The following is a 72,089-nucleotide window of genomic DNA, read 5'->3' on the forward strand; positions in this document are numbered from 1 at the left end:
ACTCACTGAATACATGCTACAAAGCCAGAAAGTTAAATGTTTTCAGAATAATTAATCCAGGTTCATAGATATAAAGTATTTCCCCACCCCTTCTATGCATGTTAAATGATAAAGCAAGGAGTCTAATCCCAATCAGTAGCCAATGGTAACTAAGAGACTTGAAGTATAAGTGTGGAAGGATGCAGACCTACTGTCTATTATGCAGTTGTCTGAAGACCTTATTGCCATGGCTACATTCAAAAACATAAGCATCAATCTTGTGTGGATACCTATTTGAAAATCTGAAGGCCTTATACTTACTTATATGTATAATTTAAGACCCATGTACTGATGGTCATGGTATTCATAGTTGATTCTGATTTGATTTAGTGTTATTATCTGTGTTATTACTATCATTTGTATATTATATTTTTATCTTTATTTTTTCTTCCCTTTAATTCACTTTTACCTTTTTTCTTGGTAAACATGCAAATAAAATAATAATAACATAATCAAGTAAGATAGAGAGACAGTTAATTCAAGCCAAGTGCAGCAGTGTTATTTTATCTCTGCAACACAGGAGGTTCCCCCGTTTTTCAGGGGATAATACCGGATGTCTGGCATTAAATGGAGAAGGGAATGGAGAAGGGAAAAAATAGCATGTATTGATGGCAAAAAGACTAGGGAAGGGTCCATATTACAGAAATCTCCAACAGCAGCATTGGATGTACTACTAATTTATGAAAACTTAAGAGGCAGAATTATTGCTATTTCAATATATAACATTCTGCACTATGCAGCAGTTAGGAGAGGGTGTATATATGGGACAAATGTAAGGACAATGACCAACTAATAGGAAATTGTACAAGTGATTAAGGTGGGCTTAAATGTCACAGGTGGTATCAAAACATAGTGAGGAGGAGAACAAGGGAGAAAGGAAGGAAAACAACAACAAAGCAGTAATTAATTCCTAAAATGTTGCTCCTGCCGTGTGAAAACCACACATTGTGATCAGGAATTCCTTTCCGCTTATTTCCAAATAGGTGCTTGTGTTTATGTCAGAAGAGACTTTCATCACATGCTCAGAGCCACTTTCTTTTTCTCCACTGTAACACCACATGTTCCCTCGATAAAACAAGCTGTGGGATATGAGATGTAGAACTGATTTTGCTTACACGATCTAACATTTTTGAGGGGTGGGTTGTTGTTTTTTGTAAATTCAAAAATATATTAAACAAAAGAAAACAGGTTCTGGGTTTAAACACTAGTTATGTCTCTTATCTTTTACAAATTTTGCATTGGTGGTTCAGTGGTAGAATTCTCACCTGCCACACAGCTTTTGATCAGCAGTGCTGAGCAAGGCAAACACTCAACCTTCTCCACATTCCTATTATTACTTTTATCAGTGCTTTTTTTCGGTGGGGGGACGCAGGAGAATGCATACCCCTAAACATTTTGTGAGTCTTTGTACTTTTCTCCATTAGCTGTGTTTATTTTCCCCGATTTGAACTATAAAATGGTGATTTTCTTGAGTCAAAATGAGAGGACCCCTAAACATCATCATCATCATTATCATTATTATTATTATTATTATTATTATTATTATTATTATTATTATTGAAAAAAGCACTGATTATTATTGTATACCGCCCCTCATCCAAAGATCACAGGGCGGCTTACAACACACAAAAACACACACACACAAACCCCACATAGCATAATAACGGACATTTCTAGGCATTTCTAGAAATCTTAAGGATCCATCTTTCCCACATCTTTCCCACATGTCCAACCCAGTGGCGTAGCGTGGGTTGTCAGCACCCGGGGCAAGGCAAGTAATTTGCACCCCCTAACCCGTGGATTTGCGCCCCCTAACCCTAACCCCCAGATGTTGCGCCCGGTGTGGCCGGCCCCCCCTGCACCCCCCACGCTACGCCACTGGTCCAACCTATGGTTGCCCCTCAGAGGGATGGATGACTGTGTGGGGGGAAGAGGCAGCGAGAAAGGGGGCGGGGGGTGAATGATTGCTATAAACGAAACCTAATAATGAAATCTTAAATGTGGGCATTCATATTGTATAAATAAAATTGTAAATAGAAGACAACAAATAAACAAACAAATAAATAGAAAAGGATATATATATATATATATATATATATATATATATATACCAACACAAAGGAGCTGCAGGGGGGAAGATGGAGAATATATTAAACTCATAAACAAAGGGAGCTGGAGGGGTTTGTGTGTTGAACCCTAGCTATCTCTCCCCCCCCCCCCGCTTGACACACACAGGGAGGCAGAAGGGTCGCGCGGGTGGGGCGCGTGGAAACGGGAGAGAAGAGAACGGCTCTACCTCCTTCTTCTTCTGGCCTCCCCCGAACTGGACACAAAGGAGGAAGAGGAGGAGGAGGGGGGGAAGGAGGCTGCTCCCCACAGGCAGGTGCGGCGCGAGGCGCCGTGACGGGGCCATGGCTTCCAACGGGCGCCGGCGCGTCAGTCTCCGCCACAAGCACCTGGGAAACGCCGTTATCCACGCCGTTCTCCTCCGCGCTGATTGGGCCCCGAGGAGCACCAATCCAGAAGCGAGCCTGCTACTGGGCAAAGCCTTCTGGGAAATGTAGTCCATTCCGTTCCATTCCGTTCCGTGGCGGTTTTTTCTCAAAGGGTGCGGAGCGCCGCGCAGGTGCGGCAGGAGAGGATGGCAGGTGTGGTGGGACCCGCTCAAAGAAGCGTTTAAACATTTCACTATACTATACTGTACTGTACTATACTATACTATACTATACTATACTATACTATACTATACTACACTATACTATACATACGTATGTATATATGTGTGTATGTGTGTGTTTCTCTCTGTGTGTATATATACGTATATATATGTGTGTGTGTGTCTATTATACACACACACACACACACACACACATATATATATATATATATATATATATATATATATATACAGTCATACCTCATGTTACGTTTGCTTCATGTTATGTTTTTTCAGGTTGCATCCCACGCCAACCTGGAAATACCGGAAAGGGTTACTTCCGGGTTTCGCCGCTTGCGCATGTGCACACACGCAAAATCATGTCACACGCATGCGCAGAAGCGGCGAGTCGCAACCTGCATGTGCACAGACGCGCCACTGTGGGTTGCGTTCTTTTCATGTTGCGAACAGGCCTCTGGAACGGATCCCGTTCACAACCAGAGGTACCACACACATATACACACATATATATTCGCAGAATGTGGAATAGGCATCTTTTCAAAATCAAGCACTGCTAGGAGTTGTTGCTTTTTGTTTCCCAATGTATTTCTTATCAAAAAATTTAGTGCGGCATGAGCATATTTATTATTATTATTATTATTATTATTATTATTATTATTATTATTAAATAATATGTTTTTGTTATTAATTTTATTATTTATACCCCACCCATCTTGCTGGGTTTACCCAGCCACTCTGGGCGGCATCCAGCACGTATAAAAACTTAATAAAACTTCAGACATTAAAAACTTCCTGATACAGGGATGCCTTGAAATGTCTTCTAAAAGTTGTGTAGTTCTTTACCTCCTTGACATCTGATGGGAAAGTGTGGCTCAGAGGAAAAAAGTTTGAGAACCACCGTTCTGAGTTCCGCCCCCCCCCCCCCGCTTCCTCTTTTGTAGGGTTTCCTTATTATTTTATGTATACTATTCCTGAACATAAAGTGATTGCCACTGTGAAACCTGGTTCTTTGCTTGCTTGCTTTAACGTAAGTCCCACTTTATTCAATGGGACTTAACACCTGCAAGCAAGGGTGCAACCTGGATAGCAGCCTTAATTGAGAAGTTTGTTGTTTTGACCTAAGCCCCCTTTCCCTACATAGGAAAGCAAATGTACACAGTGATATGAAGCTGAGAAAATATCGGTAGCTTGCCTTTAATGTGGGGTAGAGAGAAGTGTGTGTGTGTGTTTTAGCATTCTGTGCAACTTAAAACACACTATTTGATACGTGTCCACTCAGAAGTAAGTCGAGTTGAGTTCAGAGGTCCTTAAAGGTAAAGGCAAAGGGACCCCTGACCATTCGGTCCAGTCATGGACGACTCTGGGGTTGCTGCGCTCATCTCGCTTTATTGGCCGAGGGAGCCAGCGTACAGCTTCTGGGTCATGTGGCCAGCATGACTAAGCCGCTTCTGGCGAACCAGAGCAGCGCACGGAAACACAGTTTACCTTCCCGCCAGAGCGGTACCTATTTATCTACTTGCACTTTGACGTGCTTTCGAACTGCTAGGTTGGCAGGAGCAGGGACTGAGCAACAGGAGCTCACCCTGTTGCAGGGATTCGAACCACCGACCTTCTGATCAGCAAGCCCTAGGTTCTGTGGTTTAACCCACAGCACCACCCACGTCCTTACTCTGAAGTATATGGATATTAGGCTGCTACGTATATAGTATATGACTACCTTTATCTAGCCCCCATACATTACATTTAGTATCCTAGAATCATATAAATGTAGGGTGGGAAGGGACCATGAGGAACATCTAGTTCAACCCCCTACAATGCAGGACTCTGTCCCCAATGTGTATCTCAAACCCATGACCTTGAGATTAAGAGTCTCATACTCTACCAACTGAGATAAGAATAACGACGATGTCACCAACAGTATCAGAGGTGATTGCAGATTTCTGTGCCTTTAATAGCTGGCCAGCAGACAGAAATATAGCAAATTTAGACACACACACACACACACACATACCCGCTTCCAGAAATAAAGCTTTGTAGGCTAGTTTTCTGCCTATGAAATAGTTTTTGAGTGCACAAAAATCTTGCCATAAGAAGGTTCACGGCCAATTCTCATAACCAAATTAAAGAAGGATCCTGGATTTTATGCTGGTTTGTTTCTTTAAATTAAATAAGGTTAAAGCTTGTCATGATTAAGATAAATGAGCAATGGGTGTGCTATTAAAATATTATTCTCTTTACTCAAAACAGAAACTAGCATTAATAAATGTGATATCCTATGCAGCACAATCCAGTGCATGTCTATTCAGAGGTAAGTGCTATTGAATTCAATGGGACATTCTCTTAGATAAGTGTGTACAGTGGAACCTCAGGTTACGTACCATTCTCCTTATGAACGCTTCAGGTAACGAGCGCCGCTAACCCGGATGTAGATGCTCCTGGTAGCGAACTTTGCCCCGGGATGCGAGCAGAAGTCGCACGCCAGTGGCACAGCATCAGCAGGAGGCCCCATTAGCGAAAGCGTGCCTCAGGTTAAGGACAGTTTCAGGTTAAGAACGGACCTCTGGAACGAATTAAGTTCGTAACCGGAGGTACCACTGTATAGGATTTCAGGCTTTGACTCTTACCCAACAAAAATTTCACAAGCTTCAGTATGTAATTATTTAGGAAATGCAATATATATATATATTGTTATTGTCAAGACTATGTTCTTGCTAGGGCAGTCTGATATATAAAGAGAGAACTGGCATATTACACCAGGGACCCTTTTTCTTCTGTCTGCCTTCTCCTCACAATAACCAGCCAAATGTCTCTAGAAAGCAGGGCATGAAGACAACATACTTTCTTCCACCTGCTCCCAGAAGCTGCTATTCTGTGTATCCCCCACCCTCACCCAAACCCAACTACTAAAATAATATTGTTGTTGTTATTTTACACCCAGCCACCCTAGGCAGCTTCCAGCAAAATATAAAAACATTATAAAACATCAACCATTATTCCATGTTCTGTGGAATACTGTCTCCACGCTTGAACGTTCTACTAACCTACCATGGCTAATAGTTACAGGTAGACCTAACCTGTACTAATTTATCTAAACCCCTTTTAAAGCCTTCACTACATCTTGTGGCCATAAATCCCATAATGGCTGGTTGGCTTTTTGTCACAGAATTGTTCTATGATTTTGCCTCTCCTGAATCTACTGCTTATCAGTTTAAATGAATTACCCGGAATTGCTAATATTGTCTACTTTTCTGCATCATACAATATATAGTTTTTCAAATGCCTACCGTGAGCCCCAGTCATTTCCCCCTTTCCCTCAGACCATGCCCCCTTTGCCCCTGACCACATCCATTTTGCCTCAGAAGCTTGGACAGGTGGAAATCTGACTCATGGGCTGTAAATGGTTCTCTCTGTGCCCTAATCTAAAAAGCTCCAAACTCTTGACTCTTTGTTCTTAGGGAAACTGCCCCCTCCCCAATTCTTTGATTAATTTGGTTGACCTTTTCTGCATCTTTCGCACCTCTGTAGAACTTTTTCTGAGATTGGGCCCTGTTTCGACATAAGACCTCCAGTCGTAATAGATTGTTGTGAGATAAGCTGTCTGGTTACTCTGAACAGGTCTACCATTATGGTTTTATTTGGGGTTGTGACAGCAGTACTTAAAAAATGAGTGTCAAATCCCTGCAAAATAAACATATAATAATAATACCCTGCCTTCCTACGATACCTGAAATTGAAACAACAAAGCTACAGATAAAGTAAACTGTAAACTAATAAAATTGCAAACATAAAAAAATATGTAATGTTTAACTAGAAGCACACTGGAATAAAGCATCGGGGTTGGGCCAAGCATGTTGCCCTGAGTAGGGTGTTCCATGATCTGGATATTGTAACTGAAAAGCCCCTCTCTCTTGACTCCACTTGCCACTCCTCATGCAAAATTGGGTCCCACAAAGTTCTCAAATCATTTCTCAAAGTGGAGACAGTGCCCAACATGCCCTGGTGCCATACCTTGACTTTCAAGGTCAAAACCAACAGCAAGTTGTTACTAGTGAACCGGGTAAAGGATTGAAGTAATGTATTCAGATCTTTGGGCTTCAGCCAACCCCCTGGCATCCACATTCTGAAACAAGTGAATTGTCTGAATTGTCTTCATAGACAGCTCAGCATAGAATGAATTACAGTAACCCAACCTAGAGGTGACTAGGGCATGAATGACTGAGGTCAAGTCAAAATAACTTTAATGATCCTTTAATGGTTTTTATGTTCTCTTCAATAGGAAATCTAGCTGCAGGGTGATGGGACTGATACCATTGCTCAGTGCAAGGAAACAGGAGTTTTACGGTTTGATTAAAGAAGCTGAGAGTTTAACAGGGAGGGGTAAAGTCTGGTAGAAGATGTACTTTCGGTAGATCCAATTCAGACTTATTGAAGGAGTTCTCGTTTGATTCAGCTATGCTGTGCTTACGTATTTGTAATTAAAGTTGAGATTACAGTATGACTGGTAATCTAGACATACACAAGGACTTTTAAAAAACAAAATTCTCGTTGTCAAACTGTTAAGCCATGAAAAACAACCAGAATGAACTAAAGTAATACTTCCCCCACTTTTATATGACTTTAGTGCAAGTGGAATATGGGGTTATTTTATTTTATTTTAGCATTTTGTTTGTTAATATCAACTGAGCTTTTATGGCAGTGCAAATTGCTTACAGGCAAAGCTTTCCTTCATTTATCCACTCACATTCACAACATTTCAGGCCCTGTGGGTAGTATCCCCAGCTTCATGTAAATTGGCCAAGCTGTGCATCAGTGCTTTAACTATATGTAGCCATGATGTTTAAAACTAGACAATCGACTGAAACAATCTGACAGCTGTGCTAGAAAATTCTTCTCAAAAGGAACAATTCGCTTGCACTATAATCAGCCAAAGTAGTGCAATGTTGCAGGGGTCCAAGCAATGACTGAAAACTGAGTGGAAACTTAAAAATATAAACGGTGTAGAATATTTTATTTGTATGTTTTTTTCCTGATTTGCCATAGCTAAGTAAGAGCATGGCCCATCTGGCCCAGCACTAACAGCTATTCAGATGTCAGAAGTAGGGGGAAATGGAGATAGCATTCATATAACCCACAACCCATAGAGTTCCAGGAATTGCAAGATTTCTCCTTAATTCTAGCCACTCTCAAGAGAAGTCATTTGTCTTCTAGGTTGCCTCAGAGCGTCAGAGGACAGCTGGAACTCCTGGAAGTGGCCAGGTAATTCTCAGGTGTTCTATTTGAAGGGCCTCTCAACCAGCTAGGATGGTTTCATGCTCATCTTCATGGCAATCTGTAAATATTTTGCAAACAGATGTGTCACTCTAAGACAAATCTATGAGTAGCATTGCATATTCTGAATGCTAGTTTCTGTAAGTGGTTTCTCCAGTTACGTTTCCGAGCATAATTCAAAGTGTTGATGCTGACCTTTAAAGCCCTAAACGGCCTCGGCCCAGTATACTTGAAGGAGCGTTTACATCCCCATTGTTCAGCCCGGACACTGAGGTCCAGTTCTGAGGGCCTTCTAGTGGTTCCCTTACTGCAAAAAGTGAGGTTGCAGGGAACCAGGCAGAGGGCCTTCTCAGTAGTGGCCCTCCCATCAGATGTCAAGGAAATAAACAACTACCTGACTTTTAGAAAACATCTGAAGGCAGCCCTGTTCAGGACAGTTTTTAATATTAAATGTTTTATCGTGTTTTTAATACTCTATTGGGAGCTGCCCAGAGTGGCTGGGGAAACCCAGCCAGATGCCTATCAAAATCAGAATCCATATCTTTCTTTACAGTCAAAAGAAAGAAAAGTCAGGGGCTCCGATTATGGATCCCTCACACCCTGACCCTCCCATTTCATACAAGGCAATCCTCGTGTCCTCAGCCGTTTGTGTAATATTATACAGAGACGGTTGCTGTGAACTGCTTTTATAAGTCACTGTAAAATTACTTCCCACAAATAAACTCCTAATTCATATCACTGCTGTAGCAACTTCAGGGCGTTTTGCAGATGGTTCTTGTAGCTGCTTCAGCCTCTAAAATTTCCTGCTAAACCTAGAGCCGGGATAGAAAGCCACTTGGAAATCCCATATATACTGTGCAAGCTGCTCTCCAATGGAAGGGTACAATGCAAATGAGTAAAAAAAATATTACAGTGGTACCTCAGGTTAAGTACTTAATTCGTTCCGGAGGTCCATTCTTAACCTGAAACTGTTCTTAACCTGAAGCACCACTTTAGCTAATGGGGCCTCCTGCTGCTGCCGCACCGTCGGAGCGCGATTTCTGTTATCATCCTGAAGCAAAGTTCTTAACCTGAGGTAATATTTCTGGGTTAGTGGAGTCTGTAACCTGAAGTGTATGTAGCCTGAAGCGTATGTAACCCGAGGTACCGCTGTACCGTATTGGCCCAAACATAAGCTGTACCCGAATATAAGCCGCACCTTTAAAATTGGAGGGGGGAAAGGAAAAAAAACCCCAATTATAAGCCACTCCCTTCCTCACTGCTCCTGGCTGCATACTGGGCTGGGGCTGCATTGCCGATGGCCTTTCCTCTCTCCTTTCCCAGACTTGCGCAGGGCTGGCTCTGCTTTGCCATGCTCCTGGCGCTGTTTGCCCCGCGCTCCTGGCTGCATACCATAAGGTCGCGAATATAAGCCACACTTTAACTTTTCACAGTCGGAATTTGGGGGGGAAAGTGTGTCTTATTTTCGGGCCAATGCGGTATTTTAAATGGTTGGAAAATATTGGCTTTCATTTCATTTCTTTTTTTTAAAAAAAGGCTTTAACATGACTAATTATTTCAGAACAAGTCTAGTAATGGTTACAACTCATGATGAATGTGTGTGTCTGTGTGCACATTCCCTAACTCCAGAATAAGATTATCCTGTGAACCGCCCTGAGACCTGCGGGCATAGGGTGGTATACAAATTTAATAATACAGTGGTACCTTGGGTTACATATGCTTCAGGTTACATACGCTTCAGGTTACAGACTCCGCTAACCCAGAAATAGTACCTTGGGTTAAGAACTTTGCTTCAGGATGAGAACAGAAATCGTGCAGCAGCGGCAGCAGGAGGCCCCATTAGCTAAAGTGGTGCTTCAGGTTAAGAACAGTTTCAGGTTAAGAAGGGACCTCCAGAACGAATTAAGTACGTAACCAGAGGTACCACTGTAAATAGATAAGTAGACACAGTATGCCCCCTCGGGGACAGCAGCAAGAGAGGGCTATTGCTAGCATGTGCTGCTTGCAAACTTTCTATAGGCCACTGTGGGCAAGATAATGCTAGACGTGATAGATCTTTGATCTGATTCAGCCAGGCTCTTTTCACATGCTTGAGACAACCAGCGCCAGAGGCATGCAGTCAGTGGACTAGGGGGACTAAGCTAGTCGCCTAAATGCTTCTGGTAAATTAGAGTATTAAAGCCTAGCGCCTTCTCAAAGCCTGGGATGCTTCTACCCAGCTTAGGGAGGGAGGCACGATGCTCTGACAGGGCCAAGAGCCCTTCTGCCATCTTCCCAAAGCCTGCCCGGATTTGGAAAGGAGGCAGCAGGCCTCCAGCATCTTGTCAGAGACCTGGTACCTCCTTCCCAAAACCCAGGAAGCTTCTGCCCGGCTTAGGGAGGTAGGTGCAACGCTCACACGCATGACATCAGGACGTCATGATTTTCCCTGCACCACCACTGCCAGCAATTGCACTCACAAGCTGGCACCTCTGGCCCCAACTGTTCCTCTACAAAAAATTTCAACACACGCCACTGAGCCCCACACAGGATAAGTTCTGGAAGCCTTCTAATTATTCAGGTACCACTGAATAACCTAACAACCAAGCCAAAGAACCACATCTGGAAGTTGGCAAGAAAGCAAAGTAAAGTTGCAGGTGACATAATTTTTCATTCTGCGTGATCGATGATGTCGTGTGTGCTGGAATGACAAAGAAGTGAAATGGAGACCAAGTTGGAAGAAAAATTACATCTGGGTTCCTACCTAAGCACCAATTTTTGTGATGGGAATATTAATCATGACACATCATATCCAAATGAACAGTGCTTAACAAAGTACCTGAGAGCAAAATCAAGATTCCACCCCACCCTTATTTTCCACCAATCCTGAAGGCTCATCTTCTTTGACAGCAAACTGTCCTCAAAGCACTGAGCCAAGAAGAATATGTTTGGCAGCTATCAGAAACAAACAGCTTATATTGGATTCCTAGTCAATAGAACAGAAGGTGAACCTTTTTTTCCAGGTAGAAATCTCTCAGGTTTATGGTTTCTCAATGCTTTGGGACGGTGCGAAGGTAATACTGATAATCTCCCAGCTATGGTGAGGCACCTGAGGGTTTCTGTTGACCTATTTGCTTCTATTCAGGAACAATAGCAACACCTGGCATCCTCGTTCAACTGAGGAGGATCTGAGCCTCTCAGGACCCTCCCAAGCATATGTGAGGACTGGGGATTAGGTCTACTCACCCACCCATAACCGCAGCTTGATTTATTTTTTAAAAAAAGAAATCATTTTAAATTTCCAGGAGGGGGAAGAATCATAGATACCACCTTGAGCTCCATGGAGGAAAGGTGGGATATAAATATAATGATAGATAGAAATACAGACAGAAAGAGATAGATGATGATAGACGATAGATAGATAGAAGATAGATAGATAGATAGATAGATAGACAGATAATAACTCAATAGAATTAAAAATTGGAATAAATGAGTGGAGCCTCAGATGCACTCCTTGCCTGGGGCACTGCTTGGTCTGTGGCCATCCTTGGTCTCTGCTGCACTAGAATAGGCAGTTTAGAGACTGCAGCCATCAAATTAACTTGTACATAAATGGCCTCCATGTAATTTAAGTTTTATTGGCAGGCTCCCAGAACTAATCAAATGAAAATATACACTTATGTGCCTAAGGAAGAGATTCTGCTCCGGATTAGGGAAAGCAAATCAACTGCCATAGTAGTACAAATAGCAAAACTAACAGAAGATTAACTTTTCAGAAGTGCTTGCCAGCTTATCATTATGAACAGAAAAAGCTGAAAAGAGCTGGAATAATACCTAGAATAATGGCTCGGGGTGGGGGAGGGATCCTCAGGATAAAAGGGCTGACTTTTTGCCCCAGTACCAAAAATAACTAGGAAAGAACCCAAAAAGCAATTAATATAGATGGCATTCTCACAAAGCTATTATTAACAGGAGAATCTTTATGGGTCTTGTTGCACTAAAAAAAATTGTTCTGCCTGAACTTTAGAAGAGTTCAAAAAAATCTGATACGTTTACCTTGACGATCATTTCAAAGGGGGCTAGCTGACGCTGCATATCTCTATTAATTAATTTAACAATTGCAAATAATTGATACAGCTTTCGGGGGCCTGCACATGCATCCCTGACAAAAATGTAGCATTTTCAAGTGCCCATAGTGGCAGATGGAAAGAGAATGGAGGAGGCATAGTGCATAATTTCTAGACATACCTCTAGTAGAATCAGTGAGTTTCTGGAGCTGAACTCCCGGGTTCTAGCAAGAAACATGGGCGTTATGATCTCTGCTTCAAATTAAACCCTCTAGAAATCTCACTGCTGAATTCATTCATTGTGTTTTCAGTCTGGAACATCATTGTGGCAGGTCTGACTGGGGACAATGTGCCATGTAGTTCCATGCCTGCCTCCTTCCATTCAGAAAACATGTCAGATATAAAACTCATGGTTGCAACAAACTGGTCATTTTATTTACTGTGTTGCATTTTCAGGCCAGCTCACATTGAACATTACAAAAAGCTCACCTTCCCCCTAGAGCTTTGATTTTTCCTGACCTCCTCTACCACTGAACAAATTGGGTCCTAATTCCTTGCAACTCTGTGGTGACTAGTGAAACCAGCTAGAAAGAGGAGCAATGCCCAGAAAAGGCTATTGGGCAATGCTTTTAATGAGAGAAAGACATTCCTAAAGAAGAAGTCTCTCCTGTGTGTGTGTGCTCACAAAGGAAGAAACAACAGGTCTCAGATGGGGATGGTGGAATAATTGTTATCCTTATTACTACAAACTATTAATTCATTGGAATTCAATGTTGGCACTTATGAAATTATTCCAGGGCAATTAATTCATTAATGTGTGTGTGGAAGTAATAATCATTACGGATCATTATAACAGAGCAATTATTAGTGCATTTGAAGTCATTGTTGGTGCTTGTAAGAATCATTCTAGGGCAATGAAATAATATTTTAAAAAATGTTTTTTAAATAATTTATCATATGCATTGGTAAGAATTTTGGTTTGGCTTCAGCCCTCCCAGCTTTGACACATGACAACCCACCCTGCAAAGTGGGAGGGTTTGCAACAGAAAATGGGGTGCTTGGACCAGAAAAGTTTCACTACCCCTTGCCATACAGGGTGAAGTTTCCAGAGTACATTCTCTGGTGCTTGGCCTGTGACTAATTGCCTGTGGCCTATGCATCCCTACTCCATGCATTCAAAAATATTGCTGTGCAGAGTGTTGCTAAGAACTTCTATCATTTGTACTCACCACTCCAAGCCTTGCTCCGACTTTGAAACTGAGTACTGTGTGGTCCAGTTTAGATGCCACACTTCTGGATCTCCAAACCATAGTTCAGGAACATGATGCTTCCTCATTCTCCCTTCCATTTCAGCCAAACTCTGGTAAATACTGACTTCAGACCATGTTTTCAAACCATGGTTTTGAAGTCCATTGGCTAACCATGGTTTGAAGCTTAGCAATGGCCATAGGTGCCAGATTTGAATGTCACTGTAAACTAAGATTGGCGCAATCTAGAAATGGAGGAGAAAATCCTTTTTTGAGAGACGAAAGAGGTGGTTAGAGAACAAGAAGGATTAAGGCTGTGGATTATAATCAAGTCCTATTCAGAATAGATCCATTGAAATTAATGTAGATGACTAACTTATGCTCCTTTATTACAATGATTATACACTTGAGCAGAACTTAGCTGGATACAACTCAGAGCATGTGAGCCCATGGTGCAGCTTCAATAGTTTGGCAAAACAGCTCAGATGAGCCAATGTATGTGGCATTTCAGTGATATTGATACTTGAGAAATGGGCTATCGGACATGTTTCCTACCCTAGACTGGAGAGAGTTTAGCAGTGTGGTCCTGCATGGGACCCAGGCATTACTTAAGCCGATTCCTGCTCAGGCTAGCAATCCCTTTTCTTTTCTTTTCTTCCCTTCCTCCTCCTGCCTCATTATTCTTGAATTATGTCCGCATTTGAAATTGTTTGGAAGGCTAGATTAATTGCCTTCCCTTCATTCATTTATGCTGACATAACATCAGTGGCACTGTCTGTGCATTTCTCCACTTCTGAATAGAGCACTGCCAGCGCATTCAAGCATGAAGGCAACTTCATCATTGCTCCCGAATCAGCCGGAAGGTTTTGTTTGTAAGAGTTGGGTTAACATACAGAGAGGGCATGAAGATGTTCTCCTTCCTTTACATATCATTAGGGTTACTGGAAGCTGCCTTGTACCAAATCAGACCATTGGTTCATCGGGCTCAGTATTGTCTACATTGGAAAAGCAGCAGCTCTCTGGCATTTCCGACAGTGGTTTACGCTGACTGGTAATATTTGTCTAGAGTTTCAGAAAGGGATCTTTCCCATCCCTGTACCTGATGATGTAAGGGATCAACACAGGAGCTTTTGCATGCACACCATGCGCTCTGCTACTGAGCTACAGACCTTCCCCAAGTTGTCCCGGTGATCACATGTGGAGCGATAAGACTATTTATAGGCTTATGGAAATACTCCTGTCTGACCAGAGCAAACAGCACTGCCCTGGCGATGCGCTGGAAAAACAAACAAGCACTTTAGGGCATTTTCAATGTGACTTCATACCATAGGCATCCCTGATAATAAAAAAGAAAAATGCTCTCGTTTCAACCTTACAGCTACCTGATGCAAGATTTGAGGTGACAGCCATAAAACCTGGAAATGTCCTCATCAAACTAAGACAGGTGGCAATGCAGCTGCTTCAAAAGCCCATCCAAACATATGTATCTTTTCTTTCGGCAGTATTAGTATGCTGCGCCTAACTGTTACTAGGCAAAGTGATGTTAACAGCACCACAGATCACTTATTAATGTGGCACATCTGTCCTCTTTGTGTATAGAGACAAACAGCATTTCCATCAAGCAAGAAACTTGTGTACCATAAATCCTGATGAACCAAATGGCACGGGGATTTTTCCTCCTTCCTTTTGCAGGGAGTGCAGGAAAGGGAGGGTTGGTTTTAAATCCAGACAAAGTGACAGTCGGTTATCTCCTCTCATTATTTCACTGCCTAACAACAGATACAAGATCATTTTCTAGTGGTGCTCTTGGTATAGGTTGGAGCCATTCAGAATGAACTACAATATGTGAATTCAAGGTTTCTTTTTCCTTCCAAATCTGAAATCATGTTTTGATGGGAAGGTTAGCTATGGGCTGGATTGTCCAGTTAAAAACTATTATATACAACCCAATTTGTATGGATTTTCCATATTCTTATGTCCATATCCAGTTATAGATTCTCAACTTACAAACGTTGAACCATTTGGTCCAAGGCAAATGTTGCATTTCAATATTCTGAAGTCTGCTCCACTCTGCATTGGTTGTGGCCAGTTCTATTGATGATTTGCACTGTTTTGTCCAATCCACTGGTGTTCAAAACACAACATAATGTAGGTTATACCAGTGTATCACAATCCCATCAGAACAGGACCCTGGAGAGACTTCCTTCAAGGAAGAGGTGTGGGACCCTCAGAGAAACCCAGCACATCTGGGGACCAGGAAGAACTTACTGTAGTCCTGAGATAGCCCCAAATACCTAGTCTCATTGACATGTTGCCAGATTCCTCTAACAGCCACTTCAACCACATCCTTCCTTAACCCCTGATTCTCCTCCGTTGTCCCATATTTCAAGATCAAACGGGACAGCAAACCCAATGGGAGAATTGGAGTCTGAGTGTTCATTTGATGTCCAGGGGTCTATCACCAGGGTTTTCTTGGGGAGGAAGGATCTACTCAGGAGGAGGGAGGCTTCAGAGAGGATTCAGTTGTGAACTAAGACCTAGATTATCATATTGCTTTTATAGAAACAACAGGTCCTTTGCTCAGCTGCCACACTAGGTGGTGGTCATGGGCACAGTGGCACTACTGCCACTTTGGGGGCATAAGAGAATGTCAGGTGCTCGGTTCAAGGACTGGCAGGCTAGGCAAGCAGTATAGTTGTGCAACCCACCCTAAAAAACAAAACGCCCGACAGATCTGGGGTTCTATAGTAGACAACAGCATGGAACTGGCCCTCACTAGAAGAATTGTGGCCTTTGTGTCTTCATTTGATGTGCCCGCAGATGCCTCTAAGACTGGTCATAGACTAAATGGCACCCAGGTCAAGAACCTCCTTGGTATTCTCTCCATTTCTTCAACTTTTGAATTCTTTATTATTTATTCCATTTGTAGTCCATTTAATGGGTTTGATTTATCACAGTCTCAATATGATAAATTTGCACACGTGGGTCTGGTCACAGTGTCCCTCCCTCTCTCCCACCCACACCACTACAATTTATTGAATGGTGTTCTTTTAAACATGTGAGAAAATTTACAAGAAGAAATAATATTAACACAGTCCTGGCTATGCTTTACATGTAAGGTTGTATGGTTTGTGTTAATCACATTGATTGTTACTTTGACAGCTGAATAGATAGACCATGACGAGGAATCCCACCCCCCTTCCCCGCAAGGCCATCATCCCCAAGCCTGGTGCTTTGATCAGCTGAACAGCAGTGCCTGAAAACTGACTTTGGTCCAGACACATCTTTACCTGCCCCCAAACCAACAATATCTCCCAAATACTGGCACCAAAGAAAAAGAATGGAGACCTAAAAACTTGGAGCAAAGCTCTTATGAAATGGTGAAAACATCTTATCCAAGACAAGATAGCTCAGTTGGTTAGAACATAGTGCTGATAATGCCAAGGTTGCAGGTTCAATCTCCATAAGGCACAGCAGCATATTCCTGCATTGCAGGGGGTTGGACTAGATGATCCTAAGGGTTCCTTATAACTCTATGATTCTATGATTCTATGTCTGACTTAGGCTACAATCCTATCCACAGATTGATTTCAATGGAGCTTACACTGTCAGATTTAATTGAAGTTGTTCAAAGGTACCGATGAAAAATAATTCTTTAAAGGTTACCACACAGAGATAAGGAGCTAAATCTCCATACAACACAACTTGATAGGGGGGAAATCCACAATAATCTAGTTCCTTTCTTTTTATTCTCCTCTTTTGAGAAAGGTTATTCCAAACATCAAGCACCACTGAGCTTTGTAGGCTCATCCTGCTGACTTATCCCTGTTAGAACAACCTAATTAGACGAAAGCTTATTTTGGAATTGTTTGTAATCAACTAGGGAAAGAGAATAAAAGCAGCCATATTATCTGAAATTTCAAGGTGTATGTTTCCCTATTAATGCTAATTACATTTATAAAATGGAACTGTTTCCCTTTCCTGGTCTTGCTATAACACAAATGTGAATGCGCCAGTTGCAATGCAAGGGCACACACAAACAGAAGCAAATAAACTAAAACAATTGGTTGTAAACATAATTTGTTGCATTCATCCAAGGGTGGAGAACCTGTGGCCCTCTAGGCATTGCTGGTCTGCATTTTCCACCCTCCCTGACTATTGACCATGCTGGCTGGGGTTGATGAGAGTTGGCATCCAAACAACATTTGTGAAGACCATAGGTCTGCCACCACTGCCTTAACCAATACTGGGAATACTGGAGTATTGAGGTGCAGTAATACTTTAGGGATAGTTGACACACAACCTTGGTGATTTTTGCAACTGTATATGATGCAGTTTCCAAGATCTCAGACCCTGAGTCACAGCACATGGTGGCATGTTGCCTAGCACACCAATTAGGTAAAGGTAAACGGACCCCTGACCATTAGGTCCAGTCGTGGCCGACTCTGGGGTTGCGGCGCTCATCTCGCTTTATTGGCTGAGGGAGCTGGCGTACAGCTTCCGGGTCATATGGCTAGCATGACTAAGACGCTTCTGGCAAACCAGAGCAGCGCACGGAAACGCCATTTACCTTCCCGCTGGAGCGGTACCTATTTAACTACTTGCACTTTGATGTGCTTTCAAACTGCTAGATTGGCAGGAGCAGGGACCAAACAATGGAAGCTCACCCCAAACCGCCGACCTTCTGATAGGCAAGTCCTAGGCTCTGTGGTTTAGCACACCAATTACTGGGGATAAATTGCAACAAAACATAGAGTCAATGCAGGTGATGAAGAAAGATCTGTATTTACTACAAAATCTAAAAAGTGGTAAGAGCTATGCATGCAACCACTTTGCAGACACCACCAGAAGTGCCAAGTTGCCCCTAAGATTCAGGGGGCCTGGCTTGCATCACCCGTGCGGCATGTCATTGGGGGAGGCTGAGCCCTCCGGAGGAGCCGGCCACTGAACCTGAATGCATGATGCACGCTAGGCCCCTCAAAATTGAGGGGGCCCAGCCCCCTTCCAACAAACATGTCTTCAGCCCCCTGAATACCACCTTGCCTGAACCAGCAGCTTAACTGAATAGTTCACTTACATGACCGACCTTAAATGTGCAAATGGACTCGTGTCAGATGTAGGATAAGGCTGTTACCAGTTATCCTAAGTAGCGGAGGGTATAAACCAAATATACACAGAGTGACAAACATCTAGTTGAACTGTGTTAGAGAGCAGGTTTGATGCATGGTGCCACAGAACAAGGCACGTTAGCAATTTCAGGACCATGGATAGCTCCACATGAGCATCTCGCTCCAAGAAAGGGTGAGGCCAAACTGATCCCTTTTAAGCCTCTGTCTCTAAACTACCTCTCCCAGGCTCTTCCCTCTTGTGACCCTGTAAAGGACCAACCCTCTGACCTAAAGATGAACACTTCTCCTCCTTTCCATTTTGGGCAGCGACAGAGGTGGGGATGTCATTCAGCTGGACTTTCCAAAATGAGACAGCTCCTGCTGCTTTGCAGCTATAGGCTACTCTCTCTGTGTCATTAGAAGAAACTTCCCTAGTGGCTAATTGTTCTACATACATTTCACCAACAACTTGGCAACTTGAGTCTAACAAAGAAGTAATAAGGCTCTGTATAATTAAATAAATGTTCACAGAGTTGCTTTCATTTATGGTTACTATGGAAGGAACACATAATTGGCTCATGGGGAACAAAAAGAGCATATTTCTTGCAAAGATCGCTGAAAAGGAATTGTCTCCGTTTCTTGTCTAAGCCATATCCCTGTACCTTTTTTTCATTAGAGTGAACTCCAATTTGCATTAGCCTTTCCTATGAAAACCCCTTTTGTTTTCTAGAAAGAGCCTTTGTTATAAAGGCAAGAAGAACATAAAGACAACTTAATTCCAGAATCCTGTGATGTATGTTGATACAATTTCTACTGCACGAACAAAGGGAATGGGTTTTTTTTTAAATTACAATCTCACTAATAGGACATCTCCAATTATATGGTGAAGAACCCAACTCAGTGGTAGAGGAGCTACTTTGCATGCAGAAGGTCTCAGGTTGAATTTCTGGTTACTCCAGGTAAGACTAGTAAAAATGTCCTGCTGAAATGCTGGAGAGCTGCTAGACAAAACTGAGATAGATCAGGCCCAAGGGCCATGTTAATTTCTGGGCAACCTGTCAGTGGTGGACTGGGGCAAGTGAAAAAAAAAGTGGGCAAAGCAACAGATACAGTACAGTAAGTACTTTGCACAGTAGGCTAGGTGTGCACTCACACACCCCATGAAGGCATGCAACAGGCATTACAGAGTTCAAGGAACTATTCCAGCCGGGCAAAAGACTTGGGGTGTGAATCATGGCCATTGAGCAGGGTAGCCTGGCAAGCTGAGGGCCTGATGGAGAAACCTAGCAGCCACATTTGGTCCTAGATTCTTCATCCTTGGTCTAGATATGATGTGATTCAGTATAAGGCAACTTGTTATATTCTTAATTACCTGCAATGGCTTCAAGGTATATGGTTGTTGTTGTTGTTGTTGTTGTTGTTGTTGTTGTTGTTGTTGTTGTTATCTGTCAGGCTTGAGGAATCCTCTCCCTCCCCCCGATGGCACCAAGAGGCAGGGAGGAAACAAGAAAGTTATTACGTATGATTTATTCAGTTATCACAGTAAAATACAAAGAATGCCGGTCATTCCTCCATGATGGAGTTGCGCACACTGAATTCCTCCTTCTTCCCTCTCTAGCAACAACACCTGCTTCTATAGCTGGGGTCAGCAAACTTTTTCAGCAGGGAGGCGGTCCACTGTCCCTCAGACCTTGTGGGGGGCCGGACTATATTTTGGGGAAAAAATGAACAAATTCCTATGCTCCACAAATAACCCAGAGATGCATTTTAAATAAAAGGACACATTCTACTCATGTAAAAACACACTGATTCACGGGCCGTCCGCGGGCCGGATTTAGAAGGCGATTGGGCCGGATCCGGCCCCCGGGCCTTAGTTTGCCTACCCATGTTCTATAGCATCTGTCTGTGGACAATTGTCTCTGCTTTTTGTTCTAACAACCTTAACAAACGCCGCGTTTTGAGAGAAGAGGGGTCAGGTATTCTGCGCAATGACTTGTTAGCTAGCTGCTCTATCTCCCCTCCTCCTAACACAGCATAACTTGGCTGTTCGCCTGTCTCTGAGCTGCTATCTTCCTCAAAGCCCTGCTGTAATTTGAGATTGCCTTCCTCCTCACTGTAAGCTACAGGAGAAGGGCAGGGAGACCTCCACCATTCCTTCTCTTCTTCGGTACACATTATTATTATGCTGCCCATCTGACTGGGTTACCCCAGCCACTCTAGTCAGCTTCCAGCATATATAAAAACATAATAAAACATTACACCTTAAAAACTTCCCGATACAGGGCTGCCTTCAGGTATCTTCTAAAGGCTGTAGTGTTACTTATCTCCTTGACATCTGATAAAAGGGTGTTCCATGGGGTGGGTGCCACTATCGAGAAGGCCCTCTGCTGGTTCCCTGTAACCTCCCTTCTTGCAGTGAGGGAATCGCCAGAAGGCCCTTGGAGCTGGACCTCAGTGTCTGAACGAGGGGTGGGGTGGAGATGCTCCTTCAGGTATACAGGTCAAAGTTCACCACAGCCTTCAATTCAGATGCCATCATTAGGTGCACAGTGATAAAACAACAACCTCTAAGTAGTTATTTATCTGAAAGATGGTGCTTCAACTCTGACAAAGTTGATGCTGAGCACATACGGCATTGGTTCTCTTTCAGGTATTGGATTGCTAGGCATTCATTCTGCATTTATTCTCAGTAGGATTTATTACTTGACTCTGTAGTCTTTAAATTATCCCGTTGAACACTTGCATAAATAAAGACAGGACTGCAAATGTATCATTTCTTTTGGTGAAATCTACTGCATAAATTATCCCGAATGGCTATGTCATATATAAACTTAAAATGAATAATTTAATTGCAGATCTGTCATGATGAGGATTGATATACCTTCCTACCTACAAAGAGGCTAAATTAAAAGCTGTAGTACCATAATGTTCAGTTGCATATGCTAGTGGTGGCTTGCTAGGTTATATCTATACCTATCAAAAGCTAAAGCAGGGTTGGGGAACCAGTGAGCCGTCCAGATGGTGAACTCCAACTTCCATCAGTCCCATATAGAATGGCCAAAGGCCAAGGATGATGGACACTGTAGTCCAGCAACATCTAGAGGGCTGCAGGTCCTCCATCCCTGATCTAGAGGAGTAATGTATTCATCACAAATCAGATGTATATTTAGCAGAACATCTAGTATTTTCAACAGCCTCATACCATTTTGAATTGACTAGTAGGTGGCTGAAAGATTTGCTGTAGATCAGCAATTGGCTCCCAGTTGCTTAGCACTAGCAATAAACTCCTCTTTTTTCCTTCTAAATTATGCTTCTAGATTTAGAATCCTAGATATGTAGTCACTCAGGTGTCGGTTTGTATTGTGTGTTGGGTCATTCAAGCTGATGGGAGTGCAGTAGGTAATTTGCTCCACCCCTTCAATTATTTTTGCATCTGGTTCCACTCACTATTTTGTAACTCTTCAGTCAGTAGCCCTTAGGGTTTTAGTAAAACAACAAAGTAGGCCACACAAACCTGATGTCTGCCCATAACTTTATAAGGTAGGGCATAGTATCTAGCTTCATCTTTTAAAAAAATCCAACAAAGGAAAAGCAATGACTAGAGCAATAGCAACAGCAATAAAATGTAAACATTCAAGTAGTCTCATATATTTTGAATACAACCTGGCACATGGATATATCTCAATAGCTAACATTTTGAGAGATAGGCTTGTCTGACAGCGTTCTTGTCCATGTCTTTTTGATGGGCAGATGGAAGCATAGTTTGTTTACTGTATTAAAATTAAAACAGCTGCTTTATTGTTTTCTTAATAGCATGTAACTCTGGGATCAATAAAATTGAGGAAGGGCAGGCTAAATATCAAATCAACCAGCAACATGATTTAGCCCCGAATAAAGTGGTTATTTTTTTCCTTTCTGTTTTAAGGAGAGGAAGGTAATATTCATTAATATTCTAGGTCTTGCCTAGCCAGTCTTGTGGCATTCATATTAGGCTGCTTAGATCTTGACACGTCTACTGTCATTTCTTGGTTAATCTCAACTTCTTTTTGTAGCCTAGGGTTAAACTTCCATATTCGTGCAAAATAGATTATGAAGGTGATGGAGCTGTAAATTGTTTCCTCAGACTTTGCAGTTTCTGAGCTGAAAAACATAAAATAAAATTGAATGTATCCTGATACAAGCATGGTGTGTAACAACTCTGCATTGTATAGATGATGCACAGAGAAGCAAAAGAAGATGAGTTTACACAAGATGAAAGCAAAGCTGGCAAATGAAATAAGGGGAAAGGACTTTGAAATATTTTTAAAAATGTAATGGTGGAATAGTGGGGATGGAAGCAAAGAAGGAATTACCAATAACAGACAAAACAACAACAACAACAACAACAACAACAACAACAACAAGTATGTTTGTTATGTTTAGAAAGGGCCTGCCTGGCACTTTTATTCCTCAGCATTCCACACTAGTCTTGGAAGGCAGAAAAAGGTGGTCGATTTCTTTCCTGTTCCTGGACAATTTTAAGTAGAGCTTACCGTAGATTTTCCTTTACTGAACTTATTTATTAAAAGGATTTATTAATCCTTTCAAGTCATTTTTGATATTCAGGGCAGCATGAAATTTCATTCATTTGTGGCTACAAATAATGGCTGATATGATACTAGAAAGCTGAATAGTATGAACTAGTCATACAAAGCAATTTTTTAATCATAAATGTTTGCAGGTGTTGTAACTCAGTTTTATATTTTTGCATGGAGTATCCAAACTGATATATTGTTTGTCTCTATTATATATCGTGTGTACATTCAGAGATCACTGAAAAAGACCCTTGGTTGAAATGCATTTGGTTAATTGTATTGTTTTATTTGAACCCCCCCCCATGAATATTTATTGGTTACATCACAACTGAGTTGTTGAGTTGGCATCCATCTATCTTGGGAGACAATGGAGGACTGCACCTTTGGGGGAGAGGGCAAGCTGTTGGAAGGTTTCAGCACCTGCTATGGCTGTAGAGACTGATGCAGGAGAGACACGTTTTGTTGCAGCTAGGGCAGATGAAGCCATCCAGTTGTGCTGCTGCAGATACACCGTGGTGTTTCTCCTCTGGTCACTGTTATGGATATATGACTTGACTGCCTGTCTCCAGGCACTGTGGTCATCTGTAAGGGATTCTCACATGTCAGGGTTGCTGTTGCCAGACTTCATGTCATGTTTGCAGAGATCAATGTAAAATAGAGTTGGTCCGCCAGTTGGCCTGGTACACCATGTCACATTTAATTTATTTGTATTTATGATATAAGGTTGGTGTATATAACTGGTTTATACTATTTTGTGGTTTTTTGATGTTCAGATCTCAATTTGCGTGCTGGTTTTCTACCTGCTGAAGTGGGGCACAATTTCCTTTGTGTTGGTTTGATCTGAAACCAGCACCAAAACATCTCTTCTCTTCCTCAGTGAAGCAAAATACACGAGGAGGTGCCAGTAGGATTTTTCCTGATTTTTCCTGTGTGGGAGCAATGTGATAGAGTTGGAGTGGGGAAACTTATTTTGTGGGGGAGACATTAGGAGATGTGAGGCAGTCACACATCTTTTCGTAGCATGTAGTTCTGCTTGCTGGTGTAAGTGTAAGTAATAATCTATGTGCAACGTTTCTCCTGCAACCAGCTTTCAAAAGGCACTTTAAAGTGTTTCTGAAAGTTCAGTGGGGGAAGCTGCAGTCCAGGGATTGTTGCCTAATTGTTTAAAAGGGTTTCTGGCTTTCAAAATCTTGCAATCACTTCAGCTTCTGGGTGTTCAGAGCAAAAGTAGAATAATAAGATCCTCATTCTCCCAAGTCTATACATAGTCACAAATCACACAGGGTGTTCTGAGAACAATAGAGTGTGGCTGGAGACTGTAATGGTCTGGATGCGGGCCAACAAAATGAAACTTAATCCAGACAAGATGGATGTAACCTCCATATTAGATTACCATAATGTGCTCAACTTGGGGCTGCCATTAAAATCAGGGGCCCAAGGTGGCACACATGGTTCTTCCTCCTCTCATGTTATCCTCACAACAACCCTGTGATGTAGGTTAGGCTGAAAGGCCACCCAGTGAGCTTCATGACTGAGTACAGATTGGAATCCTTATCTCCCTGGTGCTAATGAAAATAATATAACACTGCATTATATTGTGGGGAAATAACAGAATCGTAGAATCGTAAAACGTGTACCGGTATATTAGGCAAGATTGCATGCAATATATATATATATATATATATATATATATATATATATATATATAATATGTTAGTCAATTACTGAGTGAGGCTTGTACCTCCACAGCTTGTGAAAGGGACAGAAGTCATGAAGATGCGAAAATCAGTTCCTCGGTCATCTCAAGGAGTAGTCAAGCAGACTCTCTGGCCCTGCTTTCTTGATCTGGAACGTGACCTCCAGTTAATCTTCAATTAAGTCCTCTGCCTCTGGCCTATTTAATCCTTGTCTTTCTGTTGTGGGAGCTTATTACCAACACTCTTTTTTTATATATAAAAATGATTATTTTATTTTGACAAAGTAATAATTATACATAAACAAATAATAACAATGTGCACCCTACCACCGAGACCATTCCATTTTAACTATCCATCCTCCCAAAATTTCAACACCTCTTGTGATGGTTTGGTCCCTTTCCATTTTAACAGTACAAATTCTACAAACACCATCCATATCTCCTCAAAATCATTTCTCCTGCATATTCCCCATCTTACATTAATGGCGCATGTTAATTTATCATTAATAGCTATATCCCACACCTCTTTATACCATTCTTCCATTTTATATTCTGCTTGCCCCTTCCACTTCCTAGCTAGAATGACTTGTGCAGCTGTCAATAAATTTGTGAGCAAGTCCTTCATTGCCTGCATGCCTTCCACCCCATCATAAATTGATAATAATGCTACCTCTGGACTTTTGGTCAGCTTTAACTCAGTGATTTCTGTTATCTCCTTAAACACCCTTTGCCAGAGAATTTGTACATATTTACACCCCCATCACATGTGAACATAATTCTTGGTTTCCTGGCATCTTCTCCAACATAACAAAGAATATTCCTTGTTTATTTGATTTAATCTGACTGGTGTTAAATGCCATCTCCAAATTAATTTATAATAATTTTCTTTTATTCTTATAGACAACATAGACAACAACACTCTTTTTGAGCATCTCATTGACTCGGGCCTTGTGGATGCTTGTTCAATTGCACCAGAGTTTGCCCAAGGCCCAAGACTACCTGTTTGTTTAGCTCTTCCTCAGACACCTGCTGTAGGCTCCTTCACCATGCAAGGTGTAGAGGAAGCTTACCTGGGGTAGGGCCTTTTATACAGTGCTACAGAAATTCTGAAATTCCCTCCTGTAGGAGGTTCATTCCATCCTTTTATTGTGGACCTTCTGGTGACAGGTCAAGATCATGCTGTTTATTTCTGGGGTCATTTGGAGCCCCCCCCCAGACAGATTTTCTTTTATTTAGTTGCTGGGCTGTCCCTTTCTTCCCTCAGCTGTTATTAGCTCAGCTACTTTTTTGATATTCTTTTTAGTTTGATGCTTTTAATTTTTTTAAAATGTCTTGTTAGCTGCTTTGAAGGACCTTGGGCACAAAAGATGGGTGAAAAGTATTTTTAAAATAGATATATCTCGCCCATAGATTTAACAAAAATAAAGAAATCCTTGCTAATGAGCAGTGGCAAATCCTCATATTATAAGAAAATTAAATAAAGTGACACATTAAATTAGTTGTGTTTAATTAACGCAGCATAAAATGTTGCCCTTTTAATCACCAGCAACAGCATCATGTTGATTGGACCTGTAAACGATGGCTCTCAATTCAGTCTAAATGTATCATTTTTAAAAAAATTGCTTTTTTAAAAATGCAATCACATTCCATGGGCTCATCCCCTAGATGAAGATACTGACAAATGCAGTAAAGCCACTTCATTTAGAGAGAGGATTAATAACTTCAAAGTTGGAAGCAGAATGGAAGTGAAAGGTGAAACTCAATACAGTTGAAGGCTAATGGAAATGTTTCAATACTTTTAAGTACTAAGTTACTTAATATTTCATGTCTGGGTTTGTTTGGTTTTATTTTTTTATTTTTTAAAATGTATCTTAAACCCTAATTTATGCAGTCCCAGAATGGTAGTCCCTTTAGTCTGGTAGCTGCAGCAAATGTAAAGCCATGAGGTATCTTAGACTAATAGATTTCTTGCAGGTTTAAGCTTTTTAGGGTCAGAAGCCACTTTGCTAGATGTGAAAGCAGGCATAATAGTGAACAGGAAAAGTACCAGTGTTTACAGAATAAGAAGCCTAGCTGCTTTGGGATATTTTCCTCATTCATAGACTGAACACACAGATGTGAGGGGGAAATAAAAAGTAGAGTTATGCACAAATAGTCCCCCAAAATTCTCCATCCTAATTGTGGGCAGAAAAAAATGCATTAGGGGCAGGGCCGGAATTAGATGAAGGGAGGCCCTAGGCTACTCTACTTGTGAGGTCCCTCCTAATCCCCCACCTTCACAACTAGAAGAAAATGAAAGTGTGTTATAAACAAAATTGAGTGAAGCCAAGGATGATGACCGGTATTTAAAATTCTGCAATTCACAATTTCACCTCTAAAGGACATAAGATATTATTGTTAAATGCCATGGTGATTTAAAAAAAATCTGCAATTCACAATTTCTCCTTTAAAGAACATAAGATATTATTGTTAAATACCATGGTGATTTTAAAAAATTAAAATTAACACTGAAAAACTTTTGCAATAACTGAAGGCCGGGTCTTCCTGTTATATACTTGCTGGGATTGACAAGACATCTGACCCTCACCTGAATCTCATAGCTCTCCTGACGAGTCCTTTGGTCTGCAGCCACGGTGTGGAAATAAAGGATGAGATTGCCCTCCACATACCAGACACTCTACTATTCAAATTAGGCCCCAGTGTTTTTGTTACACTCCCCTTCTCAATTAAGTAATCAACTTTAATCTAGAATTTAAATTCTCAAAACTTTCTTATTTGTTAATTCGAGCAAGTAAACTACTGCTCTCACTTCATTACAAACAGTGTTTCTACCTGCAACACACTTGAGCAAACCTGCTCCTTTTCCTTTCACAGATATTTTGTTGCCATTTGCAACTGTAGCTGCCTCTGATTAGTTATCATTTAACTCTTGGGATAAATAATTAGCATCACACGTCATGTGCATGGAAGTTGCCGAAACAATTAGCCAACTAGAAGGATTACTGTTAATAGCATCAGTTTTCTTAGAACTTGATATTGCTGGATAGTTTTGATGAACTGCAAAAGCATTTTTAGTTTGCTTTCTGTTGCCACCCTGGAAATTTTCTTTATTAGTCCCACTTTGTTTTGTATGATTCCTTGCAAATGAAGCAAAACAACTTTTCTGCTTGCATATGTTGATAATATAATTTTGGTTACTGAGGACAAACAAGATTGTACAAAAACAAGATTGGGTACAGGCCTGGCCAGGATATAGGCGTCTTGACTGTGACAAAGGTGACCTGTGTGCTTACTTGCTTGATTAACAACTGTTAGGAACTTCAAGGTCCCTTTTCTCCCTTCTTATGGTCTTTGTACTGGACCTGGAAACTCCAATATACAGCATTCCATGTCAAGAAGGAGGGCAAGTGGGTACCCTATCAAATGACAGGGCAGGAGCTACACAGAGCAGGGCCTTTTCACTGGTGGTGCCCATTGTATACCTTGCTCTTCCCAGACCTGCTATATTTTGGTCTGTATTTTGGAGCTTTATAATTTAGGAAGACTAACGCTGATGTATGAGCGGATTTTATTTGCTGCTATTCTGGGCTTCTGGTGCACCAGGGTTTACACCAATGTAATAGAGTTCACCAGGTTGCCAGAAGGGATACAATTTATGAGCTTCCTCCATTATATGCATAGCAGGGGGTGTTCAGTCAACAGTGCAATGGCTGAGCTGAAGCATTCCCTCTGGTTACCTGCTATCAGCAATAGGGGTCACTGTTTGGTAGTCCCCAATTGGTTAGCTGTCAGATTCTAGAGCTCCCTATTGATGGCTCTTAAGTAATTCACAAAATACAGAGTCCATTCATAAAACACAGTGTTCATTATAAAGCAGTAACATAAATCTTCATTGCTACATACCGGGTGTATATTTCAGTGGTTGAACGTACAGGTTTATGGCCATGCTGTAATGTTGTGCTTATGCGACTGTGAATAAAAGGTGGCTGGGCTCATTGTCTCAGGGTTTGGGGCGGGGGGGGGGGGAGAGGTGACAAAACTGATTTCCAATAAGTTGTTGTTGTTTAGTTGTTTAGTCGTGTCCGACTCTTCGTGACCCCATGGACCAGAGCACGCCAGGCACTCCTGTCTTCCACTGCCTCCCGCAGTTTGGTCAGACTCATGCTGGTAGCTTCGAGAACACTGTCCAACCATCTCGTCCTCTGTCGTCCCCTTCTCCTTATGCCCTCAATCTTTCCCAACATCAGGGTCTTTTCCAGGGAGTCTTCTCTTCTCATGAGGTGGCCAAAGTATTGGAGCCTCAGCTTCATGATCTGTCCTTCCAGTGACCACTCAGGGCTGATTTCCTTAAGAATGGATGTGTTTGATCTTCTTGCAGTCCATGGGACTCTCAAAAGTCTCCTCCAGCATCATAATTCAAAAGCATCAATTCTTCGGCAATCAGCCTTCTTTATGGTCCAGCTCTCACTTCCATACATCAACCATGGCTTTCCAATAAGTGCCCTCCCTTTATTTCCATAACAAGTCCTTGAGTCTGTACTCTGAATAGTGACAAAAGGGACCTAGAACATGCAGGGCTTGTCAGTCCAACCCCCCGCACAGTCTCATCAGGGCTGACCTTAAGGCAATTGGAGCAATTGGGCCAAATTGGGCCCTGCGTGCAGCTCCTAAGGGGGCCCCTGCACCAGGGCAATCTAGATGGATTTTATTTGTATCTATAAGATTTTGCAGACTTTGGCTGTGAACTGAGGCCCTACCAAAAATAAAAATAAAAAAAAAATTCAATATGCGCCCCGCTGCTTCAAATTGGGCCCCACTGGCTAGCCCTGAGTCTCACAGTTGCTGGGCATGAGTTGCCCTGCCCTTGCATGAAGTCTTGGGTTTGCAATTTTGGAAGAGGGGAGTCTGCCCACTGGGGAGCGGGCTGGCTGGCAAGGCCCCCAGATTTAGAGGCCCTAGGCTTCAGCCTACTTAGCCTATACATAAATCTGGCCCTGATTAGGGGAGAGAACCATTTCAGTAAATTTATCTAGGGAAAGAGAAATTCTTCACCAATTAATTCCAGGGGGATTGAGTTCACCATTAACGGTTGTAAACCAGCACAGTGTCTTTGTCCCCACCACCCACAAAAAAGCTGGTGAACATCCTGTGACAAAATGGCACTCTCTAGCTCAGAAATTATCTCAGAAGAATTTTCTTTGAGAAATTTCAATCCATCTCTCGCACATGCTAGGTGTCTCTCACCTCTGTGTGTCCACCTAAAGGTCTGAAAGGAGCTTCATGTGTTTCCACCTCTATGTATCCCATAATAATAACAACTGACTGCAGTTGTCTCCAGATGCTAGTTATCTCCTGCCAAAGAGTCATTTATGGATACAGCAATCAAGAAAGCTCATCGGTGTATCATGGCGTTTCTTCTTTCCGCACCCCTCCCAGCAGTCATTTCTCCTTTGGTCACTGCTGTGAATACATAAGTTGTCTCCAGGCACTGCATTCATCTGCAAGGTTGATCGGGACTACCTGGCTTAAGGTGGGCAATAGCTGACCAGTGAGACACAATGATCTCTCCCACCGACAAAGGCAACCTGTAGTGCTCATACCTTATGCCAATCAGTCTGAGTTTAATAACGCCTAACTGCTGCCTCCCACATTGTCTTTGCTGCATTAGCAGCATGGAAGCAATCTCTCTTGAGTGCAAGCCTGGGCAGTGTGTAGAGAGGGCCTGGACTGCCCAGCAGCGGTGTAGCATGGGTTGCCAGGGCCGCGGGGAGGGTGTGGATTGGAGAGAGGGAAATGGACAGAGTATGCATGCACATTCAGTTGCCTAATGGCGTCCGCATCACCCTGGAGATCGCAGCTGCAGAGATAAGAAGAGTCGTTCCATTGTCTGGAGAGGTCACTTTCTGGTTCACATGGGGAAGCCATTTTCAATGGAGCTAAGTGACGGAAGTATGCAGCAGTACTGAGGCAACACAGTGTGTTTAAATTTTGTGCCCCTAACAATTTTGCACTCAGGGCAACTGCCTCTGTGCGTGCCTGCCTCTCACGCTACACCACTACTGCCCAGACGTTATGACCTCACTCTTGGCCTTGTTGATGTGGTCCTAAGGAAAGCAGAGCAATACATTCGGCACCAGCTTGGCTTCAGGAATTGCTGGAAAGAAGTGTACAAGATGCTATCCAACCACCTTAGGGATTCTACATGGTATTTGCGTAGGGTTTACTTCTTAGCCCTTCTTCTCCTGAAGATGTCCTGCAAGGAAGCGAGTAATGGTTATCGTCTAATTTTTATTAGAGGGAATCTTTCATCTAGAGTCCTCAGAAGGTTTGATCTGAAGTTTCTTGCCATACAAGGTCTTCAGCAAGGCTTAAGGTGTTACTTTAATTGAATGTGTGGGGAAAGGGTTGATAATAACTCTTGTATTTATATTCTTAGGTAAGCTGGCTCTTTGTTCATACTAATGCATTTTGCAGATTTTCCTTTGATGAATTAGAGCACTTACTTTCATTTTCCAGAATTGGATGTAGAAGTAATATCTAGATATTATTTTATTTTGGAGCAGGACAGGAGCCTTATGATAAGGAGTCCAATGCGAGACACAGTAGTTCTCAAGAACATTATCAAGAGTATGGCAAGGAGCCATATTGTTAGTTTGTAGCACTCATCTTAGATGGCATGTAACTGCGCATAGGGAATACTGCAGACCTTGGAACTACAATAAACCCCATAGGCTTGCACTTTTTATGAACTTGAGATCCATCACTATGTCCTTTACTATCAGCTCAAGATGCCATTTCTCCTCAAGCACTACAGGAACACAGCTTTGCCACACTGCAGAAATGTCTCGGCCTTGGCAAATGTGTCTCTATTTATATTGTTCTCCCTCCAATGCTCAATATACAATTTTTTAAATTCAATCATTCCATTAAGTTCAGCTACATTCCATTCTTATAGGTGAGTCCTTTGAGGGGTGTTATGGGTGAATGTGCACACACAGAAACTTTACAAAATTTTATTTTGCCAAGAAGAAGCAGATTTTATTGGTCCATGTCTACCCAGGAACACTTAATTTTATTTTATTTTTAAATAGACTGTCTAGCAAACCTACAGGTATATTTCACAAGAAAAAGATAGCAGAACCATAGAATCTTATAGTTGGAAGGGACCCCAAGGGTCATCTAGTCCAACCCCCTGTGATGCAGGAATCACAGCTAAAGCATCCATGACAGATGACCATCCGAAGTCTGCTTAAAAACCTCCAAGGAAGGAGAGTCCACCACCACCTGTCGTGGGAGTCTGTTCCACTGCCGAACAGCTCTTACTGTCAGAAAGTTTTTCCAAATGTTTAGTCGGAATCTCCTTTCTTGCAACCTGATATTCTCAGAGGACTACATATTGCGAATTGGATGCACAGATTACCCTATGATCTCAAAGCTGTTACCAATGGTCTGGGTGGGTTTTTGCAAGTAGAGGATCAGAGTGAGAAGGGATAATAAATGCATTCCTTTAAAAATGTATTTATCGTCTTTTTAACCCAAAGACCTGAGAGTGGGCTACATAACCACACAAACACTCTATTTTATAACACTCCTGCAAGGTGCATTAAGGTTAGATCAGGCATAGGCAAACCCCGGCCCTCCAGATGTTTGGGACTACAATTCCAATCACCCCTGACCACTGGTCCTGTTAGCTAGGGATGATGGGACTTGTAGTCCCAAACATCTGGAGGGCTGGAGTTTGCCTATGGGTTTGCCTGGGTTAGAGGTAGTGTCATCCACTGAGAGCTTCATTGTTGAATCGGGATTTGAATTGTGGACAGTAGTCCTATTCAGATTAGATCCATTGAAGTTAATGGTCACAACTACCATATTCATTTCAATGGGTCTTCTGTGAATACGACTTAGCTGAATACAGTTCTGAGTCTCCCTGGCTTTCACCATTGGCCTCTGGGAGCCAGATGTCCATTGGATGCATATCTGGTGCATTATAACACATCATTAAGATGAGTGCGTTGTAATAAGTACAGCACAAGCCAAAATCTAGAATTAAATTAACCTGAGATGGATAATGTATTAGATTTGCTTAACATGCAGCTGAACAAACAGGGATCTCGCTGTGGCCTTTTAAAAAAGGAATTTGTTAGTATGACTCTGATAAGAACACAGTGTGGTATTTAGTGTTCCAAATATATTTTGATTGTGTGACTTTTTGTTAAATTTATGAGAGGCATTTATCACACAGAGAACACTCAGCAATGTACAATCCAGAGATACTCAACCATCTCTCTTTAGCTTGAGTAAAGTTGCCTAGATAGAACACTTCTAGAATCACCTCTGGCCTTTCCCTTCCCTTTTTCTTCCTTCTTGCCTTGTTACACAAAAATAGGGATATATAGAAAAGATCTTCCACAGCACGAGAGATCAAAAAACAAACAGTGCTGTGAAATCATTCAACAATTCTTAGCAAGAATTCCTAAAGGTAGGCGTAAAATACTAGCAGAGTACTATGAGACAGAGGTCATCGTAAGGGAGTCACAGCCAATTTCAAACCCTGTCTGTTTCCAAAAAAACACACATTGATACACACTCAAATGTATTGTTATGTTACAGATCTGGAGGTTCAGTATTGTGGAATACCTGGGAAGAAAATGGTGAAAGTTGTGAGGTTGAGATGCTCTGAACCAAAGGCTGGCACTACCTGAAGATCCAACAGAGTTCCAAAGAACATAAAACATCTGTCAGAAATGAACAGCGGGAACAATATCTGAGCAGAGCCACGAGGGGGAAGGCAAATTCCTTTTTAAGGTGCTTTTTTTAGTTCTGTGAAAAACAAGGACCAAAAGCCGCGTGAATCAAAGCTTCATAAGCAAACCCCAAAGAGATGGCATGGCTCAATATTAGCTAGGAAGTTAGGAATGAGAATTTTGTATCTCCCTACCATATTTCAAGAGTATAGCTATTATTATTATTATTATTATTATTATTATTATTATTATTATTAGGTTATTATTAAATGCATGTCCATGGTGCTTCATGAAGAACAAAAGGGAAGTTTCTGAGAAGCACATGTAAACCTCTTAGAGGTTTTTAGTGATTAAGCGGTATATAAATCAATTAAATAAAATCTAAAGTTCAATACAGGGAGACTGTGGGGCGAGAGGAGTTCAGTTAACTTAGTCACAGTAGGGCATGTTAATTTATCTACCTTTTTCCTCTTAACCCAATGCAGTGATGGAGAGCAATAAATATTTTGGAGAAACATTCTCTACAGCCTCATTTTATTCTCACGGCAAAGTCTCAGGAGGTCAGGGTTGACAGACTCTAGCAATGGTACCCAAGCACTTACTCTGTGTGTTGCCATGGAAACATCCCAGAGGAAGGAGTAACCTGTAGTCTGTGATGCTCTGGCACCAGTGCTGGAGATGGTGGGAGTGTGACGGGGTATTGCAGCTATAAGCTCAGCAGGGGCCAAGTGGCGTAAGTGACCAGTAGGACTTCAGTTGGTCCTGTCACAGAAACTTGTCATTCAGGCATAGAGCAAGCTCTCCAGCTGCCCATGATTACCTGCTTATGGGCTCATCTCAAGACCACCAACCCTGGCCAGAAAGTTCTTCCAAGCCATAGGTTTTAAATAAATAGGAAGTCTAATGCGACAAGCATGTGCATCATTTTTGGAGGGAACATTGATTGTAGCTATTTTGGCAAAGTGACCCACTTTCCATCCTCTTGTAGTGAGTAATCAATGCTAACTGTGATCCTAAGGCTGGGGGGGGGGAGTTATCTGCCACACATAGAGGGTTGGACCTGGGAATACAGCACAATCTAAACCATGTTTACTCAGAAGTAAGCCCTATAGAATTCAATGGGGCTTACTCCCAGGTAAGTGAGGCTAGGAGTGCATCCTTAGGCTTCATTCAGACCATGCTTTATTCCATGTGCACATTTCCTTACCTGATATTTTCCACATTTTACATATATCTCTAATGACATAAAAGCCACTTGTGGAAAAACAAGCAAAATCTAGTGAAAGTTTTGGTGCTCGTTTTTGTAATTTGCTTCCAGATTTATTTATTTTTTGGTAAGCATGTTAACCCCCCAAAAACGTGTTCATCATTGCATCATAATGATGAAATGTTGGACAGTATTTCGGCATACAATTCTTTCCTGCCTTTGGAAATTGATCAGAAAGCCACATTTCCGTAACACAACAGGTAACACAGTAGAAAGGGAATGTTTTATTCAAGTGCTAGCATTATAATTAGGAAAACTAATGCACAAATCCTCACATCTCAAAGCACCCTTAGTCATGTTTAGAAGAGAACAGTTGAAATCAACATGACTTAAGTTAGTCTGAAAGCATGTGACCATCACCTTGATGAAGCTAAGCAGATCTGGATCTAGTCAGTTGCCTGGATCATTGGCTGCCTGAGAAATACATGAATGGCACCTTCAGTTCTGTGATGGAAGAGAGGCAGAATGTAAACATAAGAAAATAAGTGAAATGGGTTCCATGAGCTAAAATCACACCTTTGGGTTAATCATGAGCTCTCAGTGGACCATAGTGTAGTACATGATGGCTTTTAATCACTGTAACCAAATGACACTTGTAGCATCGATTATACTCACCCTATGTGGCATAGGGTCCATTTGAGAAATGCAAATTTGTTAGTACACAATTGTTATTAAAGGAGTCAATGTGTGCTCTCTGTCTGTGTGTTTACGTACAATATATGTGTGTATGTATGTTTGTATGTATGTATATATGTGTGCGTACATGTATATAAACTGTACATGCATATCTGTGTGTAAATGTAGGTCACTAACTCTGAAGTATCTCTTGCTGTAGCAGTTTATAACCTCCCACTGCTTTGGTCTGGCATATGTCTCCAGTAATAGGTAGTCTTTGACTGCAGCAAGCTTTTGTGTCCTTTCAGTGTGCTCCTCCTTTGAAGTCAAAGAGTTCATTTTGTTTGAAGCATTTGACTCTGGGCACTGTGCAACTCAATTTCACAGTTTAGTTATTACACGTTCCTGCCAATCATATTAAGATTGCATATTACAGAGTTACGGTTTCAAAAGGTTGGGCACATGCTCTTTAATACTTTGTGCAATTCTGCTGTCACACTTCCTCCTTTGATTCCCCCGCCCTACATCTAAGCTAAAGGAACAGCTTGCCTCCTTGTCTTGAGAAGGCTTCCTTCATATAAGCAGGAAAAAGAAACCACAAGGACAGCCTGGGTGTTGAAACACTCAACATTAACTACTGTAGATGTGATTATGCACAAATCCATCAGTGAAGTATTATATGTCAGATGAGTGAAAGAAACCAACATCATTTGTATAAACTACAAATTATCAGGGCTGCCTTATTGGAAGGATTCTAGAAAGTTTAAAGAGAACATTGTAGCATGTAATTGTAAGTTAAGAGCACTGAGAGGTCTGCCCAGGAAAAGTCTCCAAGTTCAGATAGAGAGGTCTGAATGGGCACAAGTGTGATCAAAAGGGAATAGCAACCAATCATGGGTTCCTAGGCCTATCTGTTTGGTACTTAAATTTTCAGAGAGGTTTGTCACACTCAGGGATTCATCCCTGGGGTGAAACAAATTTGGAAAAGGGCTGCTTCATTACACAGTTAAATATGCTAGCATAGGAGCCACAGGCTAGGATCTGTTATAGCAGCCCATAGCAATATTATGGAGGGACTGAGGGAATATTACCACCAGGAGAATTCTGTTCCAGGGTTTCCTGGTCTTTGCAGCTGTCAATTTCCTCTTTTTTTAGTTCAGAGACACAAGCAAGGCGTTTGGGAACCATGGATAATCAGTGTGTGTTGGTGGGGGGGGGGGGAGAGATATCATGCCCACCATCTCTACTCCACAGCGGGTAGCACTGTGGTCTAAATCACTGAGCCTCTTGGGCTTGCCGATCGGAAGGTCGCGGTTTGAATCTTTGTGACGGTGGTGAGCTCCCATTGCTCTGTCCCAGCTTCTGCCAACCTAGCAGTTCAAAAGCACACCAGTGCAAGTAGAGAAACAGGTACCACTGCAGCAGGAAGGTAAACAGCATTTCCGTGCGCTCTGGCTTCTGTCTCGGTGTTCCATTGTGCCAGAAGCGGTTTAGTCATGCTGGCCACATGACCTGGAAAGCTGTCTATGGACAAACACCAGCTCCCTCAGCCTGAGTGCCACACCCTATAGTCACGTTTGACTGGACTTGAGTGCCCAGGGGTCCTTTACCTTTTTTTTACCTTACTCCCAGCTTACCTGCATTGATTCAAAAGACTTAAAATAATCACAGTGTGTACACATTGTATGTGTACAAATTCTATTGGGATCATTAGATTGACACACAGAGGCCAGGAGTGTAGAAAATGGACACCATCCTGTTTCCCCATCACTGATTTTATGTGATTCCTGAATGTCTTAGTAGGGCTTCAGTCAAGTGCAGATTCATTCCATCTTTACTAACCAGGAAGACACATTAAGTGGCTTTCTATCGACTTGGTAAATGGGTAGAACTCATCCCCGATGCAAAGTTTTGTATCAGCTTTCTGTTCTTGAAATGCAAAATACATTCATAGAAACAATGCAATATATAATTATCCAGTCATTTAGCTGAGAATTTCTATTATTACACTTTGGTGCCCAAATACAATGGACTCTTCATTTCTGGCATGGGGATTGCATAAAGCCAATGACGTTAAGTTCAAAACACATCCATACATCCCTTTTGGATTCTAAAGTACTCAGCATGCTTCTGACAAGGTAATCCTTAAAAAGATGTTCTTGTCTTTTCTGTAACTGAGTTAGGAACAGCATGACTTACCTCAAGGTATACTTTGATGAGAGTAGCCTGCACCATGCAGTGTCACTCCCCATGGACTTTGCAAGGTGTCCTAATACGATAGTACTAAGAGTGTTTTGAAGTTTGGTTTGGTCGTTAACACTTTAGTGGTTTCATTCTCATAAGGCCTCTTGGCTCAAAACAGAATGTTTTGGTCAAAGTCACAAACTCCTCTTTCAGCTACAGTCCTACAAGAAGAGCTTGTTATGGACTGCAACCCTATACATGCTTGTTTGGGAGCAATTTCCACTGAAGTCAACGGTGCTTCCTTCCAAATGGACATCTATAGGATTGCTCTGTTAGTGACCTTAACTTTGTTGCATTGTGGCTCTCCTTGCCTGCACTAATCTCCTCTGATCCCATTACAGTATAATGATGGAGTGAGTTAGTTTCAGCTTGAACACTCATCATGAGGCCTTATGAGGACCCCAAAATCTGCCATAGGAAATGGTTTGACTCAGGCCCCACATAATGTTCAAATCATGCCTAAAGAGAAAATGATTATATACGATAGAGCAGGGAAAATGTGTCGTCGTCGTCCCCGCCTTCGAATGTACATTTACATTTCTCAAAGCTGTTTTCTTGCAACCTTCACTTGGCTGAAGTTCTTTGGTTCTGCCTCTAAAATATTTATCATTGTAGAATCCCCTTCAGCCAGCACACTCAGCTCCTGATTGTTCGGGGCAATTGTGTGCCAAATCCCAGAGGGAATAGATGCCTGGAACGAAGGACACAATGCAATAAATAACCTTCTTCTATGAGGACAAGGTATTTATGTAGAAGGTGGTGGAAGAGTGAAAGCACCCATATTTGTAAAGTTAATTTGTTCTATCAAAACAACAGAGGGTTTCGTCTTTGTGTTCTAATAATTCAGATATGCTTTTCAAGACCCCAAAGAAAATCACACCTAAAAAACAAAATTGTGGTTACTGCCTTCAAATGGAAGTCCTATTAAGTCATTCACCCAAATGCATGCAGGCTAAACTTGTGGAGGGAGAAGGTTGGAAGGGAGAATCTCAGGCCAAATTCACACCATACATTTAAAGTGCTATGGTGCCACTTCAAATTATCATGGCTCACCACCCAGATAATTATGGGAGCTGCAGTTTATTAAGGGTCCTGAGAATTATTAGGAGGCCTCTAGTCCCCTCCTAGAGCGACAGTTCTCTGAGTTCCCCATGAAGAGGGATTGGTGGTTAAACTGCTCTGGGAATGGGCAAAGTGTATTTCTAGGTAGGATATGCTAATGACAGAAGAAATGAGGGAGCAAGTGGGGGTTAAGATTCTTGTTTTGTGGGGTGCTTGCTTCCCTCCTGCACTGCCTCTGGGGGCATGCAAGGGGAAGAGAAAAGGGAAGTTTCATTGCATGTGGAGAAGTTGTTCCATTTGCACAGTGACTTAGCTAGATACAGCCCCTGATTATCTTCCTGAAAAGGACTTCACAATCTCATTGTAGACGTCTCATATATAGCCATACCACCAGCAGTTCTCGGCAAAGCAGAATAAAATAAAACCTTAAAATAGCAAGACTAGGGTATGATTTAGTCAGCAGTATTTATAAAATTGTTCCAGGCATCTTAGATATGTATTTTAATACCTAGCGTGCCTTCTGATAAGCGAGCGATCAGATTGTTATTGGGACGACTTAATGAAAGTCCAGAAGCTGGTGATGATCTCGTGACCTCAACCGACGTGGGTTAGGAAATGTTTATGAAAGGCTTAATCGGCAGACCAATCCATTTCTAGGCATTATTAATCCAGGAAGGGGTTTTTTTGGAGGGGTGGGGGGTTGGTTGGTTGGTTTGGTTCCCCCCACCCCTGCAATATAGTCTGGAGGGTAGACATCCGGAAGCCCTTTGCAGGAGGGCGGCAGAGAGAGGCACTCATTTTAAATAATAATATAAAAATGTGAAATAGAGCATGATGGCTCAGAATCCCTGATGTGCATATACAGCAATATTATTATGGGTGATGAGCAAACAGTGGGAGGCTTACTGAAAAGTAACAGAGGCACAAATGAATGAAAAGAAATGTCAGCAACAGCAGTAGCTCTGGTTTCAGCTGAGTGAGTGGAAGATAATACCGCAGTTGCTTTCTCAGCTTGCTTTCTGCTGCTTTAATGACAACTGATCCTTTCAATTCTCTGTCCATATGGGAATTTTAGCTCGAGTATAACACCCAAGTATTTGCCGGACTGTTCACCAATGTAAGCAGAACATTTATTTCTTTTTAATTCCCATACCAATTTATTGGGAATAGGATCCGGGGACAAAATAAAACTCGCTCGCTTGACACTAATGGGCTTTCTGGCTTCTGGTTCCTGGAAGCTCTGCAATGACAGATGACAATATGGCTGTGGTGTTTTAGTGCTCGTTCGTAACAAGGAAAAAAGGGCCTTGGAAGAAGAAAGGGACACAGAGAGAAAGCCCAGCCATCAGCTTTGTTCGCAATCCAGTTCAGACAAAAATAGTAATACTTAGACTGTTCCTGTTGAAGAATCTGCTTCCTTTGGCAACCTGAGAAGTACAACCAGCATCTTCCATCCCAATTGTACTGCCAAGGACGTGTACGGGCTGCTGATAAGCACCTGGGGCAGACAGGATGGCAGCTGGAAGCAGGAGACAGGTAGCTTGTTGGACTCTCTCAGAGACAAATTGCCCATCTTGCGGAAGAGCAGCAGCTCTCAGAGCTTTTATAACAGGCATTTTCATGGGATTGGCTCTCTATAGGGCCAGGAGGATTATGGGTTGTGTCAATAGTCTCATGGCTTTCCAGCCAGCAGTCCTACCAGTGGAGGAAGCAGGGAACAATCCCAAATCCAAGCCCTGCAGCACCTGAGTTGGAAACCAATTCTATCAAAGTAAGTCCTGGTAATTTCAGTTCAGCTTTGCTTGGGAGTCACAGCAAAGCAAATCCAAGAGTGAAAAGCCCGTTGGTTGGATTCAGAGCAGTGACATTTGGAACGCCACATTCAAGAGCTGACAGTACTCCATACAGTACAGTCACAAAAAAGCAATGACTTCATCTATTTATGACAATATATTCCAGTAGTAGTGTAGATGGGTACCAGGTTATATTTTCCAGAGCTAGAAAAACGAGGGCGGTCTTAATCCAAAATGTAAGGAAACACCTGATGCAAAGAAATAAAGCCTTCTGGAGGTTTATATTCATTCTATCTGTGAGTCCAGCTTTAGGGGTCACAATGAATTTTGAAAGGTACACAATGTGGGATAAATAAAGACCCTTAGGCTTCATTTACTAACCCCATGTCTGCCTGTCCATACAGATCCTACAGTTTCCTTGCAGACCTCACCCAACGCTATGGGCCACAAACCGCCAAGACAGGAGACTCGGTGAGAGTATCAAAATCTTCTCCCATTGCAAATAACATAAAATAAAAGAATGAGTGAAGATTTTTTCAGTTGACTGGGCATCTGGATCCTGAAGTCTTTGGTGCAGTTCTACAGGAGATTTTATATTCACTGTAATGTTATTTTCATTTGTTGATTTTCCAAATGGTTTTACTTTCACTGCTGGAGGTAGTAAGCCTCTGAATGCGAGTTGCTATGACTAGCAGATGGGGCAGAGCTGTTTGTGCTCAGCTCTAGCTTGCAGACTTCCCTCGGGCATCGATCTGGTTGGCCACTGTGTGAAAAGGATGCTGGACTAGATGGACCCTTGGCTTGCTCCAGCCGGGCTGTTCATATGCTCTTACATTTTACTAGTATTCCCCCCCCCCATGTTTCTGCAATCTCATCCTGAGATCACCATTGTACTGAGCTGATATAAGCAAAAGCAATAATAATTTACCAGGGCAACTTCTTTCCTGAGTTACTGTTTCCCTGCATGACTTTCACAGGCGTATCTGGCAATGCAGTTAGGCATCTGCTGACATTTTTTGTTTGCAGGTACATCAAAGAGAAAATAACCTGTTCTGTTCTGTCCAATTGTCTAATTCAGGCATAGCTCCGCTGCTGGCTCCCTAATGCAGAAAAAGTGGAAGCAGTACAAATAATTTTGTCTTTGGAAAAACCTGGGCATGGTGATGAATGCAGAAAGGGAACAAATATTGAATGGAAAAGGTGCTATTTTACATTTGCATTTCTTTTTCAGAAGCGATTCGGGAAACTCTTCAAATAGCCTCTTTCTGGTTCTGATGGGCTAACAAGTAGACTGTTAGAAAACAAATTGCTTACGCTGTCGGCAGCCTGGAATGAGAGTGTCAGAATGATGGCTGTGTCAAAACTGCTTTCCATGTTGGGGTTGACTTTGCCAGTCCAGAAGCCCTCGTAAACAGATGTGGGTAAAACAGTACAACGCATCATCAGAGATCTACAACCTCTCCTGGACAATGACAGTTCTCTTTCTCAAGTTCTGGGAGGAAGACCTTTCATTGCCTACAGACAGCCACCCAATCTTAAACAACTCCTAACCCACAATAATACTACAACCAGACGTAACACGGACACTGGCACCAGAGCCTGCAATAAACCCAGATGCCAACTTTGCTGCCACATACACCCGGACAACACCATTACTGGCCCTAACAACATCACACATACCATCTCGGGACTATTTAATTGCTCATCGTCTAACATTGTATATGCCATCAAATGCCAACAGTGTCCTTCAGCTCTCTATATTGGACAAACAGGCCAAACCTTACACCAAAGAATAAACGGACATAAATCGGACATCAAGAATCACAAGACAGAGAAACCAGTAGGAGAACACTTCAATCTCCCAGGACATTCTATACAAGATCTCAAAGTAGCTGTATTACTACAAAGGAATTTCAGAAATAGACTGGAAAGAGAAGCTGCTGAATTGCAACTCATTACCAAACTTAAAACCATGGAGAGACCTGGTCTGAACAAAGACATTGGATTCTTATCTCATTATACATGACAAAGCCATTTTTCACCTTCTCACCCCTTGCTTTTTCCTGTAAGACCTATTGCAGTCGTTAAGAGTCGTCAACAGGCTCATCACAGCTATCTGCCAATCACCCATTCCCACCACCCTTCTGAGTAATACCCCTCCCCACCTTCTCACTATATAGAAGGATCTGACAACTTCTGTTTCAGTGTATCTGAAGAAGTGTGCATGCACACGAAAGCTCATACCAAGAACTAACTTAGTTGGTCTTTAAGGTGCTACTGGAAGGAAAAAAAATTTTTTTTTGTTTAGATGTGGGTATGTACATCCTATAAATGAATAGCAGACTCGTTCTCCTGTGTGGTTTCCGTATAGTCAAAATGGCACCATCCATTGTACAAGAAGGAGGTACCAGCAGACTTAAGGGGAACCCCAAGCTAGCTACCTATTTGTATCTGGAACCACAAGTGGGAAAGAAAACAGCAAAACAGTTCAATGAGACTTAGCATATTTAGTGGGCATGGAACGCTGACTATCTGCTGGAGAATAAAAATAGAAAATTGGGGCAGTGGAGGGAAAATGTAATGGAGTGTCCTAGAAATGATCGTGACTGGCATCGAGAGGAACACATTCCACTTGCCCCTGTTTTGAAAATGTCCGTTAGTCCAAAGGCTCATCTATGACATTTTGCCTCCTGAGGCAAAGGACATGATATTGGGTGGAGTTCAATATTGTGCTAAGCAGGTTGCTCCATCAGTAGGTAAAAGGTAAAGGTAAAGGACCCCTGGACGGTTAAGTCCAGTCAAAGGCAACTATGGGGTTGCGGTGCTCATCTCTCAGGCCGAGGGAGCCGGCGTTTGTCCACAGACAGTTTTCTGGGACATGTGGCCAGCAGGACTAAACCACTTATGGCGCAACGGAACACCGTGACGGAAGCCACAGTGCACGGAAATGTCGGTTACCTTCCTGCCACAGTGGTACCTCGTTATCTACTCACACTGGTATGCTTTCAAACTGCTAGGTTGGCAGGAGCTGGGACAGAGCAACGGGAGCTCACCCCATTGTGGGGATTCGAACTGCCAATCTTCTGATCGGCAAGCCCAAGAGGCTCTGTGGTTTAGACCACAGCACCACCTGTGTCCCTGCCGTCAGTACAAGCATTGCTCAACTCTCTGCATCCTGTTCCAGGTGTTCTCCTGATTCTCCTCAAACACCACAGGACAATTTTAGTGCAGGGAGGAGCAAGGGAAAGCCCCAATAGATTTGAGACTTCAGTTAGTGGGACTACTTAGTTCATGGGTAGGCAAACTAAGGCCCAGGGGCTGGATCCGGCCCAATCGCCTTCTAAATCTGGTCCACGGACGGTCCGGGAATCAGCATGTTTTTACATGAGTAGAATGTGTCCTTTTATTTAAAATGCATCTCTGGGTTATTTGTGGGGCATAGGAATTTGTTCATTTTTTTCTTCAAAATATAGTCCGGCCCCCCACAAGGTCTGAGGGACAGTGGACCGGCCCCCTGCTGAAAAATTTTGCTGACCCCTGACTTAGTTGAATCCAGGCAGGTGTCTGCCCCACTCCCCACTGCAATGTGTAGAAGTCTACCAACTAGCAACTGACTATTGCTTCAACACTCATGATGAGACAGCATTTTACACTGCATCTGAGGGTAGCAGGCTAGCATATAGGCACAAGGTAGGCCATGTGGCACATACAGCTCAGTTTTCCAACACCTCCCCGCCCTGCCCCAGCACCTGCTACCTCAAGCAGTTGCCTCACTCTACCATGCTGTTCTGAGACCCACCCACTGAACCATCACATGTCATTATGTCATGTCTCCAGGTAAGACACACTGAATCTGATTGGCTGATAAAGGATGTTGGGCAGGGCTTGCAAAAGACACAATGAATAGCCCTTGATGCAAAGACTACATGTTCCTTCTTGTGACTAAGTGCTCTGAAAAGGTAGCAAGACTAGGAATATGACTCTGGGAGACAAATTTGTTTATATAAAAGGAACAACTGAATGCCTATGCTGTTTCGCAAATACAGTATAGCACTTTCAATATGCAGCAATGATTTGTTTTACAATGCTTGGATAGTGTGTTTGGATAGGGGAATCAATGCACTATTAGGCAAATGCAGGGATATATTTATTAATTTAAGTAAATTGCTAGCCCTCCTCTCCATCTGAAGATGCTTGAGGCATATTGTACTCAACACATACACATGTCTAACAAAATTTTGGATCTGATTGCAGAAATCACATATCCAGTTTTTCCTGATTGCGATTCTGTACATTCTATGCCAGGAAGGTAGAAATATCTATGGAAATAAATCAACAGGTCCTCTCCCAATTCATAGTATTTATCGGCAAAGCAGTCAAGGAACTAGCAGCAGCAGCTATGAAGTTATTATATTTTTAACCCACTAACATTAATTAGGGCTGCCATATACATCTGGATTTTCCCAGACATTACCAGGATTTCAAAGGTGGAATCAACGTGGGGGGGGGGGGATTTCCAAAATGTGGTGCTTTGTCCTGGATTTTAGGCAAGTCAATTGAAAAATCATGGTTGTTTGACATTTTTGGTGGTGGGAAAAATACATCAAAATTTTTGAGGTCTTCCCAGCAACTTTCAAGGTGTCCTGGTTTTTACTTTTTGAAATATGGCAACCCTAAACATCATTACTGATTTCAAGGTAATGTACAATGCCACCAAAACAATCCGATTAAAACACTGTAGCTAAACACAAACAAAAAATGAACAAGTCAAATGCCATAATTAAAACACATCTTTAAAAACACACTGTGGACTTTATATTGCCTGCAAAAACAAAAAGAAAACTGGCAAGTGAATATTGAATATCCTACAAATTCCAAGGTGAACAAGTAAGGTTTTATTTGGCACCAGCACCAAAATGTAGAGCTAGTCAGTGCCAAATGTACCTTGTGGCGGCAAGGCACTGCACAAATGGGGGGGGGGTCACCAGTAAGGAGACCTTTCTCCCATGTCACTGCATAATGCATATCTCTCAGCAGCAGGACTTTGAGAAGAGTCTGTTGATCTTAAGGCATATGATTCCTACGTGGCAAGCACTGAAACATGTAGCAAGGTGGTATGACAGGCGTGAGAGACGTGGTACGAAGCCAGGACTGCTCCATATGTCATGATTACAGCTATGTGACAATGCTAAAGGAAGCACAATCAGGTGGTTCTTGCAAGCTGTTCAATAATGTCTAGTGATGCAAAGGCCCTGGACCTTGGAAGCTTCTCTCAAAGTGCAAACAGCAGTTTCATAAAGGTGATTTGTGTCGGGATGGTGGCTGGGCAAGAAAAAACAAACTATCAAATGAAATGACCCCTTTGTTTTCATGGAGCTGTGGGCATGTATAAAGATAGAAACAAACAAACAAAAAACCCTCCTGTTAAACCTGAACCTCATCTGCTCTGATTCCCCCCCAAGTCCAGCGAGTGACCAGAAACTCCACGTAATAAGTGAAAAGCGATAGGGAAGTTTTGCAAGAGCTTCTGGTACCTAATTCAACAAGCCTCCTACAATTAAATTCCTGCGTGTGATCGCAGAAGCTAAATGGGCAGCTGCTATTTTTGGGTGGCAGAAGTATGTTTAACATAGCATTTAGTTTGGCCCTAAGGGGGAAGTAAGTTATATGTGATTCCAGCAGGCAAGACTTACACTCCAAGCACTCAGATCCTAGCATCTTAATGAAATTGAATTCCAGATGGCAACTATGCAATAACACATCTTCAAAATGGATTAATTGGTGTTGCTCCACTGAGTTTCTATATTTCTTGAAGAGCTGACCTTCTGTGTCAGTTTTTCTCTGTAATGAGCCTTGTCTAAATTAATGTTATCTAAGAGCCACCACGCTGACGAAGGGAGCTTGCCAAACCCTACATGCTTTTCTCTGTGTTATGTACTCAAAATACATCTCAGTTCCACAAGATTTATCTGAATAGTCTGAGAACAGCTCAGCACATCTGTATCAGAAATTCAGATAATCATGAGCCCCATTTCTACAAGTCTCCAGCTGCAATATTAGCTACATGGAGCTCAAAGAATTGATTCAGATAACTGCATGGGGGGCGGGGGGAATGAATCACATTTTTATGGAATATGAAAGTAGGAAATATTAGTATAATCTAAAACAATCCATGCAAACACAGTAAGCTAGCTTCCTTAGAGGGAACAAGCGCACATGGTTGCCAAGATAGAAGGAACCATCAAAATGTGTCCTGACATGCGATTCATCATTAAAAAGTCTCCTATTGCACATCTATTTTTGTACTCTCTTTATGACAAGGCTCCAGCAGAATGGTTGGGATTATGATCAGACTAAGTCCCTCCCCCAAGGGGTTTTCATTGAAAGAAAAAGAAAAACTCATGGAAGCCAGCAAAATATGGGATACCCTGTAGCACTACAAAGGCAAACCCAGTATTAAGAATTCACAAATTGATGCTTTTTTTAAATGGCTGAATAATCCACCAACAACATACAAATCAATATGGTTAACCTGATCCAAAACACCCACCCCACTCACACACGAAAACAAAGATCACCACAGCCAATCACAAACAAACAACCACACCCTAGGCCAACCCCAACCTCTCTCACCACCAAAGGAACTCAAGTGAACAGCACAAGCAACGCTGACACCAAACCCTACATACATTAAGCATAACAGAAACATCGCCACCCGACCCCACCCCCACCCATCTTCCCCCCTCCACCCCCCTTTTTCTCTCTCCCCCTAATGTCTCAACAAATGAAACAGATTTGTAAAAATGTTACATGGGAAATAAAACGAGAGACATTACACATACTTCTGTAAAACAAGAAAATCTTTAATAAAATAAAATAAAATAAAATGCTGTTGTTTTAGAAATTGTTGCAGAGTTGGAAGAGGTCTAGAAAGGCCGTTCCACTTCTGAGTGGGGCGGTGCTGCGAGCAGGCCACGTGCCCTCTGCACCCAGCGGGGGCTGGGCTAAGCCCCCTCATCATCAGGGAGTCCCCGGCCGTGCCCCGGTCCCCAGCCAGCCAATCCGGTTAGCCGGGGGGCGTGGCTTCCCCCTTTAAAGCAGCCGCACAGCTGGGTGATCTCCCTTGTTGTTCAGTGCCTAAGCCAATACCGCTCACATTCTGTAACCAATAAAGTTGTGGCCTAAATTTTGCCCATTAACCTAATATATGGTGTCCACGTGTTATTATTCAACATAAGGGGGAGGCCTCGGGGTCTTCCCCCCATTTTTTTATTACTTTTCCAAATTTATGACAAATATAGCACACACAAAATAGAAAGCACATTAAAAAAATAACAAACAAACATATAAAACATCTTACTATTAAAAATCCATTTTGATTTCCATTGTTAAGTGACTTCCTCGAATCCTCCCTAAGTGAGTTTCATTAAATCTCATTGTAGCAATTTTCCAATATCCACTTTCTAATAAAATTAACTTATTCAAATTACTATCTTCCTTCCTTTTCATGGTTTCTCAATCCATAATATTATACAATTCAACATATTTTAATCCTAGGCCAGTTTGGTACTTGCAAGTATTTCAACTTATGTTATAGCCTCTCGGCCTTTTGGCTAAGATCAAGTGTAGTGGCCTCAGGGTCTTGACATGCAAATGGGAATCAAAATGATCAAGGGGGTGGAGCAATTCACCTATGAGGAAAGGTCAGTGGCATAGCGTCTGTTGCTGGCACCCAGGGATATGCATGCATGCCAGGCAGGGGGGTCTCTAGCCCAGCCCTCACTGCCGGAGCGACTCCACCCTCACTGGAGCAAAGCAGGGCCATACTGAGCCACTAACCCATACAGGGGGAGCCTGGCCGGCCTATGTGGCCCTTGGCAGGTAGAGAACAGCATCAACACCCCCATCGCTCAGCCCGGACACTGAGATCCAGCGCCAAGGGCCTTCTGGTGGTTCCCTCATTGCGAGAAGTGAGGTTACAAGAAACCAGACAGAGGGCCTTCTCAGTAGTGGCGCCCGCCCTGTGGAACGCCCTCCCTTCAGATGTGAAGGAAATAAGCAGCTATCTGAAGGCAGCCCTGTTTAGGGAAGTTTTTAATATTTAATGCTGTATTGTTTTTAACACTTGATTGGAAGCCGCCCAGAGTGGCTAGGGAAACTCAGCCAGATGGGCGGGGTATAAATAATAAATTGTTGTTGTTGTTGTTGTCAAGCCAGGCTGGAGCTGAGGGCCTGGTTTGCGCTCCTCCAAAATTGTGTGCCCAAGGCCATGGCCCTCCTAACACCACCTGCCCCATGCTATGCCCCTAGGCAAAGTTGCAGCATTTGGGACTTTTTCATTTAGATTAACAGTGAGTGCGACGTGACATGGCATGTAAAAAGTAGGCAGGAAAAGTTCTTTTCCTTCTCTCATAATGTCTTGTGGACCTCTATTAAAGCTGGAGAATGTACTTCTTCATGCAGTGCATATGCCAACTATGGAACTCGTTCCCGTAGAGAAGAAGAGTTTGGATTTGATATCCCGCCTTTCACTCCCCTACAGGAGTCTCAAAGCGGCTAACATTCTCCTTTCCCTTCCTCCCCCACAACAAACACTCTGTGAGGTGAGTGGGGCTGAGAGATTTCAAAGAAGTGTGACTGGCCCAAGGTCACCCAGCAGCTGCATGTGGAGGAGTGGAGACGTGAACCCGGTTCCCCAGATTATGAGACTACCGCTCTTAACCACTACACCACACTGGCTCTCATTGCTAGGAGGCAATGATGGCTGAAAAAAGGTTCTTTTTATCGTATGTGGTGGTCTTGTAGCAAGGTTAAGGCATACTGGGAAATGATATACAATGAAATGAAAAGATGTTTAAAATAACATTTGTAAAAATAACCCAGAAGCCATTCTCTTGGGAATTATAGGGATAGAACTACCTAAACTGTATAGAAATTTATCCATGTATGCGACAACAGCAGCAAGAATGTGCCCAAAAATGGAAAGAAGAAGAAGTCCCAGCAAAGGAAGAATGGATGCAAAAACTTACGGAATATGCAGAAATGGCGAAACTTACCGGACGAATAAGAAATCAAAATATCAAAATTTTATAAAAGGATGGAAATGGTTTATTGACTATTTACAGACAAATTGTACACAGACAGAAACACTGGCAGGATTACTGTAATAACCTTCAGCTACATAAGAGTATATATTTAAATAACATAAATAAATGAGTAAGTTAAGTTAATTAGGATATGCAGAAGATATTAAAAATAAATTTAAGGAACCTCAGAAAGAGAGGGAAGGAAGTCAAGTTTTAAAATGTCAAAATGACTGTAAAATCAATGAAATGTATATATCTGAAAAGTGTGTATGTATGTATGTATGTAAGTGTGTGTATATGTGTGTGTGTGTGTGTGTGTGTGTGTGTATATATATATATATATATATATATATATATATATATATATATGGCAATGATGGCCACCAAATTCAATGGCTTTAAAAGAAGGTTGAGAAATTCACAGAAGACAAGGCTATCAATGGCTGTCAGACACAATGGCTGTGTTCAAACTTGCATTCATAATTCTTGGAGAAAATAATATTTACTGATATTGCAGGGTAGTAACATGTCTTTTATATATATATATATAAGATTTGCTTTGTTAATAAATATAAGGATGCTTTCCTTGGGGTCTTATAGTATTTTCTCGTGAAGCTGAAAAGTTACTAAGAGTTCCAAATAGCAGCATATTTCAGCATTATCATCATCATTTATATATAAAATAATTTTTTATTTATGTATATATTTACTGCATATACAGCCATCCATAAATAAATATTCCTTGGGTGGCATACAAACAATATATATAACCCACGAAAAATAATAATACAAAACAATTTATGTCACCTTTCCATAGATGCTCAGTGAAGTTTATATCAAACTGACAAAAGCATTAGAATACAAAAAAATAAAAAATCACAAACCATTAGCCTACAATATCTCCATAGTTAAAACAAAAAATCATAATAAGGAAACACATAAATATTAAAATATTACATAAGGACAATCCATCAAAACATACAGTTCATAATTACTGGAGCATAACAACCAAGTTTAAAACCAGGACAGCAGACATATTCAGAATTTATGGTCTGGCATTATCTTTTACAAATGGAGTATACAGGTAGTATACAGGTAGGTCTGACACGTTTCCTGTTATGCAGTTTGTCTGGGCTTAGCCCTGAACTTGCACCTCCCTGCAGTCACCCTTATTGAATTTAAAGTTCTTCTTCTTGGCTATGGTTATGTGGAGCTATTTGGTGCTAATTTGGGAAAACATTGCACATGATCAGAGGCAAACAGCTGTTTATCATTACTTCACCTGCTCCATGGTTCATGGTGGGAGGGAACCTCTGGCTCTTTGGGTATTTTCCCACATTGCTCTATGAGAGACAGACAGACAGACAGACAGACAGACAGACAGACAGACAGACAGACAGTATGTGTCTTAGGGCATGTGTGTGTGTGTGTTTCCCGAACGTAGGTATCCATCCATTTTTGAACTACAATTCCCAACATCCCTGACCACTGGTCTTGCTAGCTAGGGATGATGGGAACTGTAGTCCAAAAACAACTGGAGACCCAAGTTTGGGAACACACACACACACACACACAATTCAGGGGCTGCAGCCCCTGCATGCTCTCTGCAACAACCCCACCTACCCCCTTCCTCTTCACCCACACCTGAACACACCCCTCCCTATTTCCCCACAGCTCACCTCGCCCTCCTCTCACGGCTCGCCTGAAGCCCCACCCCTTTTAACCCAAGCCCCACCCCCATTTTAAAGGAGAGGAAGACACTCCACTGTGCGAAGGGCCTCCCGCCTCCATTAAACCTTGCTGTGGGTGCATTTAACTGTGGGGGGAAAGTACTCCACAGCTACCTATCTCCATTAAACTGTTTGCCTGTGGCAGCCTGCCGTTCCTCCTGCTGCAGTTGATGTGGCCACCAGTTGGCCACTATGTGAACTGCAGAGCATGACAACATACTGCATTTTTATGTATATAGGAGGATAAAACCTAAAAAAAGTATTAAACAATGCACAATATAAATACAGTAATAAATCTAGTAAGAATTTTTAAAAACTCACACTAAAGCCTGGATCAAAATAACAACAATGCTACTAAATATCATCAATTGCCAGGGAGAATAGAAACATTTTTGCTTGTACCCAAAATGCTAATAAAGTTGGTGCCAATTGTGCCTCCCCAAGGAGACATTCCAATGTCCAGGCAAGTTCATATGGGAAGAGATGGCTCTTTATATATTGGATTTCTGAGCTTCAACAGGGGACGCGGGTGGCGCTGTGGGTAAAACCTCAGTGCCTAGGACTTGCCAATCATATGGTCGGCGGTTCGAATCTCTGCGGCGGGGTGAGCTCCCATTGTTCGGTCCCAGCTCCTGCCCACCTAGCAGTTCGAAAGCACTCTTAAGTGCAAGTAGATAAATAGGGACCGCTTTATAGCGGGAAGGTAAATGGCGTTTCCGTGTGCGGCGCTGGTGCTGGCTCGCCAGAGCAGCTTCATCACGCTGGCCACGTGACCCGGAAGTGTCTTCGGACGGCGCCGGCTCACGGCCTCTAGAGAGAGATGAGCACGCAACCCTAGAGTCGGACACGACTGGCCCGTACGGGCAGGGGTACCTTTACCTTTACCTAGCCGTTAGAACTGAACCTAGAAACTGACAGCTAGTGCAGTGGGGCCAGAAGTGGCCTCAGATCTTCCCATCTTCTTGTTTTTGTTAATATCCTCTCCATCTAAGCTGTTCACCTTGTCCAAATGTAACATGCCAAGAGTATTGCCAAAAAGATTCCCATACAGTATTTGTGGCTCTAACAACGACAATGAGCGTTCTAAGATTTCTTGCAGCTTTCGTGAAATCAACATTCTCTTCACTGGAACCACTACAGGTCCTTTTGCTGGGTGTAAAAATGAGCTGCCACAATGGAAGCTCGAGAATGTTTGCTCAGCATATAACCACAAAACCCAGTGTGCATGCATGGGAAGAACAATATAGTGCTGATGCAGCAGAAAGACCACAGAGCCTGTGAATGAGCACACTCCAGATTAAAGCATGCATACACAAAATACTGCAATTCAAATCAGCCACGGACAGCGTAATGCACTACTGATTTTATCCCAAATTCGCAACATGGTAGATGCTTGACTTTTGAGCAGCACGCTGCTTTGTGAATTTAAATCAGATATATCTGCAGAGCATGTAATGGGATGTTATAATTGTTGCTCTTTTAGGGATCGAGAAGAACAAATCACAGCAGGGGCTGGAATTTCTACATAAACATATAAATAGAGTAGGAATTTTGGGGCTGAAAATACAATTCCACACCTTTATGCAGAATAGGGATGGACAAATTTGTCAGTTTTGGTTTCTCATCTTTTCTTATTTTTCCAACCTTAAGTCCAGTTTGCCTTCTTTCTTTCATCATCATCATCATCATCATCATCATCATTACAACAATTCATTACCGCCCTTCACCTCAAGGTCCCAGATTGCAATAATTAAAATACAGTATTCATATTAAAACACAATATTGCATAATATCAAAAGCAGTTTAAAACAACTGTGTAATTCATTTTTTCCACAGTAAGTCTGCTGCACGATATATTCACCTTTTCACACTTATGTCTCCTAATATTTTAATGCATTTTTTTGTTAAGTATGTACATATCGCTAAGCCATTTCCCTTAGCATAATACATCTTTGTATGTTCACTAATGCACACATTTTGGTGTGTGCACTTTTTTCAGTCTGCATTTCTACTTTGGTTGGAGAACTGCATTGCAAAATTTGGAAAAGTGCAAATTTCACATGAGTTTGAGAAATGCTATTAGGCGGGCTCACACTAAAATGTGAACTGAACAAATTCCTCCCCATCCCTAAATGGAAGAATAAGTCCAGGAGGACTCTTCCCAGTTGTCTCTTTTGCACCAAGCAATATTAAAAAACAAACCAAAAACAGTTTCCCAGCTATCTTAGAAACATGGGAATCCCTTATTATGGAGAATGGCAGTGTGGCCTGATGACTCTAGAGGGCATCATAGGCTGATACTCCCTGATGAGCACTAAGCACATGTAAACAATGCAAGCCCTTCTTTACCAACAGCAGACAGTCAAAGCTCTCTTAATTGCCCTGGGCTGCCTCTTATTCCACAGACCGCTAGCAACCATTGCTTGCCGGCTCCAGATTTCTGAACTCCCCAAGATTGATGATTTTGCCTACATGGAGGACCCAGGATACACTGGGAAAACTCTCTCAGGCCACAACAGAAATGACTTGTCTGAAAGCACACACATATATTTTAAAAATGGCTCGAGCTCACTGAGTCTCTGGCGGTCCCGAGGGGAGCACAAGTCCTCTGAATCCCTCCTCTGCGCACCGAAACAGCAAGCTTCCATCAAACTTGTAAAAACCCTGTCACTTTGTTTGGGGTTGAGTTGGTTCTGGCACTTAACAAATCCCTTTGTCTTTCCTTTCTCCCTGCAGTTTCATTAACGGCGACTGCCGCTGTTTTCGCATACATAAATGTATGGCTTGCTCCAACAGTCCGGAGCTAAGCTGATGGAACGCAAAGAGATAATAATTCCTCGGTTGTGGGCAATCGCTGGGGCTGCCATAAATGGGGTGCATGCCAAAGGGGTAGAAGTGTTCATGTTGCCAGCAATCAAAATGAAAGGTCCCTTCATGATAGTCACAGCCATGTACCTCCAAGATTACGCAACCAAGCTTCTAGTACAATCATCTTGTAATGATACAATCATAATAATATTTCAGGATGCATTGCAATGATCAGTGCAGATCTCCATGCCTGGCCTTTCAGCTAGATTCTGGGCACCTGCATGGGCAAATGATTTGGAGTGCTCCAGTATCTTCCTTCGGAGTGACTTAAGCTGCGTTTTCCTTGGTGTGCCTTTGTCTGCATCCAAACTTGCATGCTAGTCTCTGGAAATTGAAGCACGTTGTGTTTTCAATGTTCCTAAATGCTTAGCTTTGGAGCACATGGAATGACTCCTTCCCGGTAGTCTGCCTGCACCCCTTCTCCAGAGTGACCACGGGGCCAATCCTCAGGTGCTGACTCACCTGCTTTCACCATGATTTGCTCCAATCAGCACAAAGGGTGAGAAAACATCTTCTGAGTGGCTAAAAAACTCCCCTTTCATTCTGATTGGCCAGCTCTAGGACCCTGCTGCTGAAACAGCAATTGGTCTTCAAACCTCCTCGACTCTGGACCACTGCACCTTTAGTTTTAACAGATTGAAGATCAGGTGGCTATGAGTTTCATATTTATAAGGGAACCAAGCCTTCCAAAAGTGGTTTTACAAAGTTAGACATTTGGATGCTTCCATTCCTTTCATTTGCATCAGGTTATATAAGTGTCTCCTATCAAGACGGGCATTGCTCATTACCTGCCTACTCATGTTCTCCCTTAAAGAAGGAAATTGACATTTTCTCAATGTTTTACAAGTTTGCAGAGGACTATGTATAATCTGCAGGGATTTAATGATAACTCACTGTCTACATCAGGAAAAGCTGAATTCTGGCACCTGATTAAGGCCTCTGGCCTTGAGCACCTGTCTTTGACTGGTTGGACCCAGAGGAATGGTAGGAGGAACCAGCTGGAGAACCACCAAGGGAAGAAGGCTCAGAGCCCGGGGAGTGGTAGTGGGACAATATTGAGTGGTCACAGGGAGAGAAGATAGGGTGGAGGAGGTGTCAGAACTTGAAGAGGTAACAGGGCTTAGTGAGCTGGGAGAGTCTGTGGCAGAAAGAAGTCCAGAATCAGAGGCAGAAGCTTAAGCAGGGAAGGAAGGAGGCCAAGAGACAGAAATGACTCATGCTGCTGAAGAATCACAGTTGTCTTCCCCTTCTGCTGCAACAAACTCCCCTTCCCCCTTGTCTGCCAGAACCAGAAGAGGCATGAAAAGGATGGAGGAGAGATTGGCAACATGCAGATGCAGTCTCCAATTGCTTGTGGGGACGACGACCCTGGAGAAGAGGCACCTGTGAGGAGGCAGGGACCTTCAGTCTCCGCAACTCCTTCACGGATGCAAGACCTACCAGAGATGAGCTGCTGTGCTCATTAGGCCCGAAACTCCTGTGTCAATCATATTTTTGCTAATACAGTGGTACCTTACATACGCTTCAGGTTACAGGCTCCGCTAACCCAGAAATAGTGCTTCAGGTTAAGAACTTTGCTTCAGGATGAGAACAGAAATCGTGCTCCAGTGGCGCGGCAGCAGCAGGAGGCTAAAGTGGTGCTTCAGGTTAAGAACAGTTTCAGGTTAAGTACGGACCTCCGGAACGAATTAAGTACTTAACCTGAGGTACCACTGTACAGCAAAGTTCTTAACCTGAAGCACTATTTCTGGGTTAGCAGAGTCTGTAACCTGAAGCGTATGTAACCCAAAGCGTATGTAACCCGAGGTACCACTGTAAAGAGATAACTCCAACTTGCATGGTGTGATTTACTGCTGTCTCTCTCCTGACAGAACCCCTGGCACATGGCTTCCCAGAAGGAAATGTAGTGCTCAGCTAAAAATGACTCCCATGTTAGTTTGTAACACCATGTTTAGTCTGATAATGCTGGTCATAGGGTGTATCTGTGCAGAACAGCGAGCAATTGAAATCCTACTGTTTTCTAAAATCTAAACAGATTCTTCATCCATGTTCTCAAATTTGGCTTGAGGAGTGGGACCATGACTTTTAAGAAGAAGAAGAAGAAAACAAAGGCTTTCAAGATTTCATTTATTTGTTGCACTTATATCCCACCTTTTCTCTAATGAACTCAAGGTGGTGCACCTGGTTCCCCCCCCTCATTTAATACCCACAGCAACCCTGTGAAATAGGTTAGGCTGAGAGGCAGTGAATGGCCCAACTGAGCTTCATGGTTGTGTGAGGATTTGAATCCTGGTCTCCCATGTCCTGGTCCAGTGCTCTAACCACTGCACCACACTAGCTGGAAACAGGTTGGATGCCATATTCTGCACAATAGGTTTTGTGCCACCTAAGTCCCAAATATGCAGAATACCTATAACTGGATGTATCTGCATTTCGCACAGGTTATCTGGCAGACACAACAGAGATGGCAGATCATGATCCCGTCTACTGGGAGAAGATGACTGATGGTGCTGCTCTGTGAAAAATGTGTAAATCACACCCTTGTGATGTTTGGATAATATTGCCCAATTTCAAGTACAAATACAAAATTCTGTAACTACTAACTATGTATCATAAGAAAAGTATGTTCACAGTGATTGCTTTTTAAGTGGTAAACTAGAGGATTTACTAAGTGATTGTGATGTCATTTTCCTATGGTCCAAGCACTGTTGCATTGAAATATTTTTGTATTGTGAACTGCCCTGAGATCTTGTGATGAAGGACAGTATAATAAAATAAAATAAAATGCTCATTATACAGCAGTAAAAAAAATGATAGATAAAATTGGGGAAAATAATATATGGAGATAAATTAGAATCTGCAGAGGAAAGGAAATTAATAAAATTAAACATGGAAGGTAGGGAGGGGAGTCAACATTAAATGTGTGTTTTACATTTAGACTATCGCTAGTGTTTTAAGTGTAAAAATGAAAATGAGAAATAAATTTTAATTTTAATAATAATAATTAATATTATGTTCATTATATATGTGTGTAGGTGGGGGTGGGTGGTTTTTCCAGCACATGAACACAAAACACACAATCAATAAAACTACAGTAATATATAGCAGGCAGGCGGCATATAAAAGAAGCATAACACCATTTTCATCAGGATAAGTCATTTATAACAGCATCCTTATTTCTGGCCAGGCACATTTCAGCAAGAGCAAAACCACCATAAGGACACTTCCAGACAAGATGTTCAATTTCAAAAAATAACACCAGAGCAGAGTCAGGCCAGGTCAGAGTCATGGAAGAAACACAAATCAAAGAAATGAAAAGTTAGACTCCAGAGTTTCTGCGTTTTATTTGGCCAAGATCTGGAAGAAATGGAACAAACGAAAAAAGGAAAGAAGGTAATGATATTGGCTTTTGACACCTGCTGGAGTTCTGATTTGTTTGGTCACTCATTAGGAGAATGGACAGCTGGAGCAATCTGGAACTTCAACTAATTCCCTGGGATAGCTCCATGGCGTAAGGAGGAGCTGCAGGCAAGGCAGCTAGCCTTCAAAGAGGTGGATGAAACATTTGAACCAGTAGCCAAGAGAGCATAAGCACCATAGAACATTTGACCCCAGGCTGAGTAAGGCCAATATTCCTTTCATTGCTGCACCTTAACAGGACAGGTCTGGAGGCAAGGTGCACGTTTGGGAGCACTGGATTGGCTGCAGCAGCGCAGAGCCCTGACCTCACTAAACCCCGATGCCATGCAGGTAAGCTGCAGTGACCTCAAGAGGGTGGCTCCACCCCTGTGCCCCTATCACATGGGCCACTGCTGGTGAGGAGCACAAAAGCATCGAGATGTTCCTGCTGCTCATCTCCCATCTAAAGTTCCCCCTTTTCTCCCATGGCAGTGAATTGAATCCCCACCACAGCCACAAAGAAATTCTCTAATGCAGCCCCTTCACATTTTGTACAAGCATTTCCCAAGCCCATATTTGTCTTAGAAACTAAAAGCCTTCATGCTTGTGTTAAGGTTTAGTTTTAATCTCTATCCCAGGGAAAGCAAGATCAGTTGAAATAGGAGCGCATGAACGAATCTAGCTATGAGGAATGCATTTTGGAAACGGGGTTAAACGACTGATGGGAAAAGAGCATGTTTCTAACCATTAGGAACCATATGAACAGTAGTCGGACTGAGTGAGGGTGGTTGGATTCATGATTGCATAGGATCATGATCAAGGGAAGTACCAGTCCCACTCTGTTCTGCCTTGGTCAGAGCACACCTGGAGTACTGTGTCCAGTTCTGGACACCACAATTTAAGAAAGACATTGACAAGGTGTGCAGAGGAGGGCAACCAAGATGATTAAAGGAACTAAGCCTTATTTACAGTCGTACCTTGGATCCCGAATGCCTTGCGAGTCAAACGTTTTGGCTACCAAACACTGCAAACCCGGAAGTGAGTGTTCCAGTTGGCAAACATTCTTTGGAACCCAAACATCCAACACAACTTCCACGGCTTCCGATTGGCTGCAGAAGCTTCCTGCAGCCATTCGGAAGCCGCACCTTGGTTTCTGAACGTTTTGGAAGTCGAACGGACTTCTGGAATGGAGTCCCTTCGACTTCCGAGGTACCATTGTACAGGAACCAGAGCAGCAGGACCCCCTCACCAGAGCCAAAGGGGCCCCTGTCCCCACAAACATGGCAGGCTCTGTGTCATAAGGAGCAGTGGGAAAGGCACTCTAGGAGGCTGAGAATGCAAGGGCCCACTGTCCATTTCCTTAGCTGGCCAGGTGGGGCTCGCTAGCTCTGGGAGGAGAGGTTTGATTCCTCAGCTGAAGTAGGCTTGGAACAGGTGAGGGTCATATGCCTCGTCAAGCCCAGATGCTGCAATCAGCAGTCAAAAGGGAAGCTAAGCTGAGGAGCTGTGTCTGTTCAACTGCCCGTGTTGATGGGCCTCGGCCTAGGTACCCCTGGACCTTTATGGGACTGTGCTTCAGATTTGACTCTGGACTTCATTCTGATTGCTGGACCTCAGGCTTGGCATTTGGATTGTGTTTCTTGACTGTTGGACTTTGCTTGTGTGGCTTGACCCCCAGACAGTGGACTTGGCCTACTGACTTGCCGCCAGGAAGGCCAGGGCTTCAGGACACTAGGAGATACTCAGAAGGCTTTCCTAAGTGTGGATGATGTGAACTAGTTGTGTGGCGTAGGAAACTTCTGTTTTAAAAGTGAGAAACAGAGAGAGAGAGAGGGAGAGAGGAAGGTGAGTTGCTAGGATCTGTAAGTTAAAAGCATTTTGTGCTGCTGCCTACCACTGCCCAGAGATCTGGAATGGGGCCCCTGGCTTTTACTATCTGTTGGAACTGTACCACCACATGAGAACATAAGAATAGCCTGCAGGATCAGGCCAATGGCCCATTTGTCCAGCATCCTGTTCCCAGATGCCTGTGGGAAACCAGGGAGCAGAACAAGGGCACTCTGCCCTCCTGTGGTTTCCATCAACCACCTATGCTCAACCTGTATATTTCCAAATAAAATTGGATAAATAAAACAATGGCACAAGTCACCTTCCGCCAAACTGAAAGGAAACTTGCGTTCAGTGCAGCATGGCTGGAACTTTTCAACCCACGTGGAAAAATGAGGTGAGTGTAACCATGTTTTCCATTACAATATGTTAGTTTTTGAATAACAGGATTCACAGGTCTTTGGGTGAGTCAAACAAACAATTTACTGGTTCATCCCCCGCAGGGATGAACTTCCACATCTGCGTGAATCCAAGGTGGAGTGGTCCTCACTTTAAATAATGTTTCTGACTTGACAACCACACAGTGATAATTACAACACTAGACCTTTCTTGAGATAAGTAGCAGGCTGCACATTGGCGGTGGACCTTGACTGTAGTAAACTGTGTACGAGAAGCCTTTAATTTCCTTGGGAAAAAAATAGTAATTTATTTCATGGTGTTTTCTTTTTTGCTGAACAAGTACGTGCATTTCCTCAATGGTAAAATAAACCAGCTGGGGTTTTAATGTCAGGAATAACTCAGCACTTCAAAATACTGTGCACGCAAAGGGAGCCTTGCAGTTTAACCACAGAGGTCAAATAACCGTGTCTCTTGTAAATGATATTGCAGGAGGATAATGGGTCCTTTAGTCTTGAGGAAGAAAATGTAATGTTAGTATTTTGAACGGAAAATGTTTTTATGTTAAGAAACTCAAGCCAGCTTTGTTGATTAATCCATTTAACAAAATGCATACACCACTGGGTTGTAAAGAATAACTTCTAAGCAGTTTATAGAAATGACACATTACTCATAGAATGAGGGATGGAGTGGGATTTTTCCCTGCTCACCACATCACGCCCTTTGACTCCAGAGAGCACTTTTCTGGTGTCACCCAGTGCATATTTGGGTTGTATCCATTGTTGCACTAAATTAGTCAGTTAATTTGTCACACTAAGTCAGTTAGTGACATATTTGTTCCTCTGGTGAAACATTTTGCGGCAGTGAAACACTGTTGTGCGAGAGAATCCTCCCTCAAGTAACTGTGATTGGAGATTCTTGGGAAATAATTCTCTCTGAGTATAAGATAGACCTGTCAGTCACAAAAAACCTCTCCCTTCCCAACATGACATTTTGGGGAGAAATGTTTTCGTTTTTGCAGTCACGTTATCTGTAGTAGGTTCTTTTTTTAAAAAAGTCTGAATCTCTGAAGTACCTTAAATCACTTTGGATGCCTGTGGTTTGGTTCAGACCCCTTTGGAGGGATCATGATTCCATTTGGACCATGCACAAATCTTTCCAAAGCAGACCGCTTTGGGTCAGGATTTATCAGACTCTAACGCACAACCCTACACACAAGTGATTTTGTATAAATTCCTTGCCTGAGGAGAAGATTGCCTTCGAGCTCTGTCTCATGTGGAGTTGAGCCCCAGCAGGGTAGAATTACATTAGATAAAACTTTGAATGATATGCCCTTCTCCACACACAAAAATTGTCCAAGACACTTCACAATATACAAAGTTAGATAAAAACTGCAGGGAGGGGGGGTACTATATTCATGGCAACTTGACAAGATACGAAGTAAGGTAACAAGTGCATAAAAACAAATTTAAATGAACATTTTGATTAAAAAAAATCAATAACATAACAATGTCCAAATAATACCAACATTTCAGTAAAATGTAAACATTAATTCATAGAACAACTTTATAAAAAGTTCAGTTAATTTTTTAAAAAATCCCAACATGCAAAAGCATCATCAAGACTCCCAGTAAGGGGACTTTTCAAAACTCAACAAGCTGGTTTAATTTTTTTTCAACCTGTCTCACCCCCAGCTGTGGTGGACATTGGAGTCTCAGACTTCAGTGACATCCTGTGTGATGTCAGAATCCAGCTTCCTCCTGCCTCTCACCTTCCATTGGATGTCATAGTGGTGGTGCCTGCTGAGGCACCCCAGAAACTCTGCGCCCAGTGAGCCTGCACCATTCATGATCCCCTGTAACCACCTCTGTCCCCAAATTGCTTTCCCTCTGACTACAATTACTTCAGCAGCCATCTTAACAATCGGAAGAGCTTCTTATTCACACACCTAGGAGGCAGATAGTCCCTCATTTAAATATAGTAGTACCTTGGGTTACAAATGCTTCGGGTTACGAACACTTCAGGTTACAGACTCCGCTAACCTGGTAGCAGTACCTCGGGTTTAGAACTTTACTTCAGGATGAGAACAGAAATTGCGCGGCAGCGGGAGGCCCCATTAGCTAAAGTGGTACCTCAGGTTAAGAACAGTTTCAGGTTAAGAACGAACCTCCGGACTGAATTAAGTTCCTAACCAAAGGTACCACAGTATTGGCAGCATTCAGATGTCAGGGCAAACCACAGTTGTTTGCCATGTGTGAGCTGCTCACACCCACTTTGGTCCTCTTCACTAGTGCTAGGGAGAAATAAATCTGGCTGCTACTTCTTCTTTGGCGATTACTCATAGCTGAGTAAGATTGTCTTCCATAAACATGGTTTTAACAGTGAGTCCGTAAGTGACTGTGGAGGCCAATTCTGGATCCACACGTCCTTCCACAGTTGGGGACAAAGGTTTTCTGGGAAGGAGTTGATCGTGGTGAGGGTTTGCCAAGCGTGTCTTCCTCTTAGCATGTTTCTCCCTTTTGTCCTGAGTTTGAGCGTCTTCTAAACCCATGACACCTTTGGTAAAGGCTGTTCTCCAATTGGAGCGCTCGCAGGCCAGTGTTTCTCAGTTGTCAGTGTTTATACTACATTTTAAAAATTTGCCTTGAGAGAAACTTTAAACCTCTTTTGTTGACCACCAGCATTACGCTTTCCATTGTTAAGTTCGGAATAGAGTAGTTGCTTTGGAAGACGATAATCAGGCATTCGAACAACATGACCAGTCCAACAAAGTTGATGTTGAAGAATCATTGCTTTGACACAGGTGGTCTTTGCTTCTTCCAAAAATCTGGCTTAACATTGTCTAAACCATGTGTTGTGGGTTGTTTCTCTCGAACCATGATGAGTAGGCCAAGAACAAAGATTGTGGTTTGTTTCTCTTGCTGCTAGTGGGGAGTAGCAAAGCAGGCATACTGAGTTTGTGCATGGTAAACTATAATCTTATTATGATGTCTGAACATGTCCATTAACTCTCAGCTCACCAGCAGTACAGTTTGTATTTTTCTTACCAAAGATGTTTACCTGCAACTTACCAGGACAATCTTCCCGCAATGGAAATTGCCTCCTACACAAAGGGGCATTTACTTGTCTTGGCAGGAGGATGGGATCCATTTTTCAGCTTTCAATTAGGGTGTGTGGCGTTTGCGCTAAACAGGTGAAATGCATAAATCATGCTCCAATCGCACGAAAATAACTTGCAGCCCGAACCCAGAGTTATCTGTGCGATCCCCCAGGATGGACGATTTTTGTAGGCATGGTTTTGAGTTCATTACACAACAGAAAAGATGAGCTTTTGCTGTTTGGAAGAAATACATCTTCCTTACCCTGGTTTCTACAGAACACGCAGGCAAATGATTCCCATTTGACAAAGAAATAGAAAGAGCAATAACCTGGAAGTCAAGAAGGGAATAAAAATAATGATAGGAGGGAAATTGCATTTCAGTAATCTTGTTGCATGTTTATAAATTCAGTGGAAGCACATGGCAGGTAGGCAGTTTAGCTTTACTGTGAATTCAATAAGCCCCTTTTCTTAAGACCTGAGGATTTGAAAGGAAAGAGCATATGCAGTAATAATAGTAATAAAGATGCCTCAATCAACATTTTCATTGACTACAATCGCTGCTCATCTTGGTGGGACCTCTTAATGTTCAAGCTTCTCCCACAGTGGGAACAACTTCATTGCATCGTCCATTGTGCTTCCCTTTCCTGCCCTCCTTATCAGCCATGTTACCTAAATGGGATTCTTTGCTCAGTGGCAGAAAAGCTCTATGCACCAATAAGGTCAGAAAAGATTCAGAACTGTGCAGAGTGGTCCCTGTGTGATTATAGTGCAGTGGTCTTCAGCTTGTTCAAGCCAGGAGCCAACCTACAACTTCAGCCTGATTCACAGATCCACTTTTAAAAAATAATAATTAAAAAATCATAAATAAATAGCCTGTTTATTTGGCTGAGAGAACAAGCAAGTAGCAATAGGAGGACTTATTTATGATTGGGAGGTAGATACTACCCTTTGCCCCCTCAGCTCTCTTTTTCTGCACCTGGAGAAAAGCTTCTTGTTGGAGGAGCCAGGAAGTTCAGCCATCTAGCTTCGTTCCTGAAGAACCTTGCCACAGTTGAAGCTGGTTTCTGGGGTGCAGGGTGTGGGATAAATTGATTTGGAGGCTGCCATTGGTGGGGCAGCTTCTGAGGTCATCCCTTTAGGTTGCAGAAAGGTGAGTCACACCAGTGACACTTCAGGGTGTGACAAGGGAGAGGGCTCGTTCCATGAGGGATTGGCTGTAGGTGGGCTTGCTTCTAGGGGAGAGACTGGAGAGGCTAGAAGGGGAGGAATGAAAGTGAACCTGAATTTCAGGTGAGAGGTGGAATGCTGCGGAGATGTTTCTGTGCCTCTTAATGGGTCTGCGGAACCCACTGGGGAAACTCTCTTGCAAAGCTGTGTTAGTTGATGCTAGTTCTCAGTTTTTTCTTGACAGTTTGCAATATTTTCAGCACATGCTTACTTTAAAAGATAGTTTTTAATTTAATTTGTATTTTTTTGTAATTGAAAAGAAAAACAATAGCTTATTAAAGGAACAGATTTTTTTTTTTCGTATGCAGGGGCTGGGGAAAACATTTACTGCCCAGAAAAAAATCTACTGTCAGGGAACTGCCATCGGAAGAACAGGAAGTGAAAGGGCTCACAGAGGTTGGGAGAGACTTATCAGCTGAGGAGGGAACCAGCAGGGGGAGAGAAGGAGCTCCAAGGGAAAGTGAGTCGGAGGGATGGCTCAGAGACACTTCTAGCGAAAACAGTGGGGAGGTTTCAGGACCTCCTATAGGGACACCCACTCCTCGCCGGAAACTGTCGCGCTGAGAGTCCAGAAGGCGCGTTTCCGTTAAGGAGCTTTTATGCTGGAGGAAATTCCGTAAACGCCCACTGTCGGATTCTACCAGCGACTGACGGAGCCATGCTTAAGGAGCTCCGTTACAGACAGAGGTTTGTGGACTTAGCCAAACTCTGAGGGACTAAGAATTTCGCGCACAAGCAGCTCATCATCCCATCACATCTACTTCCTCTGAATAAGGTGTATTCTGGCTCTCAGTGTTTGGGTATTGGCAGCACATGTCATCTTACACCCAGACAGATATTACCCGAGGTCTACCTTCTACTGCACTATGCATTGGAAATCTTATTGGGGGCATAAAATGGACCCTGAAAACCATTAGGGTGGTTTCCCTCTTCAAGACTGGATGGAGGTTAAATGATGGCACAGCCCATGTGGGGGCCTTAACCCTCCAGCTGTAGGCCAATAGCCATGTAAGTCCAGAGGCACGAAGCATTATCATTATCATGCCGCTGGATGGTATCATTCTTATCTTTACTAATTTCATTTATGAATTGCTTCCTATGAAACATCTCGAAGCCAACAGCTCAGGATTGCAGTGCCTCTTTCCATATGAACCTATCCAGACCCTGAGATCATCTTCTGAATACCTCCGTTCTGAAAGGGGACTTTTCTGCAGTGGCTCCCCATTTGTGGAATGCTCTTGCCAGTGAGGATTGGCTGGTGCTTTCATTATATACCTTTAGAAGCCAGGCAAAAGTATCCCTCTTTAAACAGGCCTTTGGCTGATTAATATCCAATACCCTTTTAAAATGTGTTGTTGTTGTGGTTTATGGGGGGGCACTATTGGATTGCTTTCGTTTTTATTTTGATATGTATTTTGTGTTTTTCTATTGCGATTTTACCCTGTGAACTGCCCCAAGACCTGCAGATATAGGGCGGTGTATAAATTCAATTAATTAATAACTTCACAGTACAGTAACAGCATATGTAAAACAATCGCACATGTAAAAATGGTTAAAACAATTTTGACATTCAGAGTGGCGCAAGAACTCTGGGGGAAAGAAGTAATTGCCAGTTTCTGTAGAAACTGACTGTACCAGCAACTAGGTCAGCTCTTTTGGTGTTGGGGAGGGGTGTACCCTAGAGAAATGTGTCCAGTCAAGTAATCCACTATCTATCACTGTTCCCCCAATCAAAATGATTTATTTGCAGTCTATAATGTTATGCCATTGAAGGTATCCCGGCCCACTTCGCACTCTCTTGCTCTCGTTCTCTCTCTCTCTCTCTCTCTCTCTCTCTCTCTCTCTCTCTCTCTCTTCTGCATTTTCTCAAGGTAGCGTTCTCTTGAGCGAAATGCTAATGTAGCCTTTTGTTCAATCCCTCAACTGATCCATATGTGCCGGGATGGGAGATGTGAGGATATATTTTTGAAACCATAACATTTCATACATAATAACTGACAGAGGTGCCCCTGTACTAGGGATGTAAATGTCACCTGAAATAGGTAAAGCTGCCTGTAGGTAATCCCAACTGGGTAGGTTACTACACGAATTCGTATTCTGCCTGCTAACTTGCTTGGGGAGGAACCGAAGGTGGTAGACACCGGCAGCCTAAATACATTTTGGATTAATTAACGCTTGCCTCACACTGGGTTGCTTGTATATTTAAATGGCTTTAATAGAGTTTAGATGGAAGGGAAATATTAGCTTTCCTTAATGGGTGGAATGCAGCCTTCTCATTGTCAACATAAATTAGGTAGCGTATTTCAGGGTTTCAGAACACTTTGCAAATATTATCTAGCATTCGTGTACGGTAGACCAATGTTATTATCTGAGGCGACTAAGGAACTAGCGCTGAGATATTGGGTACATTCAGACATGGGGAATGCTGTGTTAAGTTTTCCTGCTTGCAATGCAAGCACTTTTGTCCCCCTTTTTAATGTTCCTTTCCCACTGCAGTACCTGTTTTGTTACGGAACGGTGGCTTTGAATGACATACTGCCACGTTGTGCTCAATTTCATTCACGACAGTGGGTGTGGTGCGACACGACAACAAATATCAATGGAAAATGTTGCAACTGCCCCACCCTTTCTAGACATGCATGTTTCAGCTCCCCCGTGATTCATTCCCCCATGAAAACAGCAGGAAAGTATTCTATGGTGATAAAAGGTAAAGGTAAAGGTACCCCTGCCCGTATGGGCCAGTCGTGTCTGACTCTAGGGTTGTGCGCCCATCTCACTTAAGAGGCTGGGGGCCAGCGCTGTCCGGAGACACTTCCAGGTCACGTGGCTAGCGTGATGAAGCTGCTCTGGCGAGCCAGCACCAGCGCAGCGCACGGAAACGCCGTTTACCTTCCCGCTATAAAGCGGTACCTATTTATCTACTTGCACTTAGGGGTGCTTTCGAACTGCTAGGTGGGGAGGAGCCCACCACAAATTTCATCACTTTACTCCTGTAGTTTTCTGGTTTAAGGATCTCCCACTCTTTGGAACCAAATAACACAGAGATAAGATCTCAACTTGCACTCTGTTCTAAAAGTGGCTTTTTGTGTGTGTCATGTGACAGCTCAAATATAATGCAGAAATAAACAGTTAGGGAAATGTTGGGGAAATGGAATAAACTGTCAAATGAATGCAGCCTTTGTTTTAAACAAGGGCTTGACTACATGCTATGTCCATTACGTGATTAGCGATTAGATATCAGTGAAAATCACCCCCTGCATGGCAATTAGCATTAGGAAAAACCCACCAGTGGTATGAACCTGAGAACAATCACAATGCACCAATGAAACAAAACTTCACATTTCTAGATTCAAGTAGGTAGCCGTGTTGGTCTGCCATGGTTGAAATAAATAAATAAAAATCTTGAAAAAGATTATTAAAAAATAAATAAATTAAAAATTGTCCAGTAGCAGCTTAGAGACCAACTAAGTTTGTCCTGGGTATAAGCTTTCATGTGCACATGATTTGTGGACCATGTGGTTGCAATCCTATGTATTCTTACAGTGATCAAGTGGTGCTTATTTATGAATGAATATACAGTTGTAACTTAGAAGTCAAACGGAATCCATTCCAGAAATCCGTTCGACTTCCAAAACATTCGAAAATCAAATCATGGCTTCTGCAGGAAGCTCCTGCAGCCAATCAGAAGCCATTGGACATTCAGCTTCCAAAAGAACGTTCACAAACCAGAACGATCATTTCCAGGTTTGTAGTGTTCGGGAGCCAAAACGTCCGAGTTCCAGAGCATTTGGGATTCAAGGTACGACTGTAGATAGATTCATGGACAACTATTGAACTCATGGCTCTTGGTGCAATTTGAACCAAGATCTGCCCAGCTCATGCTCTTAGCAGTCAGATAGACCTGACAATGAGAAAGTTGTCATTGGATGTCAGTTTTTAACAGTAGTCATGTCAAAGTGGAAGTGTGGAATACGATCAGGGCTGCAGCAATGTGTGTGTGCTTGTGTGTTTCTGCATGGGGGTAACGTCTAAGTCCTTCTCTACATGCCATATTCTCACTGAAAATCTCTTCCCCCAGGTGCAATTTGCCCTTGTTAGGTGTTTGGTCTACCAGGATAAACCAATAGCAGCTCAAATGACTGCACAGTGAAGTCTCCGGAGGGTTGCAAGTTAGGCATTTTCCAGGGTCCTAAGGGAGAGGGACACTACCCTAACCATTTCAACTTTGCATAGAGTATTCAAGATCAGGACAACCTAAAGAGAATCCTCAGTTTGCATATCCTGCCTTGTTCAGGTTAGAGGACCCCACTGAGTCCAGATCTGTTGGTATGCAAAGAAGAGTTCCCACTCCCTCAATTTGACCATCCTGATTAGATTCAGACTTCCCTGCTATCGGTCTTCAAAAAGCATGGATCTCCTGTTACATTTAGTTTGGTCCTTTGCCACCTCACTGCACCAGCTCTGCCGTTTCCGTAGCACTCAGACGGCTTGCTCCAATCTCTGAACTAAACAAGAAGCAGGTAATTAAGACCATCATGTTCTCCAATATGAAAGGCTTGCTCTTTAATCATTCCCATTTATGTTGTGATGGTTACAGCAGTTACATCTCTTCTCATCACGTTCGTGTACCCATCCCAAGTGGGTTGTCAAGGAGTTGCTTTAGGGAAAGTAAGTGAGAGGAGTGACAGCCTGATCCCATGCATATCAACTTTAAAGTAAGTCCCACTGAGGTTGAAGCTCATCTCAAATAAATGTGCGCAGGAGTCTAAAGGAACAGACAGGCAATTACAGGTGGCGGTGGAACTTCAGGGCAGTGAACTACTGCAGTTCGTTGGCTATAAGGGAAGTGAGAACGAACAGGAATGAACTGGAGGTGATATCAGTGAAGGGCTAACAATGTGAGCATACATCAGTCAATAAAAATGAACAGACAGTGTGGCTTGCCATTGTCTTGAGGCAGCATGCCTCTGAACAGCACCAGACTAAGAGATTTCGCACCTCACCTTGCCTCATAGGTGGGCCGGCCCTGCTTCTGAATACAGAGGGCTAGGAATTGCAAGTAGGGAGAGTGCTGTTGCACTCAGGTCATGCTTATAGACTTCCCATTTGGTTGTCTACTGTGAGTCCAGAATGCTGGATTAGATGAGCCTTTGGCATGGTCGTCTTCCACAGACAAATAATGGAGAAGATGTAGAATTGGGGAACTGAGCCAGTGACTTCCTAGAAGGAGATGTCTAACCATATAAATCCTCTCTTCATGCTTTGGCTAGGGTATAAATAGTAACGTGCCGCAGAATAGCTATTATCTTCACTCTCAGACTGGCTAGGATGGCAGTGGTCTTGCTTGAGGACTCAGAGCTGTCTGTGTTGTTCCAGCTCTCCTGTGAAGCTGGCAGTCTGAGGGCCAGACCATTGTCTTCCACCCAGCCTCCAGCTGGCATGATGCAACTGCCCTTGCCAACATCAGTTTTGGGTTTGGGGCCAGGTACTGGCAGCATGTGTCTGGAATCTCTATCTGGAAGGGGAATCTGACACAATTTGAAGACATGGGCAGTGTTTTAAAATATGACACTAATACATGGGCTTGGCCTTCCTCGGGATGTTCTAAACTTCTAAAATAAAACGCAGTAATCTTCATGAGGCAATGGTAAGCTGTATTCTTTGCTCATTTTTATCGGCTGCTATATGATTGCATTGAGATAGCAAACTTGTATGTTTAAGGGAGAAACAGGACTAGAGGTGCTTCGAAACAAGAAGAGATTCACTGTACAGTTCAGTTGTGAAATCAGACTATAAATGTACTGTTCTTTATTATAATAATAAAGTAAAGGGACCCCTGACCATTAGGTCCAGTCGTGGCCGACTCTGGGGTTGCGGCGCTCATCTTGCTTTATTGGCCGAGGGAGCCGGCATACAGCTTCCAGGTCATGTGGCCAGCATGACTAAGCTGCTTCTGGCGAACCAGAGCAGCGCATGGAAACGCTGTTTAGCTTCCTGCTGGAGTGGTACCTATTTATCTACTTGCACTTTGATGTGCTTTTGAACTGCTAGGTTGGCAGGAGCAGGGACAGAGCAATGGGAGCTCACCCTGTGGCGGGGATTCGAACTGCCGACTTTCTGATCGGCAAGTCCTAGGCTCTGTGATTTAACCCACAGCGTTACCCGCGTCCCTTCTTTATTATAATAGTTCACAGCTAAAAACAATTTGAAGTTCTCACATAACAAAGTCCTTTTCTTCATTAGAAGTTTAATGTATGTATTAGAATTCTCAGTTGCTGCCCAAAAAACGCTGTGAGGTCTTTGTCCCCCATGGATGGAGAACCTGAAGCTCCAGTACAGATGGAAGGATCTGCCAATTTTAGGTCTCTTAGTTTCTCATTTTTACAATCTTAAATGCAATTTTCCATAGTTCTGCAGAAATTTATGTGTTATTGTTTTTTAAGCCTTGTGAAAATTATTCAGCATTTTAGTCCAATTTTGCCTAATAAACACATTTTTGCAAGCAGTTTCTCCTATTTTAGTGTACTGGTGAGAACTGCCTGGTGCTGCGTGGCAATTTTTAGAAACCAAATATATTTGTGATTTTTTAAATGGATGGGATAGTTTGAGAGTTTGGATCTGTCATGCTGACAAATGGGTAAAGTCTCACCAAAGTCACATTTTGGTCTGCCATCTTATGTCTGGTGTGGAGAAAGTGGATAAGAAGGGAGCATTTCCCCTTTCATATGATATTAGAACTCAGCAACTTTCCCCAATCTGGTGTCCTCCAGACATTGTTGGACTTCAATCCCCATCAGCTCCAATCAGCATGGTCATTGGTCAAGGATGATGGAAGTCCAACAACATCTGAAGGACATCAAGTTGGGGGAAGCTGCTTTAGGACAAGACTAGGGAACCTGTGACCACCCAGACGTTGTTGGACCACCACCCCTGATCATTGGGGATGCTGGCCAGCACTGATGAAGGTTGTAGTCCAAAACATCTGCAGAGCTCCCAGTTGGGAAAGCTCACTGCACTAAAATCTAGGTGCCTAGAAAGATTGGTTAGAAAGGTTGGGCCTTCTGGCGTTTCCCTCACTGCGAGATGTGAAGCTACAGGGAACCAGGCAGAGGACCTTCTCAGTAGTGGCACCCACCCTGTGGAATGCCTTCCCATCAGATGTCAAACAGATAACAACTATTTGACTTTTAGAAGACATCTGAAGGCAGTCCTGTTCAGGGAAGCTTTTAATTGTTGATGTTTCACTGTGTTTTAAATATTTTGTTGAGAGCCGCACAGATGGGCAGCATATAATAAATAAAATAAAATAAAATAAAATAATTTATTTATTTATTTTATTATTCCTTGCTCACAGAAAACAAATGTTTCTGCCTTCCATTCTAGGGCCTTCATGGCTCATAGCATTCTCTCTACTTCCCAATTTTTTAGCATCAAGAATAACTGGAAAATGCCAGAGTGATACTCTTTTATTATAAAAGCTACAGAAAACGCTCCTGGCAATAGTTGCACGATAGGGCGTTGTCAAATGAAACAGATCCAACTTTCATGGTGTCACTACTTTGGGGAGAAATATGCTAAATTTTAGAAGTGAAATACCCTTTGACTGAAATGATTTTTCATACCATGCCTGAAGCTCTTTGCTTTCCAGAAGCTGTGACTGGTGCATCCGTTTTAAGGTAACAGCATATGGCACACAAATAGCCTCCCTCCAATGTCTTGTCATGCTGGATTGTACTACAGTAGGCAGAAATAATCCTCTTTTCAGGAGAGTTCAGTTCTATAACTACAGAAGTTAAATTATTTAGTCGAGGCCATGCCAAATGTCAAAACCTTTTGAAGCTGGAAAGTAATACGATTGCTTCTAATTAAATTACTGTTTATGAATTATTCCCTAAAGTCTCACCACTTTGAACACATACATTGGAGCGCTTAGCCTGTTTTGTATGTAGCAAATTGAGTGCAACAGCATCGGGAGGTGAGTACCAGCTATCGCCCACCGACAGTTTTCAAGCCATGTATGGTGATCTTCCATAGAACCCCTCTCAGACAACAAGATATGAGGTTAATTGGTTTCAT

General features: G+C 42.6%; 1 protein-coding gene and 1 long non-coding RNA gene across 3 annotated transcripts in view; both read right to left on the reverse strand.

Annotated features, from left to right (window-relative positions):
* The window catches only part of TUSC3 (tumor suppressor candidate 3), a 128,049-nt gene extending 125,520 nt beyond the window's left edge, over window positions 1-2,529 (reverse strand). The window contains exon 1 of one of the 2 annotated variants that reach the window (XR_014551989.1): window positions 2,336-2,528. Coding sequence is in view for 1 of the 2 variants with exons in the window: in XM_083630678.1 (XP_083486804.1) it covers window positions 2,336-2,452 (117 nt within the window). In the remaining variant the exon portion in view is untranslated. Of the gene's footprint in view, window positions 1-2,335 lie in introns of both variants that reach the window. The other variant, XM_083630678.1, reaches the window with a different exon arrangement.
* A 30,810-nt stretch (window positions 2,530-33,339) lies between these two features.
* On the reverse strand, window positions 33,340-36,628 carry LOC310770312. Its single transcript, XR_014552057.1, has 3 exons — window positions 36,376-36,628; window positions 35,027-35,110; window positions 33,340-33,475 (listed from the first exon to the last, which is right to left on the reverse strand). It is a non-coding gene; the product is annotated as an uncharacterized lncRNA (long non-coding RNA).
* Window positions 36,629-72,089: the final 35,461 nt, after the last annotated feature.

The sequence above is a fragment of the Podarcis filfolensis genome (genome assembly GCF_964270895.1).
Source record: "Podarcis filfolensis genome assembly, chromosome: 9".
Classification (NCBI taxonomy): Eukaryota; Metazoa; Chordata; class Lepidosauria; order Squamata; family Lacertidae; genus Podarcis; species Podarcis filfolensis.